This window comes from Micropterus salmoides, unplaced genomic scaffold (genome assembly GCF_014851395.1).
Source record: "Micropterus salmoides isolate LMB-PRFRI ecotype aquatic unplaced genomic scaffold, ASM1485139v1 Ms_hic_scaffold_7, whole genome shotgun sequence".
NCBI lineage: Eukaryota > Metazoa > Chordata > Actinopteri > Centrarchiformes > Centrarchidae > Micropterus > Micropterus salmoides.
The window spans coordinates 16,604,429-16,676,517 of NW_024044459.1; the positions used below are offsets into that span (position 1 = coordinate 16,604,429).

At 40.1% G+C, this 72,089-nt stretch overlaps 1 protein-coding gene and 1 long non-coding RNA gene across 2 annotated transcripts; both read left to right on the plus strand.

Moving 5' to 3' along the window:
* Nucleotides 1-27,123: 27,123 nt before the first annotated feature.
* LOC119892105 lies at nucleotides 27,124-42,421 on the plus strand. Its single transcript, XR_005442513.1, has 2 exons — nucleotides 27,124-27,196; nucleotides 42,113-42,421. It is a non-coding gene; the product is annotated as an uncharacterized LOC119892105 (long non-coding RNA).
* Nucleotides 27,957-30,123, plus strand: gas1a (growth arrest-specific 1a). The gene has a single exon (XM_038704204.1). It carries the CDS (start codon nucleotides 28,543-28,545, stop codon nucleotides 29,329-29,331), a length of 789 nt encoding a protein of 262 aa, XP_038560132.1. The 5' UTR covers nucleotides 27,957-28,542; the 3' UTR covers nucleotides 29,332-30,123.
* Nucleotides 42,422-72,089: the final 29,668 nt, after the last annotated feature.

The window sequence follows — 72,089 nt, forward strand, 5'->3', positions numbered from 1 at the left end:
TTTTTACATTGTAGAGACAGATGTTGAAAAGATGAGAAGATGTTACATTGTGTTTTTTTAAAGTAATAGTTTGATGTTTTGGGAAATATGTTTATTAGCTTTCTTGCTTAAGTTGGATGAGAATATTTATACCATTCATATCATATGTATCCATTAAATATAAAGCTACAGCTAAGTAGCTTAGCTTAACTGACATGAGTTATGTATATTCGCATCAAACTTTTGTCAAGAACTCGAAGAAGCACATTTCCTAAAATGTCAAAATTCAAATATATTTAATGAAAATTTAGTTTGATGTTTTTAACATATAGTAGTCTGAGTGGGCTTTGTAGTGTCCTTTCACGGAGTTGTGAACCAAGAGAAAAATGTAAAGAATGTAGAAACACTGTTGCCTGTTGCCATATTCCTCTTGAATATATGGATTCTTTGCAGTCTCCAAGAAACGACTTTGCATCATCAGATTCAACAGACATCTGACTTTAGACAAGTAATGGCTAATCATATAACTACAGTAAAAGAAGGGCTAACAAGACAATAGGCTAACATTGCAACCCATGTAATGAGCTAATACCAACTAGCTTCAACTGGATAGATGAAATAGATTGTAGGTGGTTTGTCTGTTAATTGTTTTTAATTTGAGATGGACACTGACAAGTTCCCACTGTTAACATAGTATTTAACTTTTGAACCTGAGAGAATTGGACAGTCTTTATGTAGGTCACCCTGTGAGCTGACTTTATTGATATGAAATGAATTGACAAAATTATTTGGACTGAAGATATATAAGGCTGCAGATGGTGTGTTGTGTCACCTGAAATCCTGCAAAATTGCACACTAGATTGTAGTGCAGTCAGAGCTATTTTCATTTTTCCCAGAGCTGTCACACAAGACAAATATGAGAAAAGTAATCAAACAGATTTAGCAGAAGACTGATGACATTCTTTTGAGTTTCTGGGGTCCCGACCTCTTGGGGTCGACTTTCTCAAGGGACAGAAGGTCTTGGTTGCATTAGGGGCAGCAAGCGAACTTTCTCCTTAATCTCTTTCAGCCTGGAATATCTCCCACCCTTTTGAGGCTCCAATTTATGTACATAAATTGGAGCCTCAAAAGGGTTAAATGCGTGTTAAGATTTGAGAAACATTGCATTATTCCATCATCCTGGCTACAGACTTCATGGAAAAGTGCTTTAATAGGGCAAAGTATTTAAGTTTGGATTTAAGGTTTTAATTAGTTACCCAAACAGGAAGCTCTAGTATGTAAATTGGGATCTCTATGGACCGCAGTAGGTAGACAGACAGGTAAGCCAGCCAATCACTTTATTTGGACTGAATAAAATGATTATTATATTAGTGTTACAGCCACAGGTGTGCCAGATTGTTTTCATTTTTGTATCAGAGTATTTGATTTATTGCTTGCTGTCGCTTCTGAAATAAATTGCCTCTTTCAACGTGCATCATACCATCTTATGTAAGTCTGTGATTTCTTTTGTTTCCGAGTCCTCCACAGGACGGTGTATAGGCATGTAAAATATCTATAGCTTGTTAGCCAAGTAATGGCTTATTCTTTTGCTTTTACTTCAAATGGTATATTAATATTTTTACCACATCATTATTTCCTAATAACTGTTTGTATTACATTGGCTATCTCCCATATGTGACCATTGACAAAATGACAAACATGAACATATCAAACGCTCTGCAAAAGAACAGCCCTTTCTGAAATAAACACTTGAAACTTATTGTGTTTCGACATTTGCTATAAATCAAACTAATATTTAACTGATATCAAAACAGAAATGTACAAAGTCTAAAAAGATCCTTCATAATCCAATCCATAGCTGGAAATTAAAATGCCAATCAAGATGTCTTTTGTACAAAGAAGGTTTCTAATCAGTTTCTGCTCGACAGCAGATATAAGTCATTAAGGAATAATCTCTTACAGACAGCCAATCTATGACTGACCCAGATAAAATTATGTTTTGTTCAACCAAAATTGCTGATAGCATTAGAACGAGGCCTTAGGAGGCTGAAAGCCGTCAGGGTAGCGAGGGAGGGGGAGGGAGAAATATTTTATGGAGGGGGAAGGAGGGTGGTGCTGGGGGGGCTTTCCTAATATTAGGTTTCCTTCAGTTCAGATGTTCAGATGCCAAAGTTCTTCAGTCATTTCAAACCTCTTTGGACAAAAGCTGGATTCCAGGCATGGACACCAAATCTGTATATGAAATATATTCTAAAGCAACAAAGGTCCTAAAGTTAAAAGTGTTTATGGTGTGCAGGTAGTGGATTTACAATTTTAGAGAAGAAACATCTGGCTGTATGATCTTAAAAACACAAGATAAAAACTTGGTAAATAGGAGCTTTGAAATCAGAATAATCTTTGGCTGTCAAGAGCTGAGGTACAGAAAGTGATTTGATTTTTTTATACATATGTGGGCATTTCAAAATGGCTATCGTGTTGCAGTGCAGTCTGAAGCCCCCATCTGCTTCTGGACCCCTACCATCATATAGCCAGGCTGCAGCTGCATCCTCTTGCTCACTCACTCACTCACTCACTCACACACACACACACACACACACACACACACACACACACACACACACACACACACACACACACACAGCTCTCTCTCTCACCAGCTGTCACCACCAGAAGTGAAGGTATCCCATTTCCCTTCAAGTATTTGGCTCTTACTTATAAATGAATGTGAAATCATTATAGATGAAGCAAATTCTTCCATCTCCTCACTTCCCAAATGCATTACGGCAGCAGATAAAGTGGTAGTTCAACAGCCTTTAGACAATTTCATATTGTCAGCTATTCCCATGAAAAGACAGAAACCAATAATGAAATGTTTCTAACAACTCTTGTCTGTGTAGACAATGAATCTGAATCAGAAAGCTTTATTGTCATTGAATACCAGATTTGTTATGTTCAGACTTATGTTGACTGATATATCTTATTCCTTTGTGCCAGAAAGCTTCATAAAGCTGTCCAAAAACAATATTAAAATACATCAGTGAGACACACTGTTGCACTTATAATGAACATGGGCACTGTAGTTTATTTTGAGTCAACCCCACATACACCATTCTGGTGCTGTTAATACTAAAGGTATGGTCCCTTTACACTTCTGTCCAATGAAAATCGCTCTGTTTCCCTGTATGAATTCAAGCATAGAGTCCTATTCCACTGTGATCTCCTGCCGATTTCACCTGTGTTTAACTTTGAGTGGATGTGCTCAGTCGGCCAATAGAAAGGCTGCTGCGCTGTGTTTGTAAATGGAGATTATTATTGTAGCATGTTTCATCACTATATTTAGTTAATGTTCACGTTGCTAGACTACAGACTATAGCTTTGCTCTCATACACTGTTTACAGTTTGGGATTACTCTGATCAATGTTTATTACCCGTTTCAGAAAAGTGACGTGATTTTTCAAGGCAGTGGTGCAGGGAAATTTAATTTAAACTGAAAATAAATGCACTATTTACTACTGTTTAAGTAATGTTTGGTAAAAACTACAATGCCCAGGTTCAGGAAATTACTTACCATTTTCAAGAATAAAATGATATGTTTGTGGCCTGTTGCTAAAGCCTTAGGTGTTAAGTAGACTGCCATAGACAGGGTAGAGAGACACTCCAACACATTGTTTACTTTGACCTTTTTATGGGATTTGTTCAGTAACAAAAACAGAGAATAACACCAGCCTCGCCTTTTTAAAAGAATAGTAGTGTGAGATTGTGAAAGTGTGTATCTCAGTCCCTGTTAATGATCCTCTATATCTCTTCTGATCAATATGTGAATGTGAAACCTAACCTGCGGTGCCTGCACTGTATCCTCAATCTCTCTGTCTGTCTAGTGGATGCAGGCAGTGGATCTCTCATGGTGGTGGCCCCATGCGGGCATGCAGCTGCTGGCAGACTGAAGTTGCAGGTTTAAAGAGTCACGGCCTGCAGGAGAAGGAGCTACAGCATGCTTCTTTACCGTTCAAATAAGAGGCTTTGTTTGTGGTGTATTAGGGTTACATAAAAAAAGAAAGAAAGAAATTTCAGTCTGTCAAATTTGACTGAAGTGAAGAAATTCCAGCAGGCTTTACCACTGCCCTTCTGTCTTCAAACCCAGAATGATATGTAACCTAATACTTTCCTCACTTTCTCAAATTCCCTACTCCCAAGTCAGCTTGTACACTCTTTTGCTATAACTTATTTCTAACAGGGTTTGTGGCTCATTCTAATAAAATGTGATAAATGACAGTTGCTGGGTAAAACCTATGCTAAACTAAATCTAAGAATGGATTAAATTAGAATTCATATTCATTCATTGACCCTTTTTTTAGTATCTGCAGCCAAAAGATATGATTTATGTCGGAGTACAGATAAAACAGCACCTTAACACAAAAGTTTTAATTCTATATAACTTTATTACTTTGTGAAGTTTTACATGACTCAAGTCTAAATGACTGAAACAGAAAACAATGACAGCATGTATTAAAATAACATACAAAATATAAAAGGAAGTCTTCTTCCCTCACTGTGTGTGTTGGTGCACAGCTATGAAGCGAGCTAAACACACTTCCCAAGGAAGATGGAAGTTAGCTTTGGCAGTTTATACTGGAAGTAATTGTGAAACAATAAAAACATTTTTGAACAACAAATCCAGTGACAGTGATTCCAAGGGGAAAAGGGGGACTTTAGGACGCTGATTTATTTCAATGGTAGTGAAAGAGTTCAGAAAAAGATCAGATACCCTAAACAATAGCTAAAAATGAATAAGCACAGTAGCAAGAAAACTGGATTCACAAAAGTATACGTAGACTAGCAGTCAAATTAGTACTATTCCTTCACAGAAGAAACCAGTATAACCAGTAAAAGATCAACATAAAGTCCCCATAGGAAGTACAACACAGTAATTCATCTAGAAAACATGCACATAAGAGTAAAAGTGAAAAGAGTAAAATAGGGCTGTATTTTCATTATCGGTTGATCTGCAGATTATTTTCTCCATTAAGTGATCTTTTGGTCTATAACATGAAAAAATTGTGAAAAATTTGTTCAACCCAAAGATATTTAGTTTAATATCACGTAAGACAAAGAAAAGCAGCAAATACTCAAAATTAAAGTCACGGAATGTCAGAGCATTTTTAAATTTAACATGGCAAAAACCATTAACAGATTATCAAAAGAGTTGCTGATTACTCTGTCGACGTACTAATGAATTAATTGTTTCAGCTCTAGTGTTTAAAGTGACGTCACCTTTAGACAAACTTCACGACTATTCATTGACTGGATCCATTTAAGGAATACTCCGCAGACTTGTTAAAAGTTGGTCCCTATGTTACCCACGGTGTGACTTGACTGGAGACAGTTCAACTTTTTTCACACGTCCAGCAGCATTTCCCAACTTTGATGTGTAAAATCAATTCCCCTTAAAGTTGCTTATACGTGGTCACATGGTCACAACTGCATGATGGTGTACTTTTGTAAGCTTGGAGAACACCACCTAAGACACAATTCCACAAACGAGCCTCAACATTTAAGGTAAAGTTCAATCCATCTGTTTCCAGAAAAAAAAACCATAAGATTAAACTGCTTGCTAAAATGGGAGAGCTTTCACTTTGTGTGCCAAAAAAACACTTACTGGAGCTTAAAGGTAGTTGTGGCCTGCTGTGAATACTGAACCAGTTAGAGGCTCTGCTCAGAGGTTCCTCTGGCTATAAAGGAGCAAGAAGTTGGCCAGTGGACACTTGAGATTAGTAAAACACTTAATCTATTTTTCCTCTCCAGTGTCGGTGACAGTATAGCTAGTGTCAGAGGGGCTGGAGGTCTTCTCACATCAAAGTGTGAGCTACGTTTTTTATTTTGGTGGCACACTGTCTGCATGCTACTATATATGTGTGTGTGTGTGTGCTTTGTTTTCCTTGTAGTTTACCACACAAAAAAAGCAAATGGCCTTCTCATAGCTGCTCAGATTGTAATCAAAGCATGGTTAAAATGGTGAGGGCATTACTGTGAAACACTCATGTTTCAAGGGCAACACACCAGATTACAAGAACCCAAATATTTTGTGCTGTTGTCAAAGAACAGCATTATATAAATGATTACCCACACCATAATCGGCAGCAATTTCTTGTACTTTAGGTTGTGCTTTTTGTTTTTGTGTGCATTTTTATCTGTGGGACATTGGGAAACCACTAAATTTGGCTGCTCCAGGGACCCATACTCGACACTGCCCTTTTGTTTTCATCGTGGGAACATTGGTGAAAAATTTAACTTTAACTGACTCTGAGGTGTGCGGAGTAAGAAAACGTTTTAAAGATGCAAAAGGCCTAAACACAATCTCATGAAGTCAAATAGTTACTGTAGAGCAGTTACCTATGACTAAAAGCTATAATCAGTAGAGAACTCACAGCTTTTCTTTTGTGTCCCTGTATTAGAGGTCACAGGTTAGTTCAGCCAGTAATCACGAGGTTCATTGTTTTGGGAAGCTTCTAGCTCTCTATGTGTCCTATTTCTTCACAAAATTTGGTGTAACTGCATGAGAAGCTGATGCAACAGAAGAGTTTTGGAGTTGAACCTTGTGTTTGTCCCTGCTGTAGCCCAAGTTCTCCCTAAACAGGCCCCTCAACTAATTCAATCCAAGCAGGAGAGAAAAGCAGACACAAATCTGCCTGTTAAAGTTGAACTTAAAACGCTGACTGTAACTTTATAGACACAATTGTTTTTACACTTTAAAAAAATGGAATCCAATTACTGGAATATCTTGCCATAAAAAGCTGTGCTTGACTTTCTCGACAAGAAATATTAAAACTGACATTTGCTTTTTATGGACATAGCATGGGATTATTAGAAAATATGGAACAAGCTAACTCACTAGATTTCTGTTGAAGTGTGGAAAAATGGAATAAAAGTAATTTAAATGTGTACAGCTTAGGTCTGGATTTTTCCTCACCATTATGGTGACAGCGACACATTTATCTTGGAATAGTTTCATGATGACCGAAATCTGTACTGTGCCTATCTGAACATCAAAACCAGGCCCTGGAATCGATGCCAGAAGTTCCCTCGCAAATGAGTACCATATGTTTTCAACCAAAACAACTCCTTGGCCTTGTCTGAATTTATAGAAAACTGCTGTATCTTTGTGGACTACACAGTAGTTTGACTACATGCTTGTTTAAATGTGTTTGTCTTAGAGTTAACACTCCTGAGCAAAGTCATCTTTCAGTAAATATCATTATATGCAATATGTTTTCTCTGTAATTCTTTAAGCCATATTCTCCATGGAGTCTGGCAGTATGACCCTATGCTATACGTTTATCTTTGTCCCCCATCAGAGTTACAGATTGTACAATGACGTCACATTTAGGCAAAGGGAGGTAGCACTGTTCATATCAACACTGCTTAATTAATGCCAACTTACTTTGGTATCTGGAGTTATATGTGGTTTACCAAACACTAATTTAGACATTCTGTTGCAACATCTTATCCCATGTTTCTCAAAAAATGATTTTTTGACTCACTTGTGCTTTCTCAGGCTCATGTTTTATGCATCAGCGCTTACTGCCTGTCTGCTTTTGTCATTGATACTGAGCATGGCCTGCTGTGCTCTGCCTGGAATGGCAAGAAGGCTTGAGTTTACTTCCAGCACATCCCCAGTCCATTACCCAGAGGGCTGTGCAGCTCATTCCATGGCCTTAACAAGACCTTGAAGGGCCTGCATTTGTTTTTGTATGTTTGCATTTTGCTGCACAATCGATCCCAACTTATAGTACGAAACACCAATATATTGTCTGTCAGCCTGTACTGGCTCCACAAATCAAGTACGTAATTTTCATTAACAAGTCATTTCTTTGTCTACAGTTGTTTATCCTTATTTTGGTTTGCGTGTATGGTATGTGGCAGTGGAAGAAAAAGTAGTTACAGTTAGATTATTTACTTAGGTAGCGATACCACAGTGTAAAAATACTCCAAAGTTTAAAATTTTTAAATTTAAATTCAGATTTTTATGTAAAAATAGGTAAGTATTGTAAGCCAAATATGCTTAAAGTATCAACATGGAGAATGAATAGCCCCTGTGATTTTTTTTGTGTGTATAAAACCTTTATAGTAACTAGTGACTGCTACATTTATTTAGAATTTACAGAGTACAATAAAAGTACAATATTTCCCTGAAATATAGTGGTGTTGAAGTAATATAAAATACTCAAGTGAAGTAGGCCAACTTCAAAATTGCATTTCATTGCAGTACTTGAGTAAATGTACTCAGTTACTTACCACTAGTGGTACAATTAAGCATATGCGTATGAGTGAGCACACTAAGGGTTCATAGGCGTTCCAGCCTTGGTAAAATTAGAACGTCATATTGAGTGTTGACAGAAATGCTGAGAGCAGGGCAGCGCTGCAGGAATTTTGGAGATGACATGGCCTATCTGTCATGAGGTGCAGCTGCTCCTGTCGGGTAGGGGAGGGGGTGGGTGGGGGAACTAGAGGATGTGTAAATCAGGTCTTGCTTGTCCCCAAACTCCGACCAAACCTTGAGCAAAGCCTGATGGAAAAATCAGGCCACTTAGTCTGAATCTTTTGGACTCTCAATGCCTCACTCAGTTTGTCCTCTGAATGCTCTAAACGTGTACAACTAGAAAAACTGACATGAAACTGGAATGAATTTGAGGCTGAAGGGAGCATTACAAAAAAGAGAAATGCCATTAGAGTGTGGCAAATTGGTTAATGTTTTTGTAGATTTTTGTGTGTGGTAATGTTTAACACCTATAGCTGAACAATTTTAAAGACTCTCTTCTTAATATTGTTTCTTTTCCAAGGTGCCTGCATGAGAAAAACATTTAGGAAAGTGTACTCTAACAGATTCTAACCGCCAAATGTTCCTTATGCCTAATTCTACTTTGATGTGAAAATGCAAATGCATGCGCGCACACACACAAAAACACTTCCTTAACACACACCATGTGGAGACCATGTTATCTCAAGTTCAAAGCATAGCCCGGGTGTCTTTCTTCCTCTGTGAAGAGGCTTACTCAACCCTAGAAAATGCTTTAATGATAAGACCTGAGTGTATAGTTTGATATCAAAGATTCAAAGACCAGATGTGCTGACCTTTTCTGTGTGAAGACTAACGTCTGTGCTGTTTAGCTGAGGTAAAGCAACAGTCTTTTTAAATTGTATGTTATTCACCAGCTACGTTTCTGGCTAGGAGAACATTTGAGATGGATTCATCTTCCAAACAATATTTACAATAAAATGTATGTGGCCAAAACCTGCTGTTAATTGGTGGTTATGGTGAAATTCTGCCCTTTTGCAAGCTGGTGGACCAAAACGTTTAGTGTCATGCACTGTAAGGATGCATTCATCAAATCAAATCCAAGCACAGCACCATGAACTATCTAAATATGGCGCTCTGTCTTCTGTCCATGGAGAGAGAATTGTCACCACTTCAGCAGGTGAGAAAGACATAACAAGAAGGGTGACATTTTACCACCTGTGTTTTTTTTTTTTGTCTGTTTCATCAAGATTACAGAGATTACATTTGAACAGCTTAGAACAGTTACCAGTCTGCGTACACTAAAAAAAAAAAACTGTTGCTACATGCCAGATTAGTCCAAACATGTTTGAGGTTTGAGGTTGAAGGGATTTCAGATGTTACATTATAACACCTCTAGAAAGAACTTTTGATGCCAGATAATATCACTTTTTTTTATTGTGTGTTTGTGGGTTGAGCTGTACTGACAGACAAGAAAAGCATTTTTTCTTAATGTGATCAACTTGACAGGAGAGTGGATGAATTGTAAAGATAATAAATACTAGCACTGACAGATAGATATTGTGTCTTGTGATGGCATTTTACGCTTTATGTAAGCTACTGTTGAACCATAACTTGTCAAGTGTGTTGCTACTCTAGTGTCACCAAGACAGATTTCTGTAGGCTTGTATTTATTGTACTTGTCATGTTGATGGATTGATCTGACTGGAAGAGATCAAACTAGATTTACATCTTGAATTAACTCAGTTAAAACCAATCAGAATTATAATCCCAGATTAGGGTTGTGGAATTGACTGACTTTGAAGGACAGCAGAAAAGGCTATTATACTTCTTTTGTCAGGGAAAAAGCTCACAGTACGCGGCCTGCTCAGCACCAGTTAACAACTAGCCGGTGAACATACTGGAGCATTTTGCAACTAAAGAGCCAGATACCTCCTTTGGGAGTTGGTTGAGACCAAACCAGAGCCAAAAGGACAGTAGCCAGAAACAAAGGTTACGATATGGTAACCCTAGTTCTATAAAGACAGGAGGAGCCCTCTACTGGACTCTATGGGTACTACCTCCTCCAATCACACGCACGCACTTGCCCACAGAAATGTTATTGTGCACGTAGCCGACCAATGGGACGTAGCTACCGATATGTGCGTGATGTATAAATAGCAGTGTCCATACTGCCTCAGCATCCAACCACCTCTTCAGCAGACTGCGTCAGAGCGGCAGGGCTCATAGGTAGAGTGCTCTGCCTGTGCTTATAGAACTAGGGTTACCATATCGTAAACTTTGTTCTATCTCACACAGGCTCCGCCCTCTACTGGACTCTATGGGTACAGTGGGTGGAGCCCGATGACTGTCCGCCCTAGCTGCGACAAGCCAAAGTCCACCACACCGACCCGATCACCACTTCACCTAGTGACAGAGTAGTGAGACACCCCTGAGAAGGTCGCTGGACCAATAGGGGCTTGGCCTGACCATTAACACCTGGACTGCCCTGACTTCTCACTGGAACGTCAGGCACTGCCAGTGTATGTTCCCCCTCTACACCCAGTAGTCACCAGATCCACACTTTTCAGATCCTAGGTCGCAGTTGCGAGCTGGATCCTGAGAAGGAGCCCGACATATCCAAGAGATAGAAACGCACACCCCGCTGAAAAAGGGTTGTAGACACTTCCACACTTCTGAGTGGAATGTGCATTCACTGCTAAGGGTGGGTCTGTTCCCGCCCGTGTCCAGGCTGCACTCACAAAGCCAGCTGGCCAGGCTCTTCTTGGACAGGGTTTTACTGACTGCACTATCACTGAAACAGACGAACAGCTGACCAGTGCATCGAATGCGGGCTGTGTGCTCTACATAGGACGTTAGCCTAGCACACATGGACACAACAGATGCGCACTCACCTCCCTGCACCCTAAGTGGGGTAGGGGGGTAGAAAGCATCTAGATTTATTGTCCTGGACCTGAACATGCTCCTTATGTTAAGAACAAAGGAGGTGTGTTGTCTCAATCCGGCTGCACTGGCAGCTGGGGTGAACCGACAGGCACACAGCTCACTCACCTACTTAGCAGAGGCGCAGGGCTGTTCAAGAGATAACATTTTCAATGAGGACTGCTCCAGGGGCTCATAAGGTGCAGATATTAGAGCCACCAACACAAGCAGCAAGTCCTACTGAGGCGCTGAGAGACACGACACCGGTCGCTGTCTTCTCACACCCTGCAGAAAGCGTATCACGAGGGAGTGGGTGAAGACTGTTCTGTCACCAAACCCCCTGTGACAGGAGAGAAAGCTGCAGCGCGACAGCCCCTTCTCCATCAGACCTTGCTGGAAAGAGAAAACGGATCCCACCGAACAGGTAGGCAGATCCGTCTCCCTCTCAATGCATCAACGCTGAAAGCCCAACCACTTAGCTTTACAGCAAGACGTGGTGGAGACTGCCCGCCGCTTGGATGGTCTGAGCGACCTCAGCGGCTAGACCAACCTGAGTCTGCTTCTCCACAATTTTAGGAGAAAAACCTGGAGAGGCTGGTCCAACACCAGCATTGTGCATATGAAGCCTCACCCTTGAGACAGAGAACCATTGGTACAGGCCAGGGCTCTGTCACTGTAGGCTGCGTCACTTCTACCAGAATGATGAATGACCGTTCCCGCCTCACCTAACTGGAGGGATGAGATGGGGTGGGGGGGAGACACAAACAGCAGCCCTTCTGGCAATGGCGCGTGTGTAACGCTTCCAACCCCAAGGATGGGCTGTCCTGTGGCTGAATTGAGAACCACACTGTCAGTGAACTAGCAGTGTTCCTGTGGACACTGTCGTGAGTGCACGGGGAACGCAGAGTTAGCTCGCATTGCTGCATTGTGTCAGCGCCATGGCAACAGCCCTTCATTCAGCTGCCAGGCGATGTAGGCGACCCGTTACGCAGGCCGGACAGCCAGAGCAAGGAGGAAGCCCAGGTGCTACTACTGTCTCGCTTGCATACCACCAGGAGAGCGACGTGGGACATGGGCTTTTGTCCCAGTGGTTTGAATAGCGCAGCAAAGACCTGGGCCCTCCCTCTGTCTCTCTCAAGCTTAGCAAGGAGAGCAGTGTGGGCTGTAGGTCGGATCATTAGCTTAGCATCGGTGAACATGCAGTTTTGTGGAGAAGCGTGTTACACACCGAGCCAAAGATGGAGGGGGTTTGGGGGGGAGGAGAATGCTCTTTAGGAATGTACTGTATTTAATCAGTTGAACATTCACAGCATTTTCAGTGTGTACACAGCATGAAACACAAATCAATGCATGCTGGACACATAACGGGCGCGGCACAGTGGTGCAGTGGTTAGCACTGTCGCCTCACAGCAAGAAGGTCGTGGGGTCAAACCCCGGTTGCCCCGGCCTTTGTGTGTGGAGTTTGCATGTTCTCCCCGTGTCTGCGTTCTCTCTGGGTGCTCCGGCTTCCTCCCACCATCCAAAGATATGTGGACTAGATTAATTGGTGACTCTAAATTGTCCTTAGGCGTGAATGTGACTGGTTGTTTGTCCTGCGATGGATTGGCAACCCTGCCTTTCGCCCAATGTCAGCTGGGATTGGCTCCAGCCCCCCGCGACCCTGGACGATGGATGGACACATAACGGAGGGAGGAGGTCTGGTGGTGTGCATCAGCCTCTGACACCCTTCTTTTTATTTTTTAAATAAATAATAAAGCGGCTTGAACGCACCACAGCCAGTGTGACTGTGGTTGACACGTCACCCGGTGTTGACATCAGCCTCAAGCTCACAGCTTCCCTGAGAAGCAGTGGCAGGTAGACAGCCTCGCCTGCTGCAACAGGCGCTACAAGCCGCCGGTGGAGGAAACAAAACCAACCGAAGCAGCGAGCGATCTCTTTCGTCACGCTATACCAAGAGAGACCTGACTTTGGCTGTCTCTCTCCGGCTATAGCGGACTAGCCTAGCTGCGGTGTGACTGCTCGGCGAAAGAGATGTCGGCAGGGCAGCGTGTCTGTTTATGGGGCTTTCACTGCCAGTGAGCTAGCAATGCGCCCGTGCGAGTCCTCGTGGGCGTGCTGGGAATGCAGCACTACTGTAGACTGCTGCATTGCCCGATTTTCACGGTAAGAACAGCTCGTTTCTCGGCGGTCAGGCTAGCAAAGTGGACGCCCAGGCCTGACCTACCCTCTCACTCGGTTCTGAGTGAGAGGGTGGGTCAGAGAGCAGCGTTGGCTGCGGGGCGAACCGTTAGCTTAGCGTCTGTGAGCGCAGCGGCACGTTCGACACAGCTAGCTCAGTGAGATGGGGTTGGTGGTGGGGAATTGGCACTTCCAAGAATGTAATCACCACAGTGTACACAAAGCGGCACATGTTAGAACAGTGGCTTCGTGAACACAAGGCCGCAGGGCGAACCCTTAGCCTCACCCCAGGAGTTAACGTTAGCTCTTTGATGGGAGAAGTTAATTTAGCTCTTTGAGGAATGTATTTAACGTGTTTTACTCAAAAACGGTTTCCACATTCTCAAAAGCCTTACCATAGTTTTACACAAGCAGCTCATGTAAATTTTTGATTGTGACAGCGTCAGCAGGCCTCTCCCCCTTCATAACGGTCACTTGGCCAGTAGCTCCCTTCCCCAGCTGTCCAGGCAGGACATGGGTCACCTCGCCCGGGTGCAAAGATAATTTTCTAGAAGTGGCGAGTCCATCCGTGGAGGTGATGAATTCAGTGAGCAGTTCGCCGTTTGCTGAAGAAAAAAGGATGCTGAGGCAGTAGGGACACTGCTATTTATACGTCACACACATATCGGTAGCGACGTCCTATTGGTCAACTACGTGCACGATAACATTTCTGTGGGCAAGTGCGTGCGTGTGATTGGAGGAGGTAGTACCCATAGAGTCCAGTAGAGGAGCCTGTGTGAGATAGAACACAACTCTAAATAAATTTAATATTTTTTTCAGTTTAGCTGGATGTGTAAGTAGGAAACCGTTTACTAGAAGCTTGTTTGGCTGCCCCAAGTGGCCATGAAACTCCATTAGTACTGTTTTAAATCTAAACTTGAATATGGAAGAAATAAGTCACAAAACATAAAAGACACATTATACATTTTTAAGGCTACTTTTATCAGCTTCTGTAATGGTAAACAAACACCATATTAACAGAGTTTTGTACCTGAGCCACTGTTAGCTTTAGCTGTATCTGGGGTGTCCTTGTAGCTGGGAGACCGAAACACATTGAGCACCTCTAGGTTCACTCCGTGTTGAAGTAAATGCTTCGTCATATTGGAGCTGCTGCCTCCCTTGCATAAAATATCATTACTGCAGGTGTTTCATTTTGCTGTGTCGTTATCTTTTTTAGTGAAGCTAAACCAAACTTTTCAGTGTTTGAATCGAAATGCACGGGTCTTAACAAATCCACGGTTCTTGGAAATTTTGGTTTCAACTTATAACCAGTTCTCAAACCCAACCCTAATGTCTTCAGGCATCTAATAAATGGAAACTGCCCTCTTATTTTTACAGTGATCACGTATACAATCTAAATGTGCATGATTGGCCTTGCTGCTGCGATAACAAGAGACCTACTTTTTTAATCCTTGAGTTCTAACTTTGAAACTCCAGGCTTATCAATAGTGCTCCTGATTATTCTCAGGAATATGTCTGGAGGAGGTAGATAAAAGAAATAGGCAGGGGGAGAGAGAGGTCTTGAAGTTGACATTATCCAGCCATCTGTGCAAGGGACTTTCAGATAGTTCAATGTTGACTGATAAATCAGGCTCTGGTGTTCTCCTTTATCTTCATTCAGGGCGGACAGATTGCGACAGAAAGTATGTCTGGACAGGGAAAGGCCAGAAGAAGGAGCAGATTGTTTGGCTGCTGTCGCAAATGGATCAGAGGTCTGCTGTGTGCTGGATGGATGAGTGTGTTCGCTGTATGTTTGCACTGTCTGTTTGGGCCCAGACTACCAGACTCCATACATAGAGACAGCCAGGGTGCACGGCTGGGTTCAGGAAATGACCGCGATTATGCCAAATGTCCCCTTTGCCTCAGTGTCCCTCATGGTGATGGATATGGTATGTAATAGAGTAGAGATGTGACTCCATAGAGTCTGCTCTCAAGCATCAGTCTTTGCTGTCCCATGCATCTCTATTATAAAATCTCTGAAACTAGACATACATTTCTTAGCTGTCTGTCTGTATGTGCATTCTTGACCAACATGAATATGTCTATAGATCTGGATATTTTGTTTGTATAAATGAGTGAACATTCCTACAAAACACTTCCACCACCAGTTTATTTTGAAAGAGTGGCTGAGTTAGCAGGCACCCATGGGACATAAAAGGCAAGCTACTGCACATCCATTCTGACATTCCTACCAGCTCACTGGACGACCAGAGGCTAACAGTGTGAGGTAACAGAAAATGGCAGAACATAAGGTCGTAAACTTCTGGCCACCACAGCCGGACACACCTGCCCTTTAGCACAAAGAGACACAGAGGAATTATGGATGCACACCTGGATTGGAAAGTGCAGCAATAAAACCAAGCAGCCAAAGGCGGCAATGTCAGCGCATTATTTGAAGCTGACTTACTTAGATGGGCAAAAAGTAGAAACACCAGTCAAAGTCACTGGGAAAATGAACATTTTAAGCCTATTTTCTTCAATTTGACTGAGCTTTGGCTTGTGGAAACTGAAATTATTACCATCCTGATATTAATGTGCAGCTCTTTGGTGAAATGGCTTTTAACTTTATTAAATTCATTACTTACTTACACTAAAAAAGTGATGATTCTCAAATATTTTGTAAATGTGGTGCATAATGATGCCCTCATTCTTTTGCCCTCTCATCTCCAGTTTCAGTTAACAAGCCAGGACACTTTTTGACGAAGACTAAACACATTCCACTCGACCATATTACTTTTAATTTAGATTTTATATGGTGTTTGATTTGCTTTTAATAGTCTTTATGGTTATTTTAAGAGTTGACTGACTTAATTTTAAGACTTTAAGACTGCTTTTTGCCCCCCAGACATAGGCAACAGTTGACTTTATGTGCATAAAAGGTATTGACTCCTTAATCAAACAAGCCTGGATTTTACTGAGGCTGAATAATCAAATCATTAGCAGCACTTGAAATAATTAAAAGCCCTCATACCTCCACCAAGTCTGAACAATGCTGCAAATGTATTTTATTAAGGGAAAATCCCTACCTAGGAATAGGCTTTGGGTTTAGGGTTTTGGGTTTGGGCTCAGAGTTTCCCTAGTTTCTGTGTCATGGAAATTTGGTTTGCAATGACTTGTGATGGTTTATATCAAAGAGGCCTCAACTACAATATGTATGCCATTACAGGAAGATGAACAATCTTTTCAAGTGTTTCCAAATATGTCATGTGACAAAGTGGAGATTGGGCCAAAACTTCTTCTAAATGTAATTCAGTAGAGTAGTTTTTTGAGTTATCCTGCTATCTAAGAAACAAATGAACAAACAGAAACGGATGAACAAACGAAAACACACCCCTGACCTCCTTGGTGTAATAAAGCACACAGAAACTACACTCTGACACAGGCTTGATAAATGGTGATTTCAGCTAAATAACGATGATATTTGGATGACTTGACCAATAAATATTTGTAATAACTAAACTTCAAGCATCACTATCCTAAGCTTCCCCTTCCTGTGGATCAATGTTAAATTAGCTGTGAATTCCACTTGACTTATTATTTGTTTATACAGCATAAACCAAACAAACACAAACCACTGTTGCAACGATTCTAATGAAAATCTCAAAGTAATCCAATATGGGATATGAACTCATTCATTTTCTCGGCCTACAGATGTTTTGTAAAAAAATGCATAATGAGCCACATGTTTACGTTAACACTATCTTTGTAATGCAGTATAACAGAGTCCATTTCTAAAACATTTAAAAGGGACTTTTAGTTTTAATTTGGGAGTTTTTACTTTACATAAGTATAATGATGCTCCAGCAATGCCAGTCACCATTGACACTTATTCTGGATTGGACTGCATGCCAAACTCTTTCTAGTAATTATTGTATGTTGTGTTATTTGTTGGTTTGCAGTCGCTGGGGGCTGCTGAGCAATGAGGCAGTAGACTGGGTTACCTTTGTCAGTTGCTCCTGTGTCTTGAGTTGAACACCACATTACACAACACAGTTATTAAGTGAGAGCTTTTCCTCCTGGGAGTTAATGGATGGAATGGAAGAGAATAATGTCTGTGTGTATGTGTGTGAACTTCTGTGCATAATATACACTTACAGAAAAACCTTCAAGGTAGAGTAGAGGGTATTACAAATTCTGTTGATCCATGTTATCTCAGAGCGCGACCTGTGTACAGGCCAGCTCTTAACGATGCACACAGAGCTACACACTTGGAAAAAGCCATAAATTGTGTCACTGGAGTCGTAACCCCGACGTAAACTGAGCAGAGTAAAAAGTCAGACAGACTTATTTCGCTCCTACCCGACACTGCTGAATAAGCTCAGCGCCCTGATGGATTACCTTCGGATGACCCGGGGTGTTAGTTGTGATGAATCTGTCCAAAACCATCTGGGGTCCCACTAGAGTTATTGCCTGGCTGTTATCAGCTGAAAGCACACACTGATGGGGTATGTTGTGGCAAAACATCAACACCAAGATGGTTTTTGCAAGTTTGGATTCTTACTCAGGAGGAAAATGTTGGAAAGCCTGGTGTAATGCACTGAAAGATGAAACTACGAATGAGCTCTTAGAGCATAAAAATGTAAAAGTCAGTCAGGGTCATTGTGAAGTACAGGTTTTGAAATCACCTTATTATGGATAATTCATGTCCTGATTGCACAACGATTGCAATGAACTTGTCTTTGTGAAATGATTTAATCTCAGATATTGGAAAATCCCAGACCATGATACACATGTGAGTGGACCAAATGCGTCAATATTAAAACCTCTGTTTGCCAAGGACATTACATTTTGTGGAAGGAATTTTACGTGATGTCTTTTTCTTAAAAAAATAAATTTAAAAAAGCAAGAATTGACTTCCCTTGAAATTGTCATAGCCAAGTGTAATTCTTTTCGTCTTTCTAAGAGAAATACCTCTAATTGTAAGGCTTACCAAAGAAATTTCCATTACCATTAATTTCAGTTGGCCACATAACAAAACCCAATTATTTCAAATGGTCTCAATCTGCTGTCAAAAACAGTCAAAGACAGTGTTTTAAGTCAGTAAATATACATATATTTTGGTCTGCAATCCCAAACTTCTAAACTTTCCCTGTAACTTCTGTTGACTGGGTTGCTAACTTAATCTTCTCTCGAGACCTGATGCTGCATGTTCATCATCATCTCACACAATGGCAGGCAGCTATTTGTTTACCTTCAGAAAAAAAGAAGATTGTAAGACAAAACAAATTATTTTTTTGCTGACCATCTATGTCTGGCACATTAAAATCCAACCTGTGTGCTTGTGTTTTTAGGCCAAAAGAGTTTTCTCTGCTTGACTGATTCAGTTAAGATTTTAGACCTGTCATTGTATGTCTGTCTGTACAATGTCTGTCTGTAATATGACCCCTAAGTAAACACTAACTTCTAATGGAGATTCTGGCTCAGATCAACTTTTTGGTTCTGTAAAGTTTTATTCTTAATCCCACTCTACCTTTTCCTATTTCTCAGTCATCTTTATGTGCTGTCTTCACTGATACACCATCTAACCTGAGGCCAAAGGAAGCTGAAGGTCAAGGCAGTGAATCTGTGGTTTCTCAGCAGGTCATGTTTGGCTTAGCATTCATGTTTTACTGCTTTCTGATGATGATGTTGTTGCTATGACTTCCTCCATTGCTCAGCTCAGCAGTTACTAACCATGGCTATGGCAAAAACATTGCAACGAAAAGCATATTGGTTGTTATTTACAAACTGTACTATGCTATTTTAGTATAGAAAATATGCCCTTGAGGAAGAGACTCCATCTTGAGTAAGTAAATACAATCAACATTGAAACATTCAAATGTATGCATTTGAAAAACATTTTTCAAAGTACACACCATGTGGATTGAACATCATTCTTATCCACACTAATCCCCTCAGAGTCAAGAGTTCATGGAGGATTGATGCATCTCTGATGCTATGTCAGACATGTGCTTTTTATTTGGTCACCAGGCAGCTGTACTGCCTTATCAGCATAGCTGAACCAGCTGGGAGTCACTCCTGCACTACTTTGTTGGGGACATTGGCAAGTAGTGGGTGAAACGTTCTGACTTTTTAAACACACTCAGCTTGAGTTTAATTTACTTATCTTGATGATATTTTCAGTGGGCTTGTTCTCAAGATCGCAATATGTGTTTTTCCTTTATAGCCAAATCCATTAAAGCACCCAGGTCTCTGCATTGTTTTCCCCAAAAATGTCCTCACAACAGAGGCTGTAGCTTTCAATGTGCCATAAACTACTATTACAGAACTGGTCATTGCTTATTGTTCAAATGCAAGCTGTGTTTGATACAGTATGAGAGTTTCTTTAAGATAAAAAACTTTTTCCTTTACAAAAATTACCTTTACAAAAAGAACTTACTTTATATCAGGAAATATATCATGAAAAGAAGAAAATAACACAAAGACTCTCATCCAGATTTCAATGCCAACTTTAAAGTTGATGTTCTGAGCTATAGACACAATTTTTGTAGGTACTTAAAAGTATAAAGAGTTCAGTGTCAGCAAGTGCCTTGTCTGTGTTTTTGCTGTTGTGGTCTTGATTGTAGGACAATGTTTTAAATGGGCACACCTTTGTCATTAGTTTCTCTTTAATTTGACTAATCTTCATGGTTATCTTGGTAATATATTCAGTGCTTAATTTGTGCCTGAGCTAGCCGGAGCGCCACTCTGGTACCTCTGAGTTTAAGCCTTTTGCACCCTGGCACCTCTAAAGTGCGCTCTGTCACAGCACTTCTACACAAATAAAATTCTAAGATTTTATCAGCCTAATAGGGTAAGCCTAATGGATTTCCTTATTTACTATTTGATTCGGTACCTAATAATGGTTTCTGTTCGCCCTTTAAAACAATGTGCAGGTATGCCATGCGTTTTAAATAGCCTAATTAATTATTTGATCAGAAATGATTAATTAATTATTTTCGGCGTGCAGAACTTTTCCCGTGCTCCGGCACCTAATAATTTACAAATTAAGCATTGAGTATGTTGCCAAGTTGTCATTTTCATGGTGTTAGGTGCTGCTGTTCCTACAGATTACAGATGGGCAATACTTGATAGGCCATTCCTCTGTATTACTATTAACAACATTTTTTTTTAAACGTTTTTTTGGTAACCATTACATTTTTTTATTTGTTTATTAGAAACAAACCACATTTGTTTCTTCTGATGTGAAGCACGTTTCTTTCTGGTACAAGAAGATTTTTTGACCTACCCTTTAAATCAACAAATATAGAAAATATGTAAGCATTAGTCAATGGAGAGAAGAGTATGTCACATCTTATCAGTCTAATTGTGAAGTAAGCTGCTTTTCATTAACTATCCACAGAACTTATGAATTATTATTATTTGGACCGGCCTCAGTCCTTTTCAAATACCACAGTAATGTTTCATCAAGAATTAGATTTGATAGGAGTCCAGTGCCAGCAGGATTGTGGTGAGTTCATTTCCTCCATGTGCAGCGTGGGAGGAGGAGGATGGGTAGGAGAGGAGGAGTGGGGGTGCTTTGGGAGGGCTGCAGAGGGGCAGTGGTCGTGGAGGAGTTAAGAATGACACATAATTAATCAGCTCGTGCAGACGACGGATATCACTTCACTGTGGAGGCTGGAATAGAGGCCCGTCTGTATTGAACAGCTACTGGAGGAAACCGGCCCTTTGCCTTTCTTACACATGCGGACAGCAGGAGGAAGAGAGAGAGAAAGAGAGTGAAACCGTGAAAGTGAGTGAAAGAGAGAAAGTGTGTGTGTGAGGCCACTTACAGATGGGATGGAGGAGGACGAGGAGAAAAAAATGGTTTAGGGTTTTAACAGCCTACCCACATCTGTTTATTTAGAAAAGAAACCATTGTGTCATTCAGTTATTCTAACAACCTACACCAGGGCCAATGTTAGTCCCACAATGACGGCTTTTTAAATACACAGTTTACACTCCTATGAAGTGGCCTCATAACTGCGTTGGAGCCTCAGGAACGTGCCAAATGGGGGAACATGCTAGGGTTTCACATTCCCTCCCGCACTACTTGACGTCTCTATAGCAGACTGTGATGCCAGAGGTTGACCGAGAGAGATCTGGTGGGGGCCATTTGTCTCGGTCTTGCATGCTTTTTCTGGGTCTAATCTCTTAAATTGGTACTCAAGGTTTGGAGGTCTGCCAAGAAACTGCAGGAGGTTCTGGGACACAGGTCTGAAGGCTATGTGAGTTGGTATTCTGCTGTGTTCTGTTGTTTACATATCCTATCAACTGTGTACTTAAGACTGGTAAGCAAACTGTTAGAGATGCACAGAAATGTTTAGTGGAGTGTGAGTTTGCTATAAAAAAGACCAATCCTAAATAAAGCACCCCTATAGCCAGACAAGAATATTAAACATGGACAATTCTGCAAAACCCTAGGTTATGTTCAGTTTATTTTCATCCAAGGCAAATGTGTTTAAAATGTTCCCTTTTCGCTATATATGGAGAGGGGCAACTAGGCGAGGGAATGATTGTGGTTATGGCAAATGAACTATGGTATGGTTAGGGTTAGGCAACTACAACATTGGTTAAAGTGGGTATAATTGATATTTTTGTAATACTGTATCAAATGACAAGGGAAAACAATGTGACAATGTGAAGGGGGATCGCTCATAGTGAACCTACAGAGAATTATCACCTGAATCTGCAGCTCCTCTTGGCTTTACGGAGCATCGTAATGAGTTTCAGCTCATTGTTCAGCCTGCAAAACTTTACTGTTTTTGTCTCCGCTGTCATCACACGTAATTTTCGGCTGTAGGTAGGCAGCTTTTTTCAGTGGAAAAACTCTAAAAACCGACTCTACACTACAGCAGACAGACGTAGTTTGTGACCATAGCTTGTGAACATAGTGGGGCATTAACAGTGAAAGAGCCAAATATTTCCCCCAGGAGTTGATAGAGACCAAAATCAGAACTTTGTTACTGCATTGGCAGTATTTGAAAGATTTCAACCTCTACCTAGCCTTTACTAACATTATTATACCAATAGTCAGTTGTAAAATCAATCACATTATCTTCTTGTAAATTGTCTGACAAAATAGCCACAAAGAAACTTTCCTGTCACAAGCATACAAGAGAGTATCACTCTCTATAACGAAGCTTTCATCAACAGCAGATCAGGAATGTTTAGTGCTTGAGGTCAAAGTGATTATGCCTACGTTTGCTTTGTTGTGTTTTTATATTGTTAAATTCTTTCTTGCTGCATTCCATGTTTGGGAGATTAAGGTCATATGTCTGTGTCGGGGGTTAGATCTTTATTGGTTGGTCCATATGTGCTGGTGTTTGTCTGCAGTGATATGAAAGGCCTTCAGGCCTGCATAAACAGCCACTCAGACAGGCTGATGGCTGAGCAGCATGTGTTGCAACAGCTGCCTGTGTGATATGCGGTGTGTGTGGAGGCCACATAGAGATTCATAGAGGTCTGTCGGGGTAAATACTAGAGAAGTTACCTGGATGTAATTACATTTCTACAAGCACATGCTCCACCCACACTGTTAGTTTACTTGAAGTAAACATAAAGCCAAAGATGAGTGCTGTCTTCAAAGTCAGGGTGTCTTAGTTTTTCTATTTTAAGGGTTTAAATGATAGGTCTGACAATTACCTTTCCTTCAGGTTCCACTGGGGAGCCAAGTGAGAAGAGGATGGCCTCAGTCTCTGGATGCCTTGATAAAACGTCAATCTGTGATCGTAACCACCAACAACCGACCCGCTGATTGGTTTGTAGTTTGGTGTAGGGCTGGTTTATGAAAACGTCTGCGACCGTTTTTAATGCATTTTATTTCTGTATTTGATGCAGACAGTAGAGAGACAGGAAATTAGCGGCGAGAGAGACAACATGTAATAATGGTCTGAGGTCAGACATGAACCAGGGATGGTGTGGTTCATGATCAGAGCCTTAGCCCCTAGGCCACCAGAGCACCTCAGCCCCTACAATGTATTTGGCTTTTCTTCTATACCACATTTAGATACTTGCAGTTTTATCTAGTTTTTAAGCGTAGTTGGTGTGATACACAGTAAAACCCCAGTTTAAGTTCATAAAATGTTACACTGATCTGTACATTCTCTCAAGGATTGATTTGAGTCACTGAATAATCTTATGGAGAACATGTTACTGTATTTCAGGCATTACTAAAAAGAATAACATACTGACAATATATAAACAATGACTGCTGCTGCACCTGACCAAAATGGCGTGTGATAAATGTGATAATTACTTTGTCAGAGTTTGTTTCCTCTTTTGATGGTAGACCACATGTGTAGATCAGATCATGTTGAATTGTGTAGAAATTATGGTGCAGTGGACTGTGCTCAAAGAGTCAGGAGGATCGGTGCCTATTTGACATGATGGATGACTTTAATCTTACTGATTAAAGGAACACGCCCCCCATAACACTTCATTTAACATTTTACCCATTTAGAAGAAGGAATCCACCCAGTCTTTAGAGGTACTTTAAAGCACAACAGGAATGGAAGTTTGAATTTCCTACTTCCTAAAACTAGGGGCGTGTGTCACTGATTTGGTTTCAAGAAAAGTAAATGTGTATGTTCCCTGAAAACTGCATTATATCAGTGTTCTTCATTATTGTGAAAATGGGGCAATACGTTGGACTGCAAGGGATTTTCCCTTTAACACTGTCACGTAAGCAAAGCAATTTCCAGGGTTGTGCGACTCTTGCAGCCAAAGCACTCTAGAAATGATAAAAATAGGTGGTTTATTTATGGCTTTCTGCCATTATCTGGCAACTTGTACTGTTGTAATCACTTGTGCGTCATTCTGCAGTTCCAAACCGAACAAATCAACACAAATCCCCAGAAGAGGACAGACGAACGGGGGACAAATTAATAGGCAGACATGAGGAAGGAAATGAATCCTTAATCTTGTTTGGTTCTGTTCCAAATAACTTATCACTTGCCATTATCGCTTCTCTGAAATCCCAAAGAGGAAGCAATTTGAATGGATAGTTCCTGCCAACTCATTTCCTGTATCCTGATATTTCCTTTTTCAGACAGCATGGTGCAGGCCCACTGCGGCTGACCTGCTGGGATTCCTCTCACTCCGGTACTGATGAAATCCTGATAACACAGCTCTCTTGATACTTCTCCACAGTCTTGTGACCATTTATGAGATAAAAAGGTTAAAATGTATAAAATAGGACACCAGAATGTCTTTAATGTCATAAAGTTTTTTGTAGACACCATACTCTAGTCATAAGTTTATTTTTCATCATATACTTTAAATAACAATCTCAACAATGTTCTTAAACTCCAGAAAGTGTTTTGGACAAGTGTGTCAGATCAAAAACTCAAAATGTGAAAGGACAAAAACATCCTGCATGCTGTTGATTACTTTTACCCACTTAATTAACAATGTTTCGGTACTCAGACCATCATCAGGTAAAATACCAAAATGTCATTAATAAAGTGAGTACAAGTGATACACAGTGTGCAGGATTGTATAAAATATAATATGTCTTAACTTTGAAAAGAAGTATGGTGTTCTTCTCAAAACATTACTAAACGTCGCTAGCTCTCAGTGTTCTGAACACCAGCAGGGGATGGTTTTAATATCATTATGTTTGTCCCTTAATTGGACTGTTGCGGCAAGAACTCTGGTTTAATTGAGCCCTCAAAGTAACGACGTTCAGCTCTCAGTGCAGCACATCTGGTTTAGGCGTACAGCTGTTGGCAAAGACAAAAAGTGTCGGATGACTTGATCAGTTTTTTTTTTCCGTCTGTAAGTGTTTAGGATAAAAGTTTTTTTTTTTTTTTTTTTATGTGGATGATGAGGCCTTTTCTCAGAAGACTTAACTCATTTTCTAAATATGGGCAAAATTGCTGCTTTATTTACACTAATATAAAAAATATGAATGACTACCTTGCTTGAATGGTGTTGCCTCTGTTTCATATTACAGTTGTGCTAAAAGCACTTGAAACAATGAAGATGTTGGTGTTTGGAAATCTTTTGTTGAAGCACACAGTGTTTCCATTCTTTGTGCTGGAGGGAAGGCAGGAGAGGGACTCCTGAGGTATTGAGTTCCCTGTATCCATCATTTTCGACGAGTTGGGACCTTGGAGTAGCGCCAGCAGCGTCTGTGCTAGCCAGCCGTAACTGACATTGAGTGCATTGTTTGCAGTGGGAAGCTCACGGCTGTGGCCTAAAGGTACATTCCTGAGATCAGAATGCTGTTTGAAACACAAACAGCCTTTGTGCCCTCACTGCTCTTTCCCGGACTCCCTCATCCACATCAAGCCTGAAGAACTAAACTGCCTCCTCTCGCTCATGTGTCAACATGTGGGCTATCATTTTACTCACACACACACACACACACACACACACACACACACACACACACACACACACACACACACACACACACACACTTATGTCATTTTGATGATGTGGTCCAGGCAGATATCTAATCTCTTGGAAAGAAGCTGTAATGTCAAATCTTTTTCTAAAACAAACAAGGTTTTCAGATTTTTATTGACCTTTCTGACTCCTAAAGCATTTGCCTCATTGTTTAAGACAAAACAAGACATTTCGAGATGTAATCTTGGTCTTTAGTAAACTATGGTGGGCACGATTTTTTTTACATTTTATAGAGCAAATATATAATGGATTAATCGAGGAAATCATCAGCAGGTTAGTCAATAATGAAAATAGCTGTTAGTTGCAGCCCTTATGAGAGTTTAAGAATGTGTTTTTGTCATTGCTCTGGTTGTGGTCAGTTGTGTGCAAAAACTCTGTCCCAAAACCAAACACCAGACAACTGTCATTCAAACCGGAGGGAGACAAATTTACAAACCTGCTGAATGTTTTTGTCCTCAAACTGCTTTATTCTATATGTTGTGAACTTTAACCCCAAAACCTCACTGGAAATAGTCAAATTTACACTCTATATAAAAATCCTTTTTTCATGTTAGCTGTCACATTATTTTACAGTGGAAAGCAAAACTATTGAAAACGAGAAGACACTGATGTGTGAATCACAACCAACAAAGGAGTGTTTAACTGTAAAGTAGCTTTACTTTCTGTCTGCCCACATTTATTACCTATTGCCCAATGGAACATCTTTACACCTGTTGAAAGTTAATAATGGAAATAAAATTTTAAAAAATCGGATGCAAACATGCCAGATTGAGGAAAAGTTGGTATCAAAAAGAGTGGTCACTTAATCACTGAAAAACTCCTGGAGTCCACTTAAAAATGAAGATACTATACTATATACTATATACCAAGGTTGAAGTTAGTCAGGTTGAACTAATATCGGATCACATGTTAAGGCAAGACACATAATGCCACTGTTCTGTTTCACCGGCTTAGCATTTGACAGTGTGTGATGTAGTACAATAATATGAGGGAAGTTAGCCTTAATGAGTGATTATATTAAGTGATGTTCACTGAGTGTCCTGTTATTCCACAATTAATCTGTACTCAACTGCTCTGCTGAGGAAGAGTTAATAGGATGTGCATAATTAAATGATCAGTAAGGATGTTGCACAGATCATTAGCACTGCAGGCATCAAGTTATTTAGTTCAATTTATTATTGTACAGCAGTGCAGTCACAGTGTCATCAATTATCTACAGGATATTACAGCATAAAAAGTTATTTTTATTGGGGTGTCATGGTGGCTCAAACACATATGAGAGATGCTCTGACTGTAACATCTCCTGTTTGATTCCAGCCGGGGACTTTTAATGCATGTCAGTCCACCTCTGTCACCTCTGAAGAAAAATGCCTCAAAAAATACTTTCAAAAGGTATGTATATTTCAAAAATAAATACTATAGCTTAGGTTTTAGGCTATAAATGCACTTTAATAAGTAATCCTTAAATTAAAATAACTGTCACTGAAAAATCAGTTGGGGTATAACATGTCAGAAACAAATAGACTTGTTTTTTTTTATTATTGTCCATGTAATGCAGCAGAAGTCAAGGGAATGTATCCAGTATTGTAAATGACATATTATGAACCAAAGCTGGTGATTGTAACTAATATTGATAAATATCAACAATATTTTCTTGAAAAGCTTTGTGTTTTACCTTAAAATATTTGTATACTAAAAACATCAGTTAGGGTATAACCATTTAAATAAACCTCTGCAGCATTTGCTATCATATGTGATAATGCTAAATAAGTCATAGGCTTGTATTTTGTAATGTTGTAAAATAAAATTATGGACCGTCATAATACAGAGAAATATAATCAATATTTTTATAAAAACCTTGTATTTTCCCCTGAAAATCAGTATATATCGCATACTTTTTTGAGTGTGCACTATGAAGTTCTGTGAGCAGTAAAATGTTTATATAACCAGTTTCCTAGATAATAAACTAGGAGAAGTGCTCCCTCGACAAAATGGGTTTCCAACACATTCATCCCAACTCACCTTGTATTTCTCAAGACCATCTTCCTCCCACCTCAAACTCCCGCCCACAACGTAGAAACCCACAACAAGTGGCCAACCAATGAAAAGCAACTCGCTAATGTGTGGAGAGGGGGCTGAGGCACAGAAAGACAAATGCTCAAAGGGGAGAGAGTAGAGGACCACTTTGCGACCCACAAGGGTTGTTATTTTTCCCCATGCAGTATTTGTTTGCACTTTGCGCACAAGGACCACTAAATGACCCAGCGCAGTCCACCAATGGGCTCTCGGGACTTGTCCGGCTTCGCATTATGGAGGAGATCCGCTAGCAGAGAGGACGCGAGAGGGAATCGCTGAGCTAGAGGCAGTTTGTTTCATGAACTCGGAATCACTGCGATGGAATGAGCCGCTGCAGAAACTCAACTGAACTTGCGGAGAACTTTTCTTCTTGCGTCTCTTTTGCGCCTGTGAGTTTCTATTTTAGTTTCCACCCCAATCATGTACGGATAACGGGAGGTTCGCTCAAGAATCCGGCTCAAATGGATCAGCGCTGACGGGTTTATGGAGTCGGGATTACACAGCGCAGTGCCAGCCTGTTGAACGCCCACACACGGGCCTATCACACACCATCTGCCTCGGAATAAAAAAAGACTCTCCAGTGAAGACACTATTAGTGGAAGTAGTGTAGAAGTTTTACATATGACACTGCTGTGAGTTTTGCGTTTCTTGCAGCCAGAACAATGGCACGCTCTGGCGCATTGACACAGAGCGCCTGTAGATATTTTTGGCCTCTTAGTTGTGTGCTCTTGTTTTTCGGCTACTTATCTGTGGCCTCGCCATCCCATGGTCGGAGGCTGATATGCTGGCAAGCCATAATGAACTGCCAAGCAGAGCCCGAGTGCAATTACGCATACGAACACTACACGCGCGCGTGTGGCCCCGTGCTGAACGGGGACAGGAAGAAGTGCCCCAGCCACTGCATCTCCTCGCTCGTTCAGCTCAATTTGACCAAAAACGGGCCAGCTCTGGAGGACTGCAGCTGCGCCCACGACCCGTTGTGTACGAGCACCAAACGGGCCATCGAGCCATGTTTGCCCAGGACTACCAGCACTGGTTGCACGGAAGCTCGGCGACAGTGCGAGAGAGACCAGCAGTGCAGCTCCACCATGCACGATTATCTGAACCACTGCGGGAAACTTTTCAGCGGGGCAATCTGCACGAACGCTTGCCGGAATGTGATCGCGAATATGCGTAAAATACCCAAGGGTCAGCAGCTGGACACTTGTATGTGTGACGGGACGGAGAGGGCCATCTGTGAGTTTGTCAAGAGCAGCATGAAGGCGCTGTGCTTCGACTCGCCCGTGAGGGATGAGGGCAGCGGGTCCGACTACGGCCAGGATCCAGATTACGACGACGACCCCTCGGATCAGGACTATCCAGAGGAGCTGGAAAGCGGATCCTCTCTCCCGGCGGCTCACTGTGTTTTGACCCTGTTGGCATCCATCTTGGCTGTATTGCCCCTCATTTAGTCCCCGGGGTCATAATCTGCCCCGACTATTGTCCGGATAAAAGGAAATCTAAACCTTTGTCACTTATTGACCTGCTACTATTGAAAGCTTAGAGACGCAATGACTAAAGGAAGGGGTGTGTTGGCGCATGCCTTGTTTGAATTGAGAGTTATAGACGCTGAAGGATATCAAATCAGGATATTTTCTATGCAAATGAGACCAGAAAGATATTTTGAAACTGCATGAGCTCAAGCCTGCTCCCTTATCAAACCACACCACTTCACAGATGCTTTGCTTATGTGATAAGCTAAATTAGATTTTCCTCTTTTCTCTCTGTCACAGACTCTGATAGGAAAGCCATGATAGAGACACAGTTGGCTTGTTAACAATGCAAGGTTTAATCAGTACATACTGTGCACTGCCAATCTCTCTATAAAAAACTATTTTTATATGACACTGTTGCCATTTGGTACCAGGGTATCTGATTTACAAGTATTTAATGCTGGAATCTATGAACTTGTAAATAGATGAGGAGTTAAAGTGAAACAGTAATTTATTACATGCCACCTAGTTACATCCAAATGTTCATCATGTGAATAAATGACTGAGAATTCCAGCTTTAAAGGGAAGTTATTTGACTTGTATATATGTGTATAGCTTATATAGATTTTTTTCAGAGAATCCTCTATGTTTGAGGCTATGAGATGATTTATTCACTGTGTATAGCCTAGAGAGAGAAATGTCTAAATCCACTGTATGATTGCCTTAATGATATACTTTTATAGAAGGCATAAAGGAAACTTGAAGATATCATTCTTGACTGAGTTATTTGTTGATTTTGCCACATCACTTCCTTGATGGTGTTGTGGCTTTGTTTTAAACAGAAAGTTAAATGGTTTTTAATGAGTCAGAAAACCTTCATAACACTTTTGTTGCTCAGTCAGTTTTGGCGTTTTATTATAGCTATTTCGCTGTAATGAAACAAATATAATGGCAATCTGAGAAAGATTTTAAGTTACATCAATTTGGAGTAACTTGCTTTATGCATAACAACTTGGTTAGGTAACAAAAATAATGTATATCTAAGTGTGAGAATCTTTATTTTACAATCACTTATATTCAGCTCTTAAAACCCCATTAACATGCATAATAGGTAAGGTCAGGTGTGCATTAAATGAGTCAATGTAAAAGCAACTTATTTTGATTTCTCCTTTTACAGTGCTGTATAAGTACATAAATCCTGTTTCTTGCAAAGATAAAACTGAGATATCAAATTCACTAATTTACAGGAATATTATTTTAATATGCAGGTTGTGTGAAATGATTAAGCCATTTTTACTCTATTTGTAAAATGTTTATCCTATTAAGTGATATATCTGGTCTGGTCTTCCAGGTCCTTCATTACAGCGTTGTATCATATTACCTTTTACACTCCTGTTCCTCTAAGTACAGTATATATGGGCTCATTTAAAATGCAGGCCAGCTTCCACTGTTGACTGACAGCCTAATGACCTGCAATGTCTTGATTTAGCTGGCTGTTGTCAAAAGCAACTGGCACCATAAATCAACAGAAGACCCCTCGACACCTCCACCAACAACACCCTCTACTCTCTAGTATCAGACTTTATAGTAAATGGCTGTTAGAAGCTGAATTTTAGTAATAGATTGAAATTCAAATTTTTTTACTCAACTTTTTACTGCATTACACAGATTAGTATCTTAAATTTAGTTGTTATTCTTTGTATTATTTATATACATCTCAATGACAGATTTTTGTCCTGTGGGGGCAGCTTTGTTGTTAAAATAGACAATCATTCCTTTATTTTTCTAAAACTACAAGTTACAAGATGCATTTATTTAGGTGTTATATTTACAAAATCATTTATGCAGCTATACGTACTGCGAGTATGTGTATGTTATTATTTTTATGAGGGACTGCAGATCTCTTTGGTCGGCTTCAGTAGCTTTAAATCAGTGATTTGCTGTAAAATGTTTTATTAGAGGGGGGACAAGGGCCCTCCAGCTGAATGGATGGAGGAGAAGTCGAGTGGCATCTTTGTCATGGAAATGTTAAGCACATAATAGTTGGGTAGCACAATAGGGAGGCACTTCATTCTTTCAGGCTGGCTTGACACCTCTGGAGAGCTGAGCGGCGGGGAAGCATGTGGGAACGATCTGCTGCCGCTTGGGTCTCAACCTTCCACTGCAAGAAAAGGAAGAAGAAGAAAACACATGACAGGCCTGGCGAGGGAAGTTTTAGTTTGAATCCACGCCTAACATCCCCTGTGTTTTTGTTAAAAGACCTGCATTTGATAAATTTTACCTACATTGACCAATTTCCCCCCAGGGATGAATAAATGATTTTTCTTTTTAATTTGTGTATTTTAGTACCTCCTACTTTTTCCCTTCTAAAAAAAAAATAATAATAATACAAGCTTTAATCAAAAAGTCACTCCAAAACATTTATTTTCCCATGTTTTGACATCTTACACATAACATTAAAAACATTGCATTAAACTAAAATGCTATTTGCGTGCTGATTTCAAAAAGTGTAGCTCCTAAATAAAATACCATGTCAGTTACTTGCAGTGTCGGTATGCGGTCCACTGTGCATGAAGCTTTCCAGCAGAAGAATAGCTCTGTAGCCCAACCGTTCCTCCTCCTCCTCCTTCTCCTCCTTGTCTTTCTTTTGCCTCTCGCATTTGTTCAGGCATTTTCAGCACTTAGAAAAGGCGCAGCATGCGTTGATTAGGCTATAATAATGCACGATGTGTGAATGGATGAATGAGGTGCAAAAAATCTCACAAAACTGGCCTGCTTGTCATAAAATGGAAAAGGTGCACAATGAGTGCTTGAATACATTGGTTGGTGTAGTGCTCACAAGGAAAAGTTTTGACATTTGTTAAGGTTTTTAAAGGACAAAGGGTATGGTGGTATGATTTTAATTAAATTAAATAAATTAGGCAGCTTCAAAAACAGTGCCTGAGAAATGTGTAAAGTTATCACAGCCAATTTTTGACAGCATGCTGCTGTTAAAATGCCCTCCTCTCTTCCTCCACATATACAGCAGAGTGTGTGTGTGTGTGTGTGTGTTGTGTGTGTGTTGGTTCAAGGTTTAATTTACAAACTGTGGCTGTTTGTGTTCCAGCTCTTTGAGCGTGTGTAAGGTATCTCTGCCATCAACTTTGCTTCAGTGAGCTCAGTTCACTTCCAAGCTCTGTTCCTTTGGCCTCCTGAACAAAACGGCCCACACTTCACCCCATGCAGATCACTTCACCCTTTCACCCCATGCATATCACAGCACAATGTTTACAAAGGTGCAGCTCTCTCAACCTCAACCTTCAAAGCTTGGTGTAGACTGTTTGGATCGAGACTAGATCTAATCAAGTGTTTTTTGTTTTTACAATTTTACTCTTCCTCTCTCTTCCCCCAGTCCTTCCTCTACATTTATTCAGCAATGTAAGTTGCTATATATAACTACAAGACTTCTTTGTTACTCTTAGGGATATTTGACAATATGGAACATTTGACCTTAGCCCTACTTCTCCTTGCAGTGTTTTCAGTTATGTCCTCGCATCAGCTGGGGTGGTGTTTTGTCATGCAGAGGTAAATGGATAACCTATCTGGAATATGTTCAGCTGGAACTTGTTTTACTTCTCAATCAAAACAAAAATTGCTTTGGTGTTTCAGTGTGTTCGCTAAGGTCCTGAGGCTTGAACATACACATGTTGTTGTGATTTGAACGTTTTATTAACAAGGCATGTAAGGTCTAAAGTAAATTTTTTAAATATTTTACTTTTTCAAGATTTATTTGTGTTTGTGAATACATGACTCAATGCATTATGTGCAGTACTTCCTCAAACAGCGTTTTGTGTTTGATTTTCACATTGATAAAACATTCCTAATATTAAACCTTCTCAGGCCATGAAGTGAGCTCCTTACTGCTCTCACCATATTTCTCAGACATTTGTTTTGGCCTTGGCTTTGTGCAAGGTTGTGCAGAAATGATGTAGAAATGGTTGGACAGTTGGAATGGCTGAGACGGAGGAGGAGGCACTGAGATGGAAAGTTCATTTGAAAGGATTTGGAAATAATCCCCTAAAGTTACCACAGAGTATTTGATGGAATGGGCTCCACCTCGACTCCCCTCTGTGCTCCTGCCATAGGCAAACATTTGTTAAAAGGTAGCTATAAAAGAGGTGTGTGGCTGTTAGTTGCTTCCGTGTGATTTTCACTTGGAATGTGTTTTGGTATTGTGAAGTAATTTCAGTTCTCCAGATGATGCTCTCCTCCTCGCCCTCGCTCGGGGATCGCTCACTGAATTCGTGCCATGCGAAGGAGATGCCAGTGACACAGCGAAGCAAAGATCATTGATTTTGCATCTCTCTCGTTAGTTGCTTGGCCAATGCCAGGAGACTTTTGAGAAACTCTTGTTGTTTTTCTCCCTTCTATTTCAGCTGCCACTTTGATTTCATCATGCAAGACCTCTGCTGAGTTCACAACCCTTTGAAATGAGAAAAAGGCCTGTAATCCAGTTACTCAAGCTGCAGCCCGACTCCTCGGGTCCTGAGAGAAAACCTGCAGCACTAATCCCACTGTCACCAAGAGAACGCTTTGCTACCTGATTGTTTGTGGCAGCCATTTGATATATTCGCTGTTTAAAATGTTGCTCTTGAGTATTTGATAAAGGGGGTCACAAATTGTTGCACACTGGTTTTGTTAGTTGTACTCCAGTGCTTATGTAGCCGGTGTAGTGTTGGGAAAATCAAAAAGACGACGCAAAAAAACCACCTAAATCCATAGTAGTTTGGATGCAGAAGAATGGAAAACCATTGGTTTGCTTTGGGAAAAGGCTGCAAATACAAATTTCTTATGCTTTTATGAGAATGAAAGAGCTTTTCTTTTCCATGAATAGTTTTTGTGCTGACAGGAATTTAAAAATAAGATAGTTGTCTTTCTCCAGACTACAAATCCAGAGAGCTTTATCTAGTTACCTGTACTGCTGCCTCTTTACACTACAGCACATCTCCCTTATTCACCTGCTTAGTAACTAGTATGTAGTGAATGGGGGAAAAACATCCACATTCTACAGCTTGAAGAGGGATTGTTTTTACAGAAGAAAACAAAACACATAGCAGCAAGGTGCACAAATACGGTGTGTGCATGTGCGTCTGTTTGTGTGAGGAGTTTTTGCTATAGTGCATGGCGAAGCAGTAGCCATGAAATTGGAAGGACCGCTAGTGTGGTTTTACTAAATCAAATTTCATTGGGCATTGTGGGCAGTTTGTGCAGCATCAACAACATGTCTCAAAGATACTAAGGATGATATTATACAATAGGTATAGCTAAAATTTAAATGTTGGTTATGAGTCTACAAAATATACAACAATGCAGTCTAAAATTGAGCGACTGAAAAACCTACTATGTGTAGGCTATCCTATTACCAATAACTTATCGAAGGGCAAAATATGAGAAAACACTGTAGCACTGTGAGGAAATGCAAAATAACAACACTTGATGCTTTAGGGTTGAACCCGAATAGTCAAAAATCCGATGCTTTGATGGGCGGAGCCTTATTCAACTGTCAATCTCACAGTCGAAGCTTCGCATCAAAATGAGGATCATGCCATTTTGGCGATATGGGGGTGCTCAACATCTGATTTTACATAGAACTACCAGTTTACTCCGAATAAGTTAATATACAGCCTATTACAATATACATTTCAACAAGACACTCACCTAAAGGATTATTAGGAACACCTGTTCAATTTCTCATTAATGCAGTTATCTAATCAACCAATCACATGGCAGTTGCTTCAATGCATTTAGGGGTGTGGTCCTGGTCAAGACAATCTCCTGAACTCCAAACTGAATGTCAGAATGGGAAAGAAAGGTGATTAAACAATTTTGAGCGTGGCATGGTTGTTGGTGCCAGACAGGCCGGTCTGAGTATTTCACAATCTGCTCAGTTACTGGGATTTTCACGCACAACCATTTCTAGGGTTTACAAAGAATGGTGTGAAAAGGGAAAAACATCCAGTATGCGGCAGTCCTGTGCCTTGTTGATGCTAGAGGTCAGAGGAGAATGGGCCGACTGATTCAAGCTGATAGAAGAGCAACTTTGACTGAAATAACCACTTGTTACACGCACAACCTTGAGGCGGATGGGCTACAGCAGCAGAAGACCCCACCGGGTACCACTCATCTCCACTACAAATAGGAAAAAGAGGCTACAATTTGCAAGAGCTCACCAAAATTGGACAGTTGAAGACTGGAAAAATGTTGCGTTGTTGAGTCTAGATTTCTGTTGAGACATTCAGATGGTAGAGTCAGAATTTGGCGTAAACCGAATGAGAACATGGATCCATCGTGCCTTGTTACCACTGTGCAGGCTGGTGGTGGTGGTGTAATGATGTAGGGGATGTTTTCTTGGCACACTTTAGGCCCCTTAGTGCCAATTGGGCATCGTTTAAATGCCACGGCCTACCTGAGCATTGTTTCTGACCATGTCCATCCCTTTGTGGCCACCATGTACCCATCCTCTGATGGCTACTTCCAGCAGGATAATGCACCATGTCACAAAGCTCCAATCATTTCAAATTGGTTTCTTGAACATGACAATGAGTTCACTGTACTAAAATGGCCCCCACAGTCACCAGATCTCAACCCAATAGAGCATCTTTGGGATGTGGTGGAACGGGAGCTTCGTGCCCTGGATGTGCAGCCGACAAATCTCCATCAACTGCAAGATGCTATCCTATCAATATGGGCCAACATTTCTAAAGAATGCTTTCAGCACCTTGTTGAATCAATGCCACATAGAATTAAGGCAGTTCTGAAGGCGAAAGAGGGTCAAACACAGTATTAGTATGGTGTTCCTAATAATCCTTTAGGTGAGTGTATAATGCTGTAAATAAACATGTAAAAGAAAAAAGCTTTTAATAATTGTTTTTAAATGCGTGAATAAATCCAAAATTACCCTTCAAGAAGGGGGGTTAGTGTGTGTGGCCCTAGTGGCAGAGAGACGGAGCCCCAGCTTCACTGGAGTGGTGCCGAGTTGTCCGCACCTCGCGGGACGTTCGGATCATTTATCAACATTGATGAACCACACAAAGAATATTAGATTGTTTTAATAGTAGGGTACTTAAAATAGAACCGCGAGGAACTGCGAAGCCCTCTAGTGGCTTTAGCAATTATGTCGGGAGGAAGTCAGGTGATGTTGTCCTGACTTATTGATCATAGGCTATGTTTAAACATTAAACATTAATTAATAGTAATAACGATCTGCTTAGAAGAAGCTAAAGCAGGCGACCCGGCGGTGTTTAAGAAGTTTTATACTTCTCTAAAAACCAGACCAGGCGTTTAATCGAGGCCTGTGTTTATTTGTCAAAATGTGTTCCCCACTCCAGGCCAGTAAACGGGGTAGGCGGCTATTTGGGAATCGGCTATTAATTGTTTTACGGTATACATCAAAAGAAGGCTATTGCTAAAAAATGCCTACCAGAAATAGTATTAAAACAAGTTCTGATTTCACAAGTATGCTAAGCATACAGCTGCTTGTTTCCTATTGACAGCCAATGTTGGTTTCTTTTAACCATTACTATGGTTCTTGTCTAACCATAACAATGTGTTTATTATTATAACCATGACATAACAACGGACCATAAAGACATTCATTTGAACCCAAGCCACGATCGTTTCTTTAACCTAACCAGGTCGTTTTTGGGCCTAAATCTAATCAAACCTTAACCAGTGCATTGTCACATCATAAAACTGATTCATATGTCAGCAGTTATTTGGCAAGGAAAAGACAAATAATGTCCTGCTGACAGGGGCGTCCGATCAGAGAATGCTTCTGTGTGTCGTTCCAGAGGACAAACAACATATTTTGTTGTTTAATTTGGAGGACGTGTTGGTCTTTTTGATGTGATTATTGGCTTATTGTAAACAACCTCAACTGAATACAGCATTTCATTCTGACATGCCTGTTTATATGAAACATAAATTATCTGTGAAAGTAAATGTTTGTGTACAAACAGCTGAATGAATAAAGGGTTATAATGACTATGGAATGAATATGGACAGGACTCTGAACACTTGGCATTGTTTTGATTTGAGCAAATGGTATTGATCAGCCCTATCAACTCACCACAGATAAATTATGGTCATGTGCAGTAAATTCGACTTTATAGCCCTTTAATTGAAGTGTTTTACAGTTTATCATGCTCTGTCCGCTCAGCTGGAGTGAAACTACACCCTCTGTCAGCCTGTAACAGCCAGCGGGTCCAGCTGCTTTGCGGGCTCTGGGGGACATTCCCAGCATGTTCACACATCATTGGAGGAGCTGGAGTGTTTGCCTTTCACTTTGACCACAACACAAACAACTTCACCCACAAATAAACAAAACACGAGGCAGGGGCCACAAGTGGAGCAGGACATAGTCCAAGAGGCACTGAGACAACGAATCCGAGGCGCCTCTGTTTGTTTGCTTGTGTTTTCGTGTGTGTACGTGCCGGTGTGTTTGCAAATGCTTGCTTTGTGGAGGATAGCAGGGTAGTTTCATAGTAAGCTGATTTGTTGTGTTTTGTGGAAAGTGATGAGACTTTTCACGTTTTTTTTCTTAAAGACAGATGTTTCAAAACTGTTTAGCCACTCCTCTCTTTCCCCCAGCATGATTACCCATAACCAACCTCTACCTCCTAAAGCCTCCTCTAGCTGTGAACTTTTGAGAGGCCTCCCCAATTCAAGGAATTATAGGAGAGGGGCAGAGGAGAGGGGCAGAGGAAAGGGGGGTGGGGGGGCAAGGACGAGAGACAGAAAAAGAGACAGAGAGAGCAAAACACAAAACTTGCTGACACGGGGCATAACTTAATTTCCACGGTAGGGGGACAGCTGTGCAGTGTAATCTGCCATGGCAGCCCATTCAGACTTCAATGGCAGGCTTGACCCACCAAGGAAAACTCAAACTGCAGCCAGCCCTTTCTCAGTGAAGGAGGTGGTGACCAGGCCACCATTTATAGGCTTGTCTTAAAGAAACATACCCCTCTGGCTTGTTATTGATAACACCCCTAGACCCCCCCCCCCCCCCCCACACACACACACACACACACACACACACAAATACAAATACAAAGCAGTGGGATTCTTAGCTGGTACAACATCTCAGGAGGTTGATCAGGAAGATCACATTTAGGGTTGGGTATTGTTTGGGTTTTTTACGATTCCGGTGCCTGAAATGATACGTTAAAAAATGCACACAAAAAAACCATCAAAGATAAATAAATAATTTATAATAATAATAAATAATAAAAATGGGATTTTTAAAGTAATTTCTAAAATTTTAAATTCTTTAAATAAAACAATATATTAACTGTTTAAAGTGCACTTAAATATAAGTAAATACCAAAGACAACAAATATACATAAAAATTTCACAATATATAAAACCTAAACCACCTAACCCAACTAAAACAATTTAACACTAAATAACAGCTACAGCACTAACAGTGTGAATGTGTGATATTTGCATCATTGCGTAACCAGATTGCAACATAATCTTTGTTGAGTGTGTGAATCAGTGGAAAGGTCACCCCTATTAAAGTTTTTGTGAAACTTTTTTTCTCCCCGACAACAGAAACATTCTCACTTGAATTTAAAGCTACCATGTGTCATTTTCGACCAGGAGTGGTGCTGTTGAGCATTGTTTTAATGAGTGGGTTCCTGTTTACATTGTTCAGACAGCAACACTGTGACAAACAGATCATCCAAAAAGCTCCACTGCTAAAGGGCTCAGGCAAGAAAACGCAGGGTCGCGCGGTAAAAAACATGGTTTGAGTTTTAGTTCAATACACTGTGATGCCATGCATCAACAAATTGCATTTGTCAATCAAATATGTGCAAATGCACATTTCTGGTGGATTACTTTTTGACATGAACAGGGTCATTTTACTCTTTACCTTTAAAATCACATCAGATGACTGAATCATTTCTGCAATGTCAACTTTCCAGACTTGTAAAATCCTGTCTCATAGTAAAAACAATGTGTTTTGTTGTCTGTTAATCCATTACTTAAAGATGCCCTGTGGAGTTAGAATTTTTGTCTTACCTTGCAATAAATTGAAGTTTTGGGGGTTTTGTTCTGATTGTCGGACAAAAGAAGATGTTTTAATGATGTCACCCAGGGTGTGAACTATGGGGGAGCAGGGATGCTCACAAGTCTCTGAACAAGAGTCCAAGTCAAGTCTCAAGTCTCTCGTGGTTATAATGAATGTTTTATCACCTGCTGCGTTCAATCCAGGTTGCTAATAAAACTGCATGGCTATAAGGAATACTGTAACTGTAACCTGTTTTTCACTTACAGAGCACAACCATGTAATGTACAATTCAATTATTGACGGCTTATTAAATACTGTAAGTCAACACACCCTGCAGACTCTCAAACCAGTGTAACGTTATAAATAAACAAAACTGTAAGGTTACATGATCAACAATAAACCTGTAACCTCTTTCTAGCCAACGTTAATAATTAACGTGATTGCAGCCAGCAGGACGTAAATAATTATGTTAATCGACCACCACAAGTTTGGCAAGTAAACAAACTCTCATTCATCTTTTCATAACAAACGACAGTCGGAGTAAACCTCTAGTAGGTCGTAGCTGAAGCAAGAAGCAAGCTAACGTTAGATGGCCAATGCTGAGCTAAACATGTTCACTCACCACAGGTTACTAACCTATTTGCTTTCAGCGCTTCTTTGTTTGGGCCATGTTTTTATGAAGTTTTAAAGCCAAAGTTTATGATGAATGGTGGAGCAGCTACTGGTGTTTGATGTCCTCTCTCACGTGGCGCTGCGCGCAGCAGATGTTACGTGTTATGTATGCAGGTTATAGGTAACGGAGGGAGGGGAACAACGGCAAGCACATCAGACGTTTCCTAAAAATAAACATTGTCAAAACAAACAAGCAAGTCGAGTCTGAAGTCACTGTGTGTGCGACTTAAGCAGACCCACCAAAATATCAAAAAATAGCATGTTTTTTGATATTTTGGAGGGTCTCTAAAATATTGACAGCATGCTTTATTTACATTAATTTCTAGATTTCTCTATCATTATGGATCCATAAAATCAGGAGCGTCAGAGGGAACAATCATCGATCATCTGCAGCGGGCCAGTCGCTCCGCGATCTCCTGTCCCCAGCCGTATATGCTCCACTCCCTCTCCGGTACGGGTTGTGTCGCCAGTACAACAGACATGCTGTGAACAGTTCGTGGTCGCTCCCTCTGGCTGGATGAATAGTATGCAAACATAACAACATGAATAAATGTAGAAATATATAAATATGGAATTGGACAATGCAAGTTATATACGAATATTAAAAATAATAGAGAACAATAATACAACTATTTGCAGAGAAAGAACAACGTCGCAGATATTTACATGTGCATTATTCTGGGTTTGTGTTGTGCAGACATATTGCAACGGGAAAGGATATGTGTAGTGTACGTAAATATATAAATTGACAATATAAAAAATATACAAACATTAACAACAAATATGTGCAATGTGCCAGGTTTGTGCATGATATGAAATAATAATTATTATTAAAATAAGACAAACATGCCTGATACTTTCACAGTCAGCCCCAGGCCTACATGCTCGCAGCACAGTCTGTCACAGTTTGCCCCCCCCCCCCAGGGGAAAAACTGACCTCTCCCGAAAGCTATGGTATAGTTTGCACACTGATGCCTCTATTGTGAACGGTGTTTTTCATGTTGTATTATAGACCAAACGATTATTAGACGAAATAATATAAAAATAAAAATGCATTCTTCTGAGAAACATAAACTTTTTTATTTCAGTGAAAAGGTGGTATCTTCAAATGTATCTTTTTTTTTTTTTTAGTGACAGTTAAGTATTGCATTAACTTTAATAGGTTTGGCCAGGTTAAAGTGACCTTTGCGCTGGTTTTTATACTCTCAACGTTACGTTAATATAGATTATTTAAAGGGTCTGAGTAATCCACCAACAAAAGTCAACACAGCAACACAAAATATATAAACAGGAAATGTGCTTTCACTCTGACATGAATAATGAGGCTATAGCTTGGCAGTTGTTGGGAGTTAATAGTTTGGCAGTGGAAGTCAATAGGGGCCGGGGTCTCACTCCATTAAGCTGACCCCCAGGGCCACGTATTCATCCCTCACACATTAATGTCCTCTTTTATGTTCCCTGTCTTTTCACAGCAGAGGTCAGGCAGCAGTGCGGGCTCATGCAGAACAGCCTCTGTACAGACTGTAGGTCATAAATATGTTGGGTCGTTGTGTGAGTTGATGTGGCTTTGTTAACTAAAACCCAAATGGGAGCAAGGAAATTAATGAAAAGGCAAGCGTGGGACAGAGGGAGCTGTGAAAGGTACTGATCACAACACTGGCTCCAAGTTTTATCTCTCAGCGGATAGTTAACACATAGTTGAGTTCATTTTCAGTGAGTGTGTGCATGTGTTATTTGGACTGTTATTCCATCTCCTTAAATGTATATTTATAAATCCTAATGGGAGTGAGGGTATATTCATAGGGACCACATATGAAAACATTAAAACCATGTTATAACACAGCCTTCATCTGTTACAGTAAATATCATTGGAGGTAATATCATTATTAAATTGCATGATTATGATATTTATTCCTCAATTAGTCTTTATACTCTTTCTCAATGATTATAATCATTTATGTACTCAACAGATTAGTTAATGTTGTTCATTCAAAACACTGGTTTAAATCTCTTTTCTTCCCATTGTGCTCCCTGCAGGGCCATTTGTAAACATCTTCAAGAGAAATCCCAAGAGCAAACACATCTGAAAGCCTTCAGCAGGCTGCACTTCACCTCTCAGCTGAAAGAAGTTCAGAGCAGAGGAGGTCTCTGTTTGAAGTCCAACAAGTGGCAGTAAAAGAAGTGCTGAGTGTAGTTTGGAACAGGAAGCTATGACTTGATTTAAAGGGACATACCCAAAGTAATACAAAGTGTCTTTTTGCTCTTTTTGTGTGGATTTTTACTTACTTTACTTAATGTAGCTGTTGTTTTGTTCTCTACAGTGATTATTAAACACAAACACCTGAAGTGTCTCCTATTAAACTATAAATAACCCTTAAAAATAAGTGTAAAACATTTGTGTTGTACTACATTTAAATTCTCTTCCCAAAATATATCAAACTTTTCAGTCTTTTGAGTCAAACTGTGTCCTAAATTGCGAAGCACAAAGACACAAAACACAATGAATCTGTAATAAACTCTGCTGACATGAGCTAAACACATAATGAATAATCCCAATTGGGCTGCAAAGGCGCTACACACAATGGTCCAGTTTACCAAAGCAACTGAGAGCAAGGCTGGTGATTCAGGGTCACTAATAATGCCCTCTTTGTGCCTTAGTTCATGATTGAGCAGGGAGGTTTTCAGATGTCTCTACATTGTTTTAGGATGACAAGCTAAAAAAAATGAAGCAGGGAGATTTTCTGACATTTCTCCTTCTGTGGTTGTTTGGAGCAGCATATTTCACTGACAACATGCAGCAGTGAAGTTTGTTAGCTTGCAACATTACAAGAAATACAGAGGAGTGATGTTAAAACTTGAAAATCATCTGATCTGGAGTTTTTAGGATTCATATGAGTGGGATGTAAACTTGAACGTGTGCCCTCATTTCTCACCATGTCTAACAGCTCATTACTGCCTGAAAACAATGTGGTGTTGTGCTGTGAGTCAACAAGCCACGCTAATAATGTTGAAAATGATGCATGGAAGAAGGATTATGATTATACTCAAAAATAATACTGCAGAACTCTTTCACCACATCTCTTTTCCTGGATCATATTTAGGCCCCTTTTCCCACTTCACATGGAAATCCAGCTTAGCAGCTCTCTAGTAAACATGGAAAGCTGAGCAAGTCTTTTCCTGAGCTACTCATATGTCATGTTAAAGACACTGCAGGAACAGCAGAGGAAGGCGGAGCGTACAACAGGGAGTTAGTACGTCTGGAGCAAGAAACAGAGAAGGGGTGTGTGTGTGTGTGTGTGTTTTGGGGGGGAGGGTGCTGCAGGAGTAGCAAGAGTGAAAGTGAACAGGCCAAAATTTTGGCATGGAAATGGGAGTGTTTGTGTCAGCAAAAGTGAGACAGAAAGCAACACAGAAAGACTGAGGGAGACATGTTGAGACTTTAATAAGGAAAATGGTTTTAATGTGCTTTACTATAGTGTTGTACTAAGTACAAGGAAAAGGGTATCAAGATTGCGCCTACATAATGCCGTCTAAATTTTTAAACGCTGTTGAAAATTCGTGTGAAAATGACTTGCGTCCTCCCTGGTGTTTCCAGGTTGATTTTGTAGAGACCTCTGCAATAGAAAAAACAACTAGATCTCTTCTTCTATGTCCTCTTTTCAGTTGGCAAACAACAGAACAGCTGTGTGATCAGCTATATCAACATTTTGAATTGTGTGATCACAGAGAAAGAGACTACACACACACAGCTAGTTACTCTGCAGGGTGTGAGGACATTCAACCTCCATTCAGGCCCCATCCACGCTACAACCTTTTGCTACATTTGCACCTCCTGTCCAGACTAAAACGAGGAAATTTGGAAACGCTGCCGACCCCATTTTTTCGTTTTGAAACTCCGGAGAGCGTTTTAGTGAACATGGGCAAAGACGGAGGACAGAAAAGATTACCCAGACGCTCATGTTTGGCTGTCTGATTGGGTCTCATAAGTCATACAAAGTAGAAACAGGATGCTACTGACAGAGTTTTTGACTTTGTATTTTTATTAAAATATTTTTTACCGTGCAAATAACACTTAAAGCCTACACTTGTACTGTCTAAGCAATGTCGCCGTATTTACTTTGCAACAACTTCAAGTCTGTTTTCCGCTGCCACAGCCACTTTTAACCCAGCTTGTTATTGGTCCATGCAAAATAAAATCTGGGTGGTTTTTCGTCTGTAGTACTTTATTCTTTCGCCATAACTTCTATAACTACAAAATAGACCGTCTGTTTCATGTTTACACCGGCACGCGCATGCCCAGTGTGCGTGAACGGTCACTAGATGTGCGTTTTCAGTTTTCAGTTTTAGTATAGACGGAGATCAACTCCGATACGCAGCTAAAACGCTGGTGTGGACGGAGATCGTATTAGTTTTAACTCTCCGTTTTTAAACTAAAACGGAGTAGTGTAGATGGGGCCTGTTGTCAGAACTGTAACACCAAGCCGGCAAGGAAGTGAATAAGCGCTTTCTCCAAAATGTTGAACTATGCCTTAAAGACTTTATACAGCATTCTACAAATAAATACTTCAGACAAGAAATACCCAGATTTAACAGGTAAAATAAAGGTAAAGTTTTCGATCACTTTTTCCTGCTAATCACATCAGTGCACTGTGCTTTTAGCAATACCATATATATATATAAAAATATGTATATGCCTGCTTAAGAAATGTGGATGTCACATTTTTTGCATATGCTGCAGAGCTGATAATTTGTTTTTCAACCTCTGGGACAATGTTTATAAATGATGAAATTGGCATGGATTTTCAGATATTTTCTAATGATTAAATGGGATTATAGAGTCTTTGCAGGAATGAGACCCCTGGCGTGGATCAGTCAGACAGCAGCAGACAGTGAAGGTCTGGCGGCAGTCAAACAGGTAAACCTCTGGAGCCAGCTGCTTCCACTCAGTCCTCAATCCCCCTCCAGACTCAACCTCATTGCCAACACACACACACACAATGACAAAGTTAAAACACTTGGAAGGCACAGAAAAACTAAAGTTTAGTGTGAGTTGGCTTTTAAAGGAATAGTTGTTGGAAATAGTTTAATTTGTGTTTTTATTCATGCCTGTCCATTAAAAATGAAGGTAGAGCCAGGAGACTTTTCATTTAGCTTAGCTTAAAGACTGGAAACAGGTCCAAACAGCTTGCATGCTCAGGCACAGGAGTGTGGTATTGATCTTCTCATCTAACTCTCTGCAAGAAAGCATATAAGTGTGTTGCCCAAAATGTATAGGAAAACGCATCACATAGTAGTGATAGACATCCAATCATTTTAGCTGATTAGGTAGTGCAGTAGACGTTATCTGATCAGTAAACTCTGTCAATGCTGTGCACTCATGTGTCTGAGAACAGCCAAGCTAGTCTGTTTCAGATGATAAGATGTCCCTGAAGCACTCCAGAGAAACATTAACATTTCTGTCCCTCCCTCTCATATTTAGAGGATGAAGATGGCATCTCTGGTATTTGCAGACTCAAATGCATTCTGCAGTTGTCTATTCTCTCTTCTCTAGAGCCTGTGGTCATCTCCAACAAACAGACCAATTGCAACACTTTTTGTCTTGAGTTTGTGGTCGGCTCCAGAAATTAATTTAGCTGGCAACACAGCGGAGAATTATGGACTTCTGTCTAACTTTGAGCCACAAGATTATTTACTGACACAGTCTAACATAAAACCCTGAAACTGGATTTGTAGAGAGAAGGAAGTAAATATTTAGATTAGTGTCTGACCTACAGCTGCACTTCAGGGAGCAGGCAAAGGGATAACATCATTCATGCTGTAAAACTCGATTTCTCACTATTTGAATTGAACAATCAGTATGAAGTCAGGTCAGTGCTGTGGTCTGTTTTACGACAGGGGCTACGGTAGGATTTATGAACCAGGCAATTAGTTCCAGATTTGCAAAACCAACCACTGAAAATAATATTTGCAAATTGAAAATGGCACCGTCTGGTGTGGAGATATACGACTCCCCTCCCTTCAAATTATGAACTGTGAAGTGCGAGCAAAACACAAGTTGGAGGGGGAAAAAGTCTGTTGTTTTGTGTGTCTCTCTTTCTTTGCATTTCTTCACTCATTTGTTTGGCACCTCCCCGCTGGCAGCTGAGCTGAATAAATTAATTGCCCTGTGTCTGATGATACACACAAGTTTCTTAGCTCCCCCCCCCCCCCCCCCCAGCTTCTTAGTTGAAACTAAAAAAGGGCTGCCGTAGATATTCTCTTCTTGTTGGACTATCTTTGCCTGAAGCGACACATTTTCATGGCTTAGAGAAGAACCGACTCATTCCTCCACGCCCGTTTCATTTTACAACTGCCCCTGAATGGGTATCAGCTTCCAGTGGGTCCTTGGCCTTTGTTTGGAGAAAAGGAAACAACAGCTGTTGCTTTCACAGGATTTTCTAACCCGGGGTCCTTAGAAAGAAACAAAAATAAATGTTTTAAACAAAAAAGTGAAAAGTCTTTTTGCCAAGAGAACAGCTTCAAATCAGTAGACCTTTCTCTCTGTTTCAGACACCTCCACACTCTATCTTTTTCTCTCTTTATTTCTGTGTCTCACACACACACACACACACACACACACACACACACACCACAGTCTTTTCCTCTCTTTGTCAAAGGGAAGGGGGGGTGGAAAACAGAGGGGAAACACACAGGTTCAGCTCCTTCTTCACCTGTCTCATTATTAGCGGCGATGAAGGACACAGTCAGAATTCCCTCCAATAACTCTCTCTGTGAGCCCCCTGTCTCCCTGCATCCACCTGTTGACAGAGCTGTTAAATGAGTCCTGGGCAGGAATGTTAATCAAAGAATCTGACATGTTGCTGGAGATTTGGCCTTCAGCCTCTCAGACAGGTGGCTTGGTTTCTATCAAGCAGATCTGTTATCAGGACTGCGGTACATTTCAAAACCCCTGGTTATGTCTCGGCTGTCTGGTTCTTTTGCTCAATATCTTCTGTGGAAGTTTGGTCTGTTTTTGGACCCCGTATACACTTCCTTTTGTGTATAAAGCCTCTTTCAGACATGCACTTTTTTTGTAAATATGTTGGTAAAAGCGCCTATCACAAGCGCCTATCACTTTCACATAAAAGTGCAATCTTACAAGATAGGAGCGTGACATTTCACTAATACTTTCACCTTGGCACAAGTCTGAATTGAATGCTACCGCATGAACATGCGAGGCTGCAGCAGCACAAAGTAAAGCATGCAGAGAGAGAGATTAATTCCATGTCTTGTTCGCCTGGTTATAATCACTGTAATACATTTCTTAATTATTTTCTGTTGAGCTCAAAGATAATTGTTAAATAAACTATGACACACTGTGAATGAGCCAATTATCGTCATTGGAGAATCTTCTCATGTCAGAAGTGTCTAAATATAATTTTTCCTCTCATGGTGGAGAAGAGATTAAAAAGAGATTCAACATTCTCGAACATCCCCAATCAGACTGTCTCCATCTTTATATTTTCTATAACACTAAATTAATATAGAGCAAAACCAACAAGTCCTCCAAATTAAGTGACAAAATACATCGATGGATCATGTCCTCTAGAACAGTGGTTCATGAACCTTTTGGGCCTCAAATTTAAGCAGTCTGCTTGCATGCCTCGTCAGAGGCTACATTTGGTTGTGACCAGTTCATCCAAAGAGTGAGCTTTTTTCCCCTTGCTTTGTCTGAATAATAGAAAAAAAGACAGACGTAAAATTATGTGGTAATTGACAAGCAACAATCAAAGATTAAAGGAAAGTCTGAAAATTAAGCATAATTTCATGTAGCAGAAATATGTTTTTTAAGTGTCTCAGTAGCCCTCAGATTTGTGTTGTGACCCCATGTGGGAATGTGGGAATCACCACATTAGAATAACACATAGAAGTGTTTTCTGATCTGGCGCCTGTATCGGCAGGACAATATGATTTCTCAGTGCCTCCCAGAACCGTGGCAAATCACGGCTGAAAAATAAATCTGTTTCACGATGTGACAACACTACAGTTAAGGTTTTGTTTGGTTTAGGCACAAGAATTATCAGGGTTTGTGTTAAATAAGTACTTTGTTAAGGTTAGGGGACCTCTGTCGTCATGGTAACAGTAATAGACTTATGTTATGTTGTTATGTAACAGTCATGGTCACGGGAAAAAAACTTTGGTCTGGTCAATTCATCCATCCCGATGACCTCCCTACACTGACTTTGTCGCTCTATAACAACGTCACATGACTTCCTCCTATACTTCTGTCAGAATTACTGTGGCTGCTTTTTCACTTGAACGTAAACAGATGTCGTTTTGGGGCAGTTGGTGAAATGACTGATGCTGTCGTTCTTCTTGGGAGGATAGGTCCCCCTTTTCCCAACTGGACCCCAGCAACTTAAGACCACTTTGGCTTGGCTATTGTTGTCTTGTTAAAAAATCTTTTTATGGCAGTTTTAGGAAATTAAGTCAAAGAACTACATAAAAGTGTCTATGTTCCTTTTTGTGTTAAATTCATCCTTTTCTGGTACTTACATAAAAAAACAACACACAATTGATCTTTGTTAGAGAATTGAAAGATTTGTCTAAAAGTTTGGCGTCTACACTATAATTTTGGTCTTGACTTGAGCTTTTGCCTGGTGTTTGGTTTTAACACCTGAGATCTTTTGTTTTCTATGTATCTTGCATCCAAGCCACAGAGGCAGGCTGGCACAGTTAACCCGTCATTTCTTTTGATCTCCATAAATCAGCAGAGTCTTTCAGACCAAAACAGAAAACATTTTATCCGTAATTAAAGACAATAGATTCTGCTCACTTTACTGTAATGTGTCACGTCCATCCTGGAAATATGATCGTCTGATTCATTTGTTTGTGGTTTAGCTATCAAAAGAGTCACGGTGAGCTTTGGGGTTTGTTCAACTCTTAACCTGGAGTACAGTAGATACAGTGTCTGAGAAACAGAATAAATGTTGTTTGTGCCAGTTGATCAGACATTGTGGCACGAGGCGGTGAGAGCTGCTGCTGAAGGATGGGATTGCATGATGAGGTTAGTGGGACAAATTCATTGTGTAGCTGAAAGAGCCTTGGGGCAGAAGACATCATCATCAAACAAAACTGTAATTGCAGAGCATTATAGTGCAGGTTCAGCAGCTAATCTGTTTGATGTTTGTGTGTGTATGTGTGTACGTGCTCTGGCCTCATTTTGGGGGGAAACCACAATGTTTAATCTTGACATTAGTACTACTTTAGCAGGCGTGAAGCCAAGCTGTGTATGTTTTGTGGTGGTTAACCAGCCAAAGAAAAGATCCTAATGAGATACCTGTGAACACTCGTTGGCTGGGCTTAGCCAAAACATTTATTCAGCCTGAAGAACAAAGTAACTGAGCAGTAACTTAACTTTGCAGTAAAACACCTCTGTGTTTGATATTACTGGCAGAAAATTTATTAAAATGTTTCTTAAAATATAAGGTGTAATTTTCCTGAAATAAAGCCCATAGTCATTGATGCCATGTGTATTTTTAGTGATTTTCAAGGTGAATTGGCAACATTTCTTGCCTCATAAAACCTTTGCAAATTTCCATCTCTGTCTCTGCTGTTTTATTTGTATTTGCCATTTTTGTGGCTTTTGCAGATAGACATTTTCCATTTTCTTTTAATAACAGGTCATTAACACCAGAGCTGAGCCAATTAGCCAATGAATCAATTAGTTGATCGACAGGCAACTATTTTGATGATTGTTTAGTTGTTGAGCTCATTTTCCAAGAAACAATGTCAAGTGGTCCCAGGTCACTCTAATGTGAGGATTTGCTACTTTTCTTAATCTTATGTGATACTAAATAGATTATAAATAGAAGTTTTTGGACTGTTGGTCGGACAAAACAAACAATTTGCAGACGTCACCTCGGCGACTGGGAAATTGTGAAGACCGGGAAACGTTTTTCACTATTTTCTGACACTGCATAGACCCAGTGATTAATTGCTTTATCAAGAAAATAATTGGAAGATTAATTGTTAATGACAATAATCATTAGCTGCAGCCCTAATTAACATGTTTGATTCCTTGCAGTTGCCTGCTACTTATCGAGGAAGAAACTGCAGGAGTTGCTGGTACATCTTGAAAGCCCCCAGTGTGACTGGATCCAGACTATTTAGCACCAGATGATGCTAAACCTGAGCTAATGAGGACAATATTTCTCTCTAATCTAGCGTGTCTTCAGTTTAGTAGATCTGAGGCATTCCTAGAAGGGCATATTTAAATTCTCACTTTGTTTGTGTAAATGGGCCAGCTGGCTGCTCTCAGCTGTTCCGCTCAGTTCACCCTCTCTGTTGGTCGCTGTAAGGTGGCGACATGCTGCGTTTGCTGAGAGATGAGGTGTGCAGCCACCATTTGGCTCAAGCAAAACTTTCCCCAGTGTTGCTCTTTGTCTGTCAGGGCTCAGTTTGAATTATGAGATGTAGAACACGTGGGACAGAGTTTGACAGAACTGCCCTCAGTTTGTCATTGTAGACCTCCCTTGTAAACCTCATTTTGCCAGTGGGGTTGTCCAACCTCAGTGTTTACCAAAAGTGAAATTACCAAGCTCTTTCGCAGTGTTTATGTCATCACAGCTTCCCTCAAACCACTAAAAATCCATGTTTACATGAAGACATTTGTCTCATGAGAAGCTGGTACACTGGCATTTGGAAGACTTGTTTTTTCTGGCTATATTGATGTAATGAAAATGTTAGTTGCAACACACAAGTTATTTTTAGCTTCTAAATATTGTCTATGTTTCCTGTGCTTCTGCAGCTGAAGAATAATTGCATTTTAGTCAAACATGGATGTTTCATATCCTGTGGAGTTGCAACAATTATTACATTACATTTATTACATTATGTTACATTTATTCGTTTAGCTGACACTTTTATCCAAAGTGACTTACAATTGCTATACATGTCAGAGGTCGCACGTCTCTGAAGCAGCGATGGATTATTGTCGACATTAATCATTAACTAACATAATTGATTTATTTAATTGAAGTCATTTTTCAAGGAAAGATGTCCCAAATGAGTGATGGTTCCAGGTACTCAGAGAATTTGCCTCTTATAGTAAATTTAATATCTTTAAGTTTTAATCTGTTAGTTGGAAACAATACATTTGGTAATCTTGGGCTCTGGGAAACTGAAAATATTTTGTTTATCTGATGTTGTATAGACCAAACTATTATTGGATTAATGGAGAAAATAATAAGCAGATTAATCAATCATTTAGCTCAAAGCACCACTGTAAAGTAAGGCCTCACAGTCCTGCTGGCATGGCTGTAAAGGCTCTTTGTCTTTTTAATGACTCCCAACACAGACCTATGTACTTTTAAATGAAAACAACTCCAAACTGATTTCTTGGATCGATGAAACTGGGGCCACAACGATTATTTTAATTATTGACTAATCTGTCTGGTTTGTTTTTTAGCTAGAACTACTAATTGTTTCAAAGTTCTTCAACCTTTTTTCATCAGAAACCAAAACTCACTCAACAAATGCAACCTTTTGGCTTCAGGAAAAGGAACATCCTCCTGACACCCGGACCATTTTTAGCACCTCTAAGAGCTTCTTGGATCTAAAGCTGTTAAACAAACAAGACCTCAAGGAGAAGAGCAAAGGGCACAGAGACACATTTAACTTTCTAACCCTCTGCTCGTATAATCTTAGCCCCCATTAGATAACACCTTTTGTTGCTTTATTTAGCTTTACAATTATGTAGTCATTTTTTGTGTGTTGGTTTTGCAGCCATTTGGAAACTAGTGATAATTTGGAACATGTGTATTTTAGTGAAGCCTCAGGTGTGAGCCTGTACATGCAGCATAATGTCGATTAAAATCATGTAAATGCCTTCACTCAGCAGTCACTATTATCTAATGAGCAGCTTTTGTGTGCTCTTTGTCACTCAGTGTTAATCCACAAAGGAAAGTGTGTTACAGGCACTCAGATGAATTAAGTCCAATGAAACAAAGTGAATACAATGTGAAATCCCTGCTTGACTGCTTTCTGCTCAACACCAGCCAAAGTAAACCTCTCTTCATGCACCTTGAATGCAAGCAACACTGAAGAGATGTGGCAGCCCTCCAGATCCATGTGTAAAGCTCTTTGTTTGTGAAGCACTTTTAACTGGAAACTGTTGGCCTGAAATTTCATCATTTTAGGGGCAAGGCCACTTGGTCTTTAGTGTTGTCAATTTTGGGGGGGCACAAAGGCAAAATGCCAGGGCAGCAAGGGTATCAAATAAAACAATGACTTATGATTTTATTTTTTTCAAATGTTTTCTAATTTGTTAATACTAACTTGTTAATTATCATAGCCATTCATGCATAACAGAGTTCAACATTTCGCAAGGTTTGCTGTAGCACGTCTTTTTTTTTTAATTTATGTTCCGCCCCATCCAGGCTGATACTAGGGTTTAAATTGAACCCACTGCTGGTTATGTGCAATAAGAATTCAGAATATCAACAAGTCTAAAGTCTAAAAAACATATTGACAGGAAAGAGACAGAGGTGCAAACTGTGAAACTGGCACGGCAGCCCTGGCCGTCCTGGCTCCCATGAAATTTCTGCCCTGCTGTAAAAGATCCAAAATGGTTCTTAAAGAGAGAAACTGCATGGCTGCAGGTCACCCTGGAGGTTTGTTAGTGCAAGAAAGGGTGCAGATAATTTGGTAACCAGGTGCAGTTGGGTACTTATTGCTGGGTGTGTGGGTGGGTGTTCTGTGTTTGTGTCTTTTTCATACACACAAAATCCACAGTTGTGTTTTTGCATGCAGATAATGAGGAGGAGGAAGGTAGAAGGAAGTTAGGGCAATACCAAATTAGGACAACAGTTTCCATCAGGCTGCAGATTATTAGGTGTATGTACTTAATTCGTAGAGAATTAGTCAAGGTATTTCCCATTAAAATATAGTTTTAAAAAATAAAGTTTGTTTCGCCCTCTTTTAAATTGTAAATACATCTAAGAAATAAATTCTATATTCGGTGGGTTAGATAAGAAATTCAGCTCTTCTGCAGACAGCAACTTGATTTAACCTGTTTGTTTTGAATATCACTAGACTCACTACTGCTATAACCACTACTGCTGCCGTTAGTGCCGTGTCCTACTTTTTCTAACTTTCCAAAATCGACAATCCAACAATTAAGCCAACTTCACACTGTGATTGACCAGATGTGCAAAGGTGAGAAAGTTGGCAGGGTTTGAACTTCTCTTAAAGCTTTTTTTCTTCACACAGCTACTTCACTTAGGGTACGTTCAAACCAGTGTGACACTGTGAATGCCTTTGAGTAAAGATTGTGCCTTTATCCCCATGCTTGAACAGTTGTTGTGTCTTGCAACGTCATACAAACTAGTTTGTTCTGAGCATACTCAAAGACACAAAAAAAATTAATGACAACTTTCTGGCCTCAATTTGCATTTTTTGACCACATAAAGATGAGGTACTGTATAATCACACTGATGTGCACTGTTCATTGTCATTGTGAAAATAATAAAATCTTGTTTAAGTATCAGGGACAATCGTTGTCACACTTAAAGAGGTGGTATTATGCGTTTTGGCTTTTCCCCTCTCCTTTATTGAGTGATATACCTTTTTTGTGCATGTAATAGGTTTGCAAAGTGAAAAAGCCCAAAGTCCAACCCAAAGGGAGTTCCCATCTCCCACAGAAAACTCTGTCAGTGGACATCAAGTTGTTACTGTGATGTAGAGGCAGAGCTCAGTTAAAACTTTATGGATGAAAGATACTTTTGTTACAGATTAATAACTCACCACTCTGAAACTCTTGCTCCAGTCCATGTTGCCAAGCTGGTTGGCAACACGTACAGCTGAAACTAAGCTTTGTTTACCGGCTTCTCATTGGCCCGCCCTTCTGTGCTTCTGATTGGCTAACAGTCCTTAACTAGGAACTGCGCATGTGCAACTCCCATCTCATTTAGAGACAAGATTTATCACTCCATAGCTAAAACAAAGCTTTCAACACAGGGTGAAAAGAGGAGCTGTAGCAATGTGCAGTATGACTAAAAATATGGTGTTTTTTGAAAATTAAGCCATGTTCTGGTACCACCCTTAAATAGCATTTTGAATCTGAAAATCAGCATAATACCACCTCTTTAAAATAGAATAAATTATGTTGCCGGTTGGTTGGAAACAGGAAACAAACAGTGATCTCCCAAGAGAAAGTCCGATTCTGCTCTATAATATTGTCACCTGACTTCCTCCTTTGCTCACATCATAATTAATACTGCCCTAGAAGTTTTTGTCACTTGATAGTACAGAACATTACATAGGGCACTTGGTGAAATGACTGATGCTGTTGTTCTTCAGAGCAAAACACAAACCTGGTGGTCATGAAGGCTGGGTCATGACCGAAAGAATGAGATTGCGGATACAAGCGGCCGAAATGGGTTTCCTCAGGCGGGTGGCTGGTGTCTCCCTTAGAAATAGGGTGAGAAGCCCGGCCATCCGCGAGGAGCTCAGAGTAGAGCCGCTGCTCCTTTGCGTTGAAAGGAGCCAGTTGAGGTGGTTTGGGCATCTGGTAAGGATGCCTCCTGGACGCCTCTCTAGGGAGGTGTTCCAGGCACGTCCAGCTGGGAGGAGGCCTCGGGGAAGACCCAGGACTAGGTGGAGAGATTATATCTCCACACTGGCCTGGGAATGCCTCGGGATCCCCCAGTCAGAGCTGGTTAATGTGGCTCGGGTTGGATGGAGACCAAGAGACAGAGAGGGAACTGAAACAGATGTTGTGTTGTGGATCTGTGCATTATTGTGAGGGGAAATATTTTTAGATTTGAGTGTCAATGAACAGTGACACTCACAAGTTAGGACAGCAGTCTCGTATAAATCAGGGATCAATGCAAGTGGAACTGTGTTTTCAGTAAAGCTGTACTGGTTTTGGGACTACACTTTTTCAATCTTATCTTATGCCTTCTAACTGCTGGTCAGAAACCCAGATGGGTCATAGTCTTTTATCTGTCCCCACATAACCAGAACAGAAATATGTTTTCTTCAGCCCAGGTTAGATTTCTCTTTTGGTTTCTTTGGCTGAAAAAGTCTCAGAACCTTGCCTGTCCTAATATTTATTTTTATAAATGGACCTCGCTGTGGTCAGATTTCCCCACAAAATTAACACTGGTAACTGAAACAATAGACCGCTGATTAACCGCAGCTTCGAATACACTTAGAATTCATGTTATGAAGAAGAAATATTCAACTCATCTCAGGCAGGAAGAGGAAGACAGGAAGTTAGAAAAGCAGGAGGCAGGGAAGAGGTCAAACTGCACCGAGAAAAGAGCAGATTTAAGTGGGGAAAAAAAGAGGACAGATCTGCACCAGTGTGCTCATATGAAGCCTGATGCAGCACAGAAAGATTCTCATAGTGGAGAGAGGAGGGGAGACCAATCCCATCGCATGGTTGCCGCGCCACAGGAAATAGCCGGAGCCGTTAGTCTGACTAGTGTACGACTCTATATTCCATTTCTGTGTTGGCCCGAGGCCTCGCCACTGACACAGATGGGAAACATCGAAACGATTGTGCATTGCAAAGTCGTAGAGGGGAAAAAAAAAAACATGCTGGCATAGAGCGCTGCTTAAGGTGATACACAGATTCACAGCCCACCAGGCAGAAAAGATTTATACACCCACTGAAGAGAGAGACAGTAACATGTTCTAGCCAAGGCAAACCCGCACTCGTGTTTATGGATGTTTTTTCTCTCACAGACCACAGGCTTTCCGGTGGTGGCTTTGGATGGGTCCATGAGAGAGAGTGTGTGTGTGTGTGTGTGATTTTATTTTTTCCACACTGAATCTCACTCTAACCTGTATTTTAATTCCAATTACATGTTTAGATTTTTTTGTCCTGCTTTGATGTTTAACTATAGTGCGCTTTGGGTGAAAAAGCTAACTACAAATGTACGATTAGCAAGTAATTAGGACAGATCTTTTCTTGTGGTGTGTCTGCTCTCTCATGAGTTAGAAAGTCACCTGCTGTCCCATAACATGGCACATCAAATAAAGTACTATTTTTTTCCATTGGCGAGACCATTATTTTTCCATTATTTTTACTTATCTCAAATTCCATCATTAGCTACATTGATTATAATCAGGGTTAATAATGTCGTCAAAGCACATGTTTATATCCATTGTATCTACATAGTTAAATTAAGGAGATATTATTTATACTTTTCATTTAAAAAAAATTATATGGCCATAGCTTTATTTGTGTTTAAATGTTTTTTGAGAAACTAAAAGCAGCAGCTCATTAGCATTTTCTCCACATTTTTCCTTTATTTTCTTTTACAGGAAGCATTTTGTCATCTGTGCACATCAAGGACACTGTTTATTGCAAACTACAGTGATTAGCATCCAGTTGAAGAAGGAAACCCAGTATTTCGATGCAAGGGGGGGCATAAAAACTAAGCAAAACAATAGTTTAAAGCAAATCTGCTTCAGTTTAAAAAGCGTCTTTTTATGTTAAAATCTGTTAAAACTGAAAATGGTGAACAGTGACATACTACCAGTGAAAGGAAACAATTTTGTTGTTTGACTATTAAGTGATGTGTCTGAAGTGTTCTGGCTAAACCTGTAATTTTAACTCAAATCACAATAGTGGGACAAATAATGCTACATGCTGTCCTTTGCAGCCAAAGCTATAATTTAAAAACGATGAAAAAAGTTAAAATTTTGAATCGGATCCTGATGATGGCCTTAGCTTGTTGGGAATATCATGTTTTGTGCTTTGTAGTGTTTTTGCAGATGGCCAGCTGCTAGTGGTTTGGCCAGCCATGGGAAATCTCCCTCCCATTAGCTTGCCTCCTGTCCTTAGTCTTCTCTCTTATCTTCTGGCTCAGCCCACTGAGAGAGCAGTCCCAATGAATGGAGCTATAGATAAAGATCTTCCCTCATGATACCCTAGGGCATAGTCCTTCTTCCTGGGTGCTACCCTGAACTATCAGAGCTACATTCCAGCCTCTAAACTATTGTAATGAATACACAATTGGAGAAACCCTGGGTCAACTAAAGCCTACGGGTCCAGATACCATCTCTGTAAGATATGCACTTCTTCAGATATTTGTCAATTCAGTTTTTGCACTTATGTTACAATTAGCAGTGCTGTAAATAATGTCTGAGTAAACAGCAACTGGGGAGAGTGTGAGCCAAGTAGTTTCACAACTAAGTCATCTGAAAGGACTTGTGTTACTTTTTTCATGCAACTGGTTGTATGTGACTGTGATTCTTTGCAGTAGATTTTTTTTTTTTTACCGAATTGCTTCGATACTAACAATTATGCCATGTACCACATTTGTACCACATTTCGATACCTAAGGCGTAAATCTCATCAGTGTCAGTGAGCCAATAAACAAACAACATGCTTGTACCAAGATCTAATAATGCTGGTTATTGGCCGACGTTAAACGTCTTAAGCCTAGTTCACACTATATAGTATTTTAAGCCCGATTTTCCAGTTGCCGAGCTCGCTGACCGTAAGGCTGTGATTGGCAGTAAATTAGTGATCGATTGGCGCTCGCCAATTATGTGTGAACTACTCAGCGACGCATCAAAACGGCTCCCCGATGCATCGCTGACATAGTAGTCTGAACAGCACGGTGATCTGCCGATGCTGAAAGTCCTGTAGTCTGCACGATCCTTAAGATTCATGCAGGAAAAACACTCCATTATGCCTAGAGATGGGGCTCAATGTTTTTTTTTTTTTTACCACCATCTGTGAACTTTGTGTTGCCTGTTAGCTAGCCAGTGCAGCTATCCTGTATCCGTTCATCTGTGAGTCTGTGCACCGCATCATTATTCACGAATCGGTATCGAATTTAAGATATTGATAGCGGTATCTAAAATGTTTGAACAATAACCCGCCCTAATCGGAGCCTCAAGATTTGGACTCAAGTTAGACTTATGTCAGCAAACATGAAGATATGACTTGCTGTGAGACGACCCGAAAACTTAAAGCAAAAATATTGAAGTTGTTCAAGGATCGACTTCGTAAAATCCCAGAATAATAAATTAATAAAGAGTAACTTGACAGTGAACATTAGCCTTATGATCATCATCATACTGCAAAGGGCGTGTCCACCACCATGGATGAAAGCTGAGGTCTAAACATGTCAGTTAATGCTGGACGTACATGAGAGGATTACCGGACCAATTTCACAGTTCACTAGTGTAGCTACCTGACGATGACTGCCTCTATATTTGTTTGTGTCTGAAGTCACATTTGAAGACGCAAGTTTCTGTGAAGTCCCCGGAATCGCCACGCTGAAATAATTGGCAGTATCTCTGCCAAGTGTGTGGTTCTGTGTCTTGACTGAATCATCTGGATTTGTGTGTCCTTAAGATCATAATTTAAAAAATTGGTTAATTCTGTCATTATGTCTACTGTAACTGAAAGTCCTCTAGTTTGCAGCAGTCATAAGGTGTTTAAAATGAAGTTAGTGATGTTAAACAAGTATAAGGTGACTCTAAGATGGTCAAGAATCTAGTCATGTTCTGCTATGGAATTAAAATCTCATATAAAAATGTTTTGATAAACACTGGGCCCCCAGTCATATCTCTGATAACAAAACCTTAAATGAAATTAGTTGACATGTCATTTGTGAACCTATAAACAATCTGAAACCTGAAGCACTTAGAAGTATTCTCTGTTTTATGTCAGCTCACTTTTCTTCTTGTTTGCTTGCTCATGCAGCCTCCGCCTGCACACCCTGACACAGCAGCAGACATTCTTTGCCAGAAGTGGAAGATAGCACCAGCAAGAGATGCAACGATAAGGAAAGATTGTCATGACATGCACGTTGTCTTTTGAGTGAAAATTAGAGGCACAAAATCACTCAAGGAATTTCTACTTTCAGCATTTATAGAGCTCAGTATAGTTATAGTTATAGTTATAGAGTTCAGAAGACTGTTCTTTCCTGTGGTGTTTGAATCAGAGACAGAGACTGTTTTATGCATGTAGAAATGTGGTACACATTGCCCAACGTCATCAAAACCAACACGGAAGGTGTGCAAACAGGCAAATTATTTGCCATATACACTGTATTGTAATGACAATAGTGTATTGAGAAACCAAAATGTGGTCAAAAAAAAAACAAAACCGTAACTGAGATGGAGAGGGTCGTCGTGGTACATTTCATACATGGTTTGCCTCGGGGAGTGTTTGCCAGCTGTACTTCATAAGCGTTCCTCCGACCAAAGATGCAGGTTAATAAAAAGGTCTCAGACAAAACTCCTTCAGGTTTTGAATCTGGGCCTCCGAACGCTTGACTTCATTATTTTAATTTCCGCCGCCCTGACTTGTTTGAGTAAGTTTTCAATTTCCTACTGTGAACATTCCTGCGCACTCAGCAGACTGCAGGGGACATGACATGTTGACGAGGTTGTCAACGCTGAATGAATGAAAAGAAGAACTGGGTAGGTAGCTAGTCTCCTATATTTTGTAAGCATTCATGTCATCAAAACAACAGTTTTCTAAAGGTTATCTTTATGTACTAATAATTTAAGTTAAATAATCTTGAACGATGATTTTTGCATGACAGATGAAAAATCTGTTTGTTTGCACATGATTTCTGCATTAGATAGGTATTAAGGGTAGAATTTATTTACAAGTCAAAAAGTGGTAATTATGACAACTTCCGAGAATTTAGTATTTGGACCAGACGTGTTGCTAGAAATGAAAGGAAATGATAATTGATGTCGATGCTGCACCTCTGCACCAAAGTTTAACTTTTCCATTCTCCAAAGATGCATATAAGATCCATTGTACTGTATGTGCTTTCCTCCAACTTGGCATACTCAGTGATGTCATGCAAATTCCTTTGGCAGTGTATCATTTACTAGTGTCAGCTCTTATAATTCAGAGGAGGTAACCCGCCTGATATCGCAAGTGACAACCTGTTGATGTGTTTTTGCTGCACAGTGAGGGAGTTGCTAGGCACTTTTTTAGTCAGCAATTAATTTCAGCTCTGGCCAAGGGTGGGTGTGACAGTCCAAATGGCTCGGAGGGTTTGACAGCCAGCCAAGAGAGTGTGAGAGAGAGAGTGAGAGAGAAAAACACAGAGAGAGAAGGAACATGAGCACTAGAGATTCCTTCAGCTGACTTTATTTTTATGACCGGCAAACCACAGTAAACAAACAAAAGAGCACATAAATTGTTCATGGACTACCCTCTAAAACCCAAACCCTAGAAGCAGTTCTGTAACAAGAAACAAGTCTCTTGCATGACAAACATAATATGAATGTTTTTAGTTTAATCTTTTTTATTAAACCACTGGGGATATGTAGATTATGCAATGACAGAATTTATAAACTGTCTTTATTTGATGTTCAGCTTTGTTTTGAGAGTTAAAAAGTGACACAAAAAGTAAAACTTAAACAAACAACAGCCCTGCGTACATCTCTTGCTCGTGTCTTGACTACATCCAGACACCATGCATGAGACTTTACACAACTTACTGCATCACTGTAAAAATCTGTCTGTGTGTCTTTCCAAATGATGACTAAAATATCAACTGTACAGCCCAGAATTAATGTGTCTGCAGCAGTGTCGCCTTTTTAATGTTTTAATATACAAACCTGAAAATGTGATGTTTGTTTAGACAGGAACAAGACAAACTGTGCCATTTTCTCATTTCTCTTCTTGTTAAGCTGGAAGAAGGTGTTTTGACACTTTGAGAGTGAAATATACTCCCACCAAGCTCTTACCAGCACAACAACAATCCAGCCTGTACAAGGAAATAAAGATTTCACACCCACAAGTGGGGATTTAAATAAACACATGTTAGGTCCTCCTTGTCAGGCAAACCTGCTAAGGTCTGTGTTCTGCTTTATGGATCTTAACCTGCAAATGAAAAAACAAGGCTTAATACAATTAAAAGAACTAATTTTAAGCTTTTTAGCTGTATTTTCAATTCTTTTTTAATACAATACTCACATGGCATATGTGTGTTAAAGCTGCACTAATGAAAAATTTTAAATTACCAATGTGTCAAATGACAAATGATGCACTGTGAAAGGGGGTTGCAGTCCATAAACAATCCCACAAACAATTATCACACAACTTACAGTTCCCCTCAGCTCTACGTAGCGTTCTTTCAGATCAGCCTTTTGATTTTCTGACCCAAAACCTTTTTGATTCACTGTCCACTCCCCTCAAAAATGCTTCCAGCCACAGCAGCAGTGAAAAAGCTCTAAAAACCCACCACTACACAACCTGCCAAGCACCAAGCTGTAGATAGACAAAGTTAATGAGTAGCTAGTAAACATAGTGGAGCATTAAGCAGCCAAACAGCCAGATATTTTCCTCTGGAGTTGGTGAAGACCAAACACAGAGCTAAAAGGAGAGTAAATATAAGACTTCCAAAAAAAATCTAAAGTTTAAGAGTCCCTGTACTAATTTCTCTATACTGACATAAATCGATCCTTACTCACATTTGGAAGCACAAATCTTCAGTACATGTGACGGAACAAGTGTGGCCGATTTTTTCCTCCATCAGATACGAAGGGAATGCTTCAGTCAGTATGCACTGGAGAAATAATCCAAGCCTATTCTTTAACCATATGTTTTAAAGTTAAAAACTGGGCTGAAATGTTTAAACTCACCAAAGCCAACTGTCAAAAATATTGATTTAATACGATCTTGTGTAATTCAAAGCAGCATAAGCAACAATGCATTTCACAATAAGTAAGAAACCCATTTACAAAGTAGTAGATAAAACACATTTTAATGTTCTAGCCAGACAATGTTTTCGTCTGTTTTCAGGTTTTGTTTAAGACTGATCCATTTTTTCTGTGGTCATTTTCTTTGTGCAGTGAGTTAAACTAATGGAGGCTAACAACATCTGGACTCAGTAAAGCACTATTAGCAGCTTGCTTATAATTGGCCCTGACCCCTTATTCTGAGAGGTCATTGGTCAGAAAAGGTTGGGTAGTTTAGGAACAGGAAAATTAACTTCCTGTTATTCAATGATAATGACCACATTAGGTGCAAAGTTAACTAAGGGTCATTAGAAAGAACGTCACGCACAAACAGCTGCTCTGTGTTTTTTTTTTTTAGAAAATGTTTATTGGATTTACTGAAATGGAAAACAGCTCTAAATAAAGAACACTGTTGATTAAGCGTTGAGCAAGTTTAGCCAAACCTCTATGGGAATTTGCATGTCTGAAGTCAATGGAGTGCCTGCCAATTTGTAGCCTAGAAAAAATGGTTTGACATTTTAATGTTTTCAGAATTTGTGTGGACAAAGCCACCAAAATCACAGGGCATGACTGTGTGTATGCAGTTTTTGACAGTTTGAATATCCATACTTTGCCTTTTATAAGCTTGTTGTTTGATGTGTTATTATCTTTAAACAGTAACCAAATTAAACCTGATTATTAACCTCCATACAAGTTTCTAGCGCCTGCTAGGGAACCCTTTCATCATTATTAGATGGCAACTTTTTGTTCTCACATCCAAAAAACATAAACTGACTGTGATCTTTGAAGCTTTATTCTTCCTGCAGCGATTGGAAAATGTCTCACTGAGGCGACTGCTCACTGCTGGTCCTGTACAGAGACATAAAGGGCCCGAGGCTCTGCTCCTAACTAACTCCATATGGTACAGGTCTGGACATCCAACTGACTTCTAAGACTGCTGCAGACTGGTGCAACGTAAACTCAGCATCTCCTCTGAGCAGGGACCACGGGTAAACCCCCTCCCATGCTTTAAAGAGAAGCATCTGTCCCCCATCGCTCTCAATAATCCTCCTCGCGCATCGCCAAAGGCTCTAGCAGTGAGGTGGTTTACATTTGAAATCTTAGAGGGCTTAAAGAATTCAGTTTCTTCATTTAAGTATATACGGATCAAATCATCCCTAAAAAATCAGAAAGGACATAAGTTTTAATAACTAATACTGAAGAGCTTGAACAAATAACACAGACAGGCTTCCCCTTTTTTAGTTTATGTCCAAGACACTTGGATCCCTCTTTCTGGGAGAAAGTTTTTTTGGGAACTCTTTACTGAACAAGATGGTGAAAGGGACTGCTGGCACTGAGATTGGATTGATGAATGAGCAGCGTAAGAAAGAGTACAACAGGTAACAAGGACCTACTGCTGAGAGACAGATGGCTGAGCTGCACAATAAGAGGCCCGTTATGCTAACGGGAAGCTCAGTGTGTGTGCATTAATGTGTACGTGCAAGACTTTCTTTTATTCGCTGTTTATCAATTTGTCCAATGAGCAATCAAAGACTGACTCATGAATGACTGTTTCACAGAGCAGCTACTGACATCTCTTTGGGGGTTACTCACTCCCTGCCCTCTAATGAGCTATGCAAATGTGGCTCCTTGTACAGAAAATACCCAACTTTATGGCTCCAGGATTTTCCCGTCATCACAATAAAGTCAATCGCAGATATTTTGGAATATAAATAATCTAAAAATATTAAAGTAAATGCTCAGTCTGTTGCTGGTCAAGCTGTTATGTTCTGTTCAGTACAAAACTAGCCTATACACGATGACATATGATACATGGGCCTGATGGCAGGCTATTATTTACAGTTCTCAGATTATGATTGTTTCTGTAGCTTTTGCTGCCTTTTAATAAGCTTTTCACGAGGGAGTAACATACTGTGCATCACAGCTGAGATAATAACTGTGCTTTTAGTAACTAGTGAGGGAAGCTCCACTACTAAAAGCCACTGATTCCACAGTGACAATGGTAATTCATTATTAGATTTATTGCTTTCAACCAAAGCAAGGAACAACTAGTATGTGAACATCAGGGCCTCTATTTTATTGTGGCCCTGTCCATCACTCAAACTGCAGTATGTATTGTGGCTGTATTGTTTAACAATGATTTTCTTACGGTTTGTGTTTGTTGAGCGTCACTGCAGAATTGTGAGTCTATACAAACAAAACCTCTGCTTGGCTCTGAAGAATAATCAGACACTTATTGCAGATGTTGTAGGTTGCTGAAAGTTGCTATATCAAACCCCATCAAAACTACATTGGAAATACTGTATGTTAGCATAACATCATGTCATCTAACTTATCCATGGGAAAAGCACAACACCAGAGAGCTCAGAAAGTACATTACAACTGTATTCAAACAGTTACAGAACTAACTTAACTTTTACAGTATGTCAGAATCTGGTCATGCTTTCATTGAAAGTCTGTGTTCTTAACGTGTCATTCTTAAAAATTGTGCATCTGATCACAGATGCCATCAACAATATGAAACAACTGACAGCAGGCAACAAAATAACAGCAGGCATCTGTATTTTGATTATTGCAAGAGAACATGAATATGAGTCAGGCATGCAGGCATAGTATGGATGAATCACAGAGGATCTCAGATTGCAGCTACTCCAGCCACTGTAATTGATAGTCAAACCACCATTCCCCCTTTGGGAGAAAATCTACAGCAAAGACTCAAACCACATCCAGTTTGGATCTCTGCCAGCAAATTATTCATTGCTTCAACTATCTGGGCCAAACACAGAATCATATGGATTACACACTCTCTCTCACACACACACACACACTGGTGCCCTATCAGGGGCAGACTGAACTATTTTTTGGAAGCGAACTTGTTGGCTATGGTGGCTCTCCACACTAAATAGCGAGGCTAACCAGTGTTTGCTTTGTGGAAATCCCTTTGGCGTTTGGAGAGTGAGATGGGACGGATGGCTCACACAAGCTTGTTGCCCTCCTCTTTGCAGTCATGTGTTGCATGTCATGTGTTAGAGGCTGTGTGTTTTGAGTAAAATATGTAATAACTCAGCTGGGGGGGAAGAAATACATAATGCAGCACTACAGAACTAAGAAAATCAGTTGCCTGTTGGTGGCAACAAGGGCTCAGCAATGCTGAAAATAATCAGATTTCACAATGGCTTTATCTTTTTTTGTGGTGTTAGAGAAATAGATTTGAATCCAAGCTTGGGCTGCTAGTGGTAGAATAGGAACGAACAATTTTAATAAAGACTGTCTAGCAGTGATTCCCAACCAGATGTTATACCCCAGTTGGTAATTCTGCAGTTGCCAGGGAGTACTTGGAAAGATTGCAAAGTAGCTAGTAACCCCCCCCCACCACCACCACCACCACCACCACCACCACACACACACACACACACACACACACCCCAAGATAAGTAATTCAGAAACAGCTGACATACCTAAAAGGTAATAAATGGTTGAAGCATCCTGCTTCTGTGACTCAAATTGGTAGCAAACTTGACAAAACGGGGATTAAAATCAACTGAATTCAACACATATGGAACATGACGGGGGCCTTAATGAAGGTTTCCTTGAGCTCATCTGATAGGGATGTTGGGAACCACCGGTTTAGAGGTTGTTTTTTCTTTCTTTCCTGTGATCCAGGGAGGATGGGGGCTCTCTCTGTCAGGATTCAAACTGACAACCTGCAGCAGGCCTAATGGGAAAGCTCAGCCAGAGTTGGGGCCCAGTTCTTGTATCATCTGGTTTCTATTCTCTCTGCCCTGTCCAATGAAATCTGACCTGCTTTAGAGGAGAACTGAATTATGGTCCCATCAATAAATACCATATTTCGCCCTTTGAAGTTGCATAGGTGATGGAATATGGTAAGATGTCATGTGTTAAAGTTATTACCCAATTCCTCCGCACTAATCTACTGCGCTCGATGCTCCTGACTTTCGAAGACTGTTGTGGCTTTATCTATTCTGACAGCAGCCAGACTCACCTCTTTTTTCACTTTGCCCAAACGTCAGAACTATTTTCAATCTCCCTTCAACTTTATATAACCCCCGCAGAGGTGAGCTAGCGGAAAGAGGGAGAGGTACATTACAGGGAACGACTGGCTTTGAATGTTTCGTGACAATGGTGGATAATTTTACCAGCTGGTGAATAGTCTGCTCTTGAGTCATTTGGAGCTGGCTATAAAGCCTGTGTGTAATCTTCCTGCCTCCCACTCTTTAATTGTGCCTCTCACGGCACAAGTGGCTTTTGTTAAGAGAAGAGATAGCCTAAGGTCTTTCAGATCCAACCAGCACAAAAGACAAGACATGAGGATAAGATGAACATTCATATAATATAGTGTGTTATTTCAACGATTTTGGGGTCTGTTTGCTTGGTATTTGACAGGCAAGACAATGATAGAAATGAAAGACCAAAACTGATGACATGCAACAATTTTTTTTTAGATTTTGTAATCACATTGTGTATACGTAAATGCCGGATTAGCATGAAATTAACTTGTTCTTATGGCATGTAGTGTTTATACCTGTTCTGAATGGCCTCACTCAAAAGTGTATGTAATTACTCTACCCCAGCTTCCAGCTCCAAGACTTGTTTGGGATACTTCTGGTTTTAGACAACTTTTTAAGTGACTTTAGCGTCACTTGCAGCTGCTAACTAGCTATCTTTTCACAGTCTGGAAAAGCAAAGAATTATACTGCAAACTTAGCTAACTTTACTAACTGACTAAAATAATGCTATCACTGTAGCAATAAACCCGCTAGACTCCGTCACACACACAGGTCACCCACAAAGCCGCCTTCCCTATAGGGGAAATCTTGAGCTGGTAACACAGGTGCAGTTAGGCTGTGAGTGTGTTAACCAGAGGTGGTAACAGTATTTTAATGATGTCCGTAGACAACTTATGTTATGTTGGGTCTTTTAATCTATTATATATTGTGGGATAGCCTAAAAGTATCGATATTATTTATGAGCAATTTTGCCCAGCCCTAGGGATGGGAGTTTCCTTCTCTAGCGCTTTTTGTAATACATTTTTAACAACTCAAACTAAAGTAATTTGTATTGCTTTGCTGAATGTTGAAATACAGATGTTTTGTGGAAATTTAACTTTGAGTGACAAAAGATACCATATCTAGAAAAACCCAAAACAAAACAGGGGCTAATGAAAATGGCAGAAAAAAAGAAAATGTCCATGGTGTCACTCACATGGACCTTTTGTGACCTGGTTGTTGCATGCATATGCTCAGCGTCAATGAAGATCTCAAGTTAAGAGGCAGCCCTCTCTGACAGGTCAGTGCGATCTGAGGTTATCTCTGCTGTAACAGCTGCCTGAGATAATGAGTAGCAGCACTTGTGCCATCCTGAAGGGTTGAAAAATATCACAACCATTAAGAAGCCTCATGTGAGCAGAGATGGAAGGGAGCTGAGGATGATTGCAGTACAAAATTAGGTGAATTAATCCAATGTTTGCAATTACAGCAATATAGAAAAGCCGGCAGCAAGGCAAGTGGCATCAACATATAGTAAACATGAAGACAAAATCCTTTTGGGGTTCAGAGCAGCACATGTAGAGACTTTCAGGAATGAAAAGTTCCTGTAAATGTTTGTCATGAGTGTTTTTACAAGAACATGTGCTGTCTTAGTCTATTTGTTTGTGTATCTATAAGAGTGTTCATGCATTTACCATGTATATATGAGGAAGGACACACTTCTTTCTGAATGGAGAATGGCCTTTATACTACAAAGCATCTGTTGACATAGTCATTGTGTCATTTCAGCGGTGCATAGAAGGAGGTGTGAAGATGTTGTCGGTGATATTCATTACAAACCGGCGCATCAGCCCATCAAAGCTCTCCTTTGTGGAGGGGATCAAGCCAGAGGCAGGTTACAGCTTTCCACAGAGACGCCTGTGGTTTGCTCTTCCTCTTCGTTTCCTCTTTTCTTCTGCTGTACAATCTAAGCCCAAAGTTCTGCAAAACTTAACCTTTTCTTTGTACAAGCAAATGGATATTCACCAAGTAAAATGTATACAATATAAACTGGAACTTTCCAAACTGGAGTTTGTTGGAGGAAATTTCACTCCAATACAAGAACAATGTTATTAGATTAGATTATTTTTATAACCACAAATACCGCAAATCACAAATACATCATCAAAGACAAGACATTTAGACCTCTCTGTGCGATTGACTCAAACCCAAATGTAGCAAATTAAAGCAACGTTGCATCTCTGAATAATTTGTTGTAGCCATCATGCTAATTTTAAGCTCTTGGAGTTGCACATGTAGTTTGTATTGTGTTATGTAAATACAACTCCTCATAATAATACCAATAATAAACCAAAATAGAACAACTTTAAAATAAAATATGTAAAATTGCTGATAAGGGAAGTAACATTTTGTAAATAACTATTTACAGAATGCCCTGAAACAATTAGTAGATTAAATTAAGAAAATTTATAATCAGCAATTATTGTAATGTTCCATGTTAATTAAGTGGCAGAATTTTGCAGACCTTTTTATTTTTGCCTTAAACTTTGGGTTTTTGATTATTTCACCTTGGGCACCTTTCAGACATTTTATAGACAAAACAATTAAAAAATCAATTATTGACAGATTCAAGTTTACACAGAAAACTGATTTTGATATAATTAATATAATACAGTATATTACATATTAAATATCCTATACATTTCTTCTTTAAACAAGCAGAAATGGACGTAGCCTACCATACAAACACATCGCAGCATTTCAATCCACACCAAAGAAATAAAGGGGAAATGGAGAAAGAGATCCAGAGAGAGAGAGCGCTCACATGGAGAAGGTCTTTGCTACTGAGTGATTAGGCGCCTGCAGGGTCTTTCCTGTCCAGCGCAGGCTGTGACCCTACAGGACGGAGCAGCTGCTGCAGAATGATCTGTCTGTTGAGAGGAACTGCTGAGCCATCAGAGCCTCTGAAGACCCCAAGAAGCTGCCTCAAGACCTTTGACAGGCTCTGATCAATCAACCAACCCCACCGCAGCCTCGAGGGCCATTGCCACTGAGATCATCCCACCTTGACCAGCAAAGGTCACAGTATCAAATTGAGTTTTCCTCACTAAATTGAATGCCTTGTCTATCATACAGAGATGAATAGGTTGGAAAAGTCAAATCCTGCATGGCTGTTTGACTAATGACCTTTCACTGATTTTGGTAAAATGACTGTGGTCATGAACACTGCTCTTGCTATGCTGGATGACATTCATGTCTTGAATTTGACTTTAACACAAGCTGCTAAAAACCACTAGTGCCCAATTATTTTTTAAAATTCATTAGATACAGTCCAGAAGTGAAACTGACAAAATCCTGTCTGCAACTATAGACCGCTATATCAAGTGGAAGCTAGCTTGTGCGATAGCCATGCCTCAGTCAAGGCTAAAATTGACTTTTTCCTAGCTGTAGTCTATATAAAAAAATATATAAAAAATCCACTTTGATGTACTGACGTCTTTGTAATTCCTCCTACTAATTGAGGCAGTGGCTAAATCCAATCATTGTGAAGAAAAACCTCAAATAAACTCCTGCTAAAGCTAACTAGCTCAGCAGAATATCAATTGCCACCTATAATCCAATAATCGCCATCTTTTGACTGTAGTGAAATTCATGGAATTTGGTAAGGTGAATCTAACTTTAAATCTAACTTTAAGTATCATATCTAAATATAATAAAATGTCAATTTATTTATTAAATTGATTTTCATAGACAGCATATGATTTCAATATTTTTCCTAGATGAAGAGACTAGCAAACCGGAGATACATTTAATTCCTATATGATATGGACTGTAATCAAATAATCATTATAAAGTTCATTTTCTTAAACTAACTAGTTACAATGGAAAGGAAAGCTGAAGGAACACATTTTGATTCTGTGTTTTTCCCTCACATCCAGTGAGGATTATAGATTTTCATACATATTCACACAATTTCAGTATTTGCATTTTATTTTGGTCGTCTACTGTATAGTTTATGCCAGTGATTTTTAGGGGGCAACGTTAATAATGTAAAAAGATAAAATAAACAGATTCTCTTTTTTTCTCAACATCACTGCTTCTGTAGAGCAGTAAATGTCAAAGACAGCTGAGTGATGGCTGAATTAACATTCTGAATTGTTTTCATCCAGACGCAATATTACTTGCTTGGGCTTCATGTTGTTCTTTTCTTGTAGAAAAAGCAGGAAATATTAAATGACTACACTTTAGATTTGGGTGAGTTTTCCCTCCCAAACTCTCTTGGATTCAATCCCTAAATGTCTGTGGCAGGAGACAGTTGAAATGTGAGGAGAATTAGCAGGACTTTTGTTTTGGACTCATTGCAGGAACATGACTGCCTCCCTCCATTCCTTCTAGCTCAATTATTGGCCCCTTTCACTCCTTAGGGCCGGAGCACTGAGCAGCAGGCTTCAACTTGTGCAGGGGTCTAAAAAACTCTGGTCGAACCAGAAAAAAAGGGCGTTTCATAGTCTCCACCCCTTATGTCATTCATTCAGTGTGCTCAAGTTAGGTAGTTATAGATATTATTAGGTGGTGCATGAGTTTGTTATGAAGTAAGTTATTTTAAGCCAAACAGGTTGTAGCTATAAAACAGCACTGCTTTTACAGTAATATTTAAAAACACTAAAAAGTAAGACTGATTAGCTCTCCTTTAACGGATTAGACAGGTTTGTAGAACCCCAAACTGTCCCTACAAGCAGATAATAGAAACAAATAGCACAAGCAAGAGAAAGAAGACGAAACAGAGGAAGTATATGGAGGTATTAATTTCTCTTCAAAACGTATCTCACCCTCTCTCTCTCTCCATCCATCCATCTCTATCTTTCTCCCTGTCCGCCCAGATAGTTCCCTTCTGTACTTTGCAGGGAAAGTATCGAATGCTGTGGACAGATTTGTCTTTCCTAATAGACTGCTGACACCTGTCTAGTGCTCATTTAAAACTTTTACTGGCCCATTTCTTTAGGGCACACACATGCAGAGAGGCCGGCACATCCGGAGAGTGCTTTCTACTTAACCCCATGAATAAACAGGTGAAACTGTCTCAGTCTGTCCCTCTTTCATGCACAGTTTGAATGACTGCCACTGATCAGATCAGTCACTCCTTCATTCTTTTAAAAGAACATCTCAGGCTTCATGGATTAAATGTTCAGTAAATTTAAGGGCCTTGTGTATCTAATGTTCATTTATTTTTATAAATAACACTGCTTTTGCTAACGGAGATCTATAACTTATTGGATTTTGCAGAAACGTGGGGTAATCGTATGTTTTCTCATTTTTAAAATTACTGTGATTAATCCAAAGTGAGATGAGTCACTACATAATTTGCCGATTGATCCTCCACACACAGTATCTCAGACTCATTGGGGACCAAGGTCAGGTAAATTATGCTGTTATAGTGTTTAGCACAACATTGTTTGGCCTGAGAGCAACTGCAATTACTGTTTAAAACAATGTTACATGTTACATATTGGCCAAAGTATGGACCTCATCATTTGTCAGAAACATCAGAAACTACACATTCACTGTTATTTATTATTATAGGTAGCTATCATGCTTATAAAAGGATATTACAGTGTAGACACGTGATTTCAGCAATGAGCAGTGACAATAAAATGACACCACAAAGGTACATTCATGCATGTGAGCAGCCATGCACATACACACAACCGTTAGGCATTTAAAGAGGACAAAATACAGGAACAAATCTGGAAAATCAAACCAATAAATACCACAACATGACTTGACAAGTGAAACATGAGGGCAGGAGGCTGTTTTGCCAAAGGATATCAGAAACGCACATTCCGAGGTGTGTACATTAGGTTTCAGTTCAGTTGTCTTCAGTTCACTTTTATATTTAAACTCTATATTTACAAGTTTACACTAAACATTTTCTGGTTTGTGAGTAAAATCAGGTTGGTATTTCTGTCATACCGACAAAACATTTGCTGAAAATATGAAATTGTTTTTTGACAGCAACATGTTGATCTATGTATGTAAGCTGCTGTGCTGCAGTGTAGGTGTGTGACTTAATGCAAGTGGTGTGTGTTTTGTATTGGAGCAAAACTCCTTAAATCTATAAATGAAGTATTTTGTGTGAGTATGGGGACCCCTGTGGCTTCTTAAAACCCCCCTTATGCCTTTTTTTTGTAATCTAATCAAAGTTGCCAACTCTCTGGGGGAGGGGGGTCTTTTGTGTTAGACAGCTTACTGCAATTAAAATTTATTTAAGGCTTACAAGGAATCCTTTCACT

What these genes read in the sequence shown, in the direction of transcription:
- gas1a (XM_038704204.1), top strand. Translation starts at nt 28,543, where the DNA reads ATGGCACGCTCTGGCGCATTGACACAGAGCGCCTGTAGATATTTTTGG.